This window comes from Lactuca virosa, chromosome 8 (assembly GCF_052849685.1).
Source record: "Lactuca virosa cultivar CGN04683 chromosome 8, Lactuca_virosa_CGN04683_v6, whole genome shotgun sequence".
Taxonomy (NCBI): domain Eukaryota; kingdom Viridiplantae; phylum Streptophyta; class Magnoliopsida; order Asterales; family Asteraceae; genus Lactuca; species Lactuca virosa.
Genome location: NC_136433.1, coordinates 185,045,338 through 185,117,426, shown reverse-complemented (window position 1 = coordinate 185,117,426; position 72,089 = coordinate 185,045,338). Strand labels below are relative to the sequence as shown.

Sequence of the window (72,089 nt, the reverse complement as noted above, 5' to 3'; positions counted from 1 at the left end):
CCTCTACCTTTCCCGATTGTCAGGACAGGTGCGGAGTTTGGAGTAGGAGTAGGAGTGGTAACAACCGACTTACCTTTAAGACCTGATTATGCGGTCTTTAGGAGTCCTTGAAGTTTGCTAAGTTTAACTTCATCCTTGTTCATGTGGTATGTCATGCGGAATTGATCATAACACGAAGGTAAGGAGTGCAAAATGATATCTATTGCTAACTCCTCAGGGAAGTTCACATTCAGCTTCATCAAACGGTCCACATACGTTGCATTTTCTGCATGTGGCCCGTGATGGGTTCACCATCTTTCATTCGGGTTGTTATCATGGAGGACATGATTTCATATCGCTCTTGACAAGCACTCTGATGGTAGTGGTCCATCAAATCCTGGTGCTTCTCAAAAGGATAGTAGTCCTCATAGGACTTTTGGAGCTCGGCTGACATAGTGGCCATCATGATGCATGCCACTTTGGTAGCATCTCTTTCATGTGCCTCATATTCAGCAAACTCCTCAGGAGTAGCAGTCGGCTTGGGTACCTTAAGCTCCTTGTCAAGAACATATTCTTTGTTCTCGTATCGAGTGACCATCCTGATGTTTCTGATCCAATCAGTAAAGTTGGATCCATCAAAGTTGACTCTCCCATAAAGGTTCATGAGAGAGAAGGAGCCAGTAGGGTTTGAGCCAGGAGCAGCATTGTTGGAAGACATCTGAAAAGAAGAAAAACAAGTTTAGTTTAGATATAAGGATAGTCCTTAATAAAACACCCAAATGTAATATTAAGGCTAGGATCCAATCACAATATATTATAACTTAGAAGAGGGATGCCGTAATCAAAGCTAAAACATATTTGAAAGGTAGGTGAATGACGATTCACCAATTTCCACCATGAAAACGAAATATAATTTATTAGGTTTTATTTGGTTTTTAGAAACTCCTAGATTCTTTTGAGATTCATTGAACTTTTTCAATGGCATGTTTCAATCTCGAGTGTGCCCTTCATGTTTTGTGACTGGGATACCGAGGATCACAAAACAAGGTGTGAAGTAACCATGTAAATTACTTGGTACCCTTAATGTTTTTCACTTAATCGATGTGCCGATAAACCACACGCGCTCCACCGACCTATGAAAAACCTTAAGTCACCCTTTGCCTACCTTGTTAAGTCCAAGTTAGTGTGCTAGTTAACCACACACGCTCCACTAACTACTTAATCAAAGTGCAAAGTGTAATTTCATGGGTTAGCACCTTATTCACAGTTTCCTAAAGTAACTAAGATTGGGAATTTATAAAACATTTAATTACTTTATAATAATCATTATACTTTTTAATGAGAATTTTAAGTCATTGTCCTACCCGTTCGGCTAACGACCCTCCACCAGTCAAGGAAGCGGTGGGTGAGAGTGGACACCCATTAAGCTGCCATTTTATAGGCAACAACCTTATACCCCCCTTATAGACCGGCTTCGTGAATGAGGCCTACTAACGGTAAAACGACTTGATCTTATACATACATATATATATATATATATATATATATATATATATATATATATATATATATATATATATATATATATATATATATATATATATATATTATTAAACTTATAATATTATAAAGTATAAGGATTGAATTTTAACATTTAAAATTCTAGAGGTTTGGAACTAAAGTTTATTAAGATGGCTTTACATGTTCCAAAACTTGAGGGCAAGTTTTGTAACTTTACAAAACCTTTCAATTCATAACTTATGAGTTATTAAAATGAAGACTCTTCATTTTTGTAACTTATGTGTTCTTTTAATGGCTTTAATAAAAAGAGGCTTTTGGTTATCCATAACTTGAGGACAAGTTATGGACTCCATTAAAACACATAAAGATCATGAATTCAACAATAATCAAGTAATTCCTATGATCTATCAAGAACTCATAAAAACATGAATAATCATAACAAAATTTCAAGAACATATGAACACATATAATCATGTAATTTTGATATTAGCCATTGTAAATGGATTAGAACAATCATTACACCATCTAAAACAAGTTTAATAACACCAAAACAGTTTAGGGTAATGTTTCTAGTCCATTTCCAGCAGCAAAAGTCGAAAAACTGCATTCTGAGGCTCCTACTCGTCGAGTGCACGAACCTACTCGACGAGTAGGATGAGTTTGGTCATGGACTCGGCGAGTCCCCCCATGGACTCGGCGAGTTCATCATGCAGACAGCAAGAAAATCGACTTTTTTTCACTATTTTGCATCAAGTATCAAACAACCAAGCCTAGGCTCTAATACCACTGATCGGTTTTGAGCATTCTAAGTTTAAGTCTAGAAATCCTAAAACTTCTTAGTTCGCTTAAACTAATGCTCTGATACCAACTGTGACATCCCCTAATTTCTCGGCCAGAAAAGACCGATTTAATTTATGCTTTTAAAATAAAATCAGAGAAATCCTTTTAAAAGATGTTGCGGAATTGGTCCCCAAAAAAAACATGATAAAAGTTTATCAAAACCTTTCTTTAAGAAATATATAATTTCCTTTTATATCAAAACCTCGGGATGTCATGTTCCGATACATATCAAAAGCATAAACAAGACATTATAAGCCTTACAACAGTTATTTACAACTACTGGCCTATAATCCAAAAATCTCTCATCATCCTCCGACTATGCTCGGGGTCCACTACCTGTAATAATAAAAAGCTGAGTGGGTCAGGATTGGGAGCCTGGTGAGCATATAGGGTTTTCAACCCACAATAATAATAAACTTATTAAGTTCACCAATCAACAATAACCCTGATTACCCATTCCCGTTATCCTTACTTTACATCCCTAAACACCTATCACAAGGGACCTAGCCTAAGGAATATCATCGGGATGGACACTACTGCTAAGGGGACTCCTCAGCCATACATGTCCTAAAGGCAACCATGAGGGGGATGGAGTACGCCAATGAACATTTAGTTCACCAACACCTACAAGTTGCGAACCTGCTAGTGTTCCACTGGACTGTCTAGAAAGGTCCGTAGTCGTCAGCTATACTCCGCTAGATGACAACAACAACAGCAACAACAACATCAAGGCCTCTCCCCATTTTAACACACATCGACTATTTCGTCTACCCATGTTTTACCCAACATATTTGTAGATAAAATACATATACAGTTTAAAACTTGTATAAAACATCTATTCAACACTCACCTCAAATAAACACTTAATATAATTACACATAGCACGTATTTTATAGAAAATACTTCATATGTAGGTGTAAGATGAAAGTGACTACACACTCACCTGATTTAATGATAATCGGGCAACACTTCGTTTCCTAAAACGATCGTTTCTAATAAAACCGGGAGTTTTATTGAGAAACCGGGCTCTGCGAGGGTTGGGCTTCAAAACCGAAAAGATAAATTTCTCGGGCTTCTCGGGCACTTCGGGACGTGTTTTGGGTTTTTGATATGATACCGGGGCTTTGGGGGAAGTTGGAATGAAAGAAATATTGAAAGAGGGGTTAAAAATGACAAGTTTCCAAATTATCCCAGGCAGGTCTCGCACCCTTCTATTTATAGGGGCGAGGCTTCTAATCGGACGGCTGAGAAGACTTCACGCGGCAGCAGATCCGAAGCGAGGGCAGGTGGCTCGCACGTGCGAGGGGTGAGCTGTTGGCCTCTGATTGGACCGAGGTCTAGGTCCGAGGGTTCGGTCGTGGCGCTATGTGCGAAGCTCGGACACGTCAAGCAAGGGCACACGTCGGACACCCATTGGACCACACTTCAGATGCGAGGGAAGGCGATACGCCTCGCCAGCTGGCCTCGGTGACTCAGCAATTTCGGACACGTGGCGCGTTATGAGCGAGGGTGACGTAGCCGAAGTACACCATGCCAAATTTCTCGATTTTTGTGCAAAAACTTCTAAAATCCATAACTTTCGCATACGAGCTCCGCTTTTGACGTTCTTTATATGCACGCGTAGGTAAAGTTACGCTCTACAACTTTCGTTTAGACTTTGTTGGCTAATTTTGAATTTAATTTTTATATTATTATTTTTAACAGGCCGGGACAGGAAATCCTTTAAAAATTCATAACTTCTTCATCCGACGTCCGTTTTCATCTGTCTTTTTACCGTTGTGCTGCTATTGACAAGACCTTCGATTCTCGTTTAGGTTGTGTCGGCTAAAAATCACTCGATCTAAAATTCGAGTTTTTCGCTATCTACTACTAAGTTGTAACTTAGGAAAATCATAACTTCCTCATACGAAGTCAGATTTAGGCGTTCTTTTTATACATATTCTCGGTTTAACGAACACTACGACTTTCGTTTAGATCACTAAGGATAAAAAGTAGTTTATCAAAAACTCGCTTTTTACGACATTCGGCATCGTGCCGGTTTTGTCACGACCACTACAACTTTCTTAATAGATATCGGCTTTATCTAATATTTATTTCTAACGCTCATTTTTATTCTTAATTAATTAAATCCTAGTAATTAAGCATAAAACACATAATTCACATAATATTCACATAATTCCTTTTCATTTCTTCAAAATGAGTTACAAAGGTTAACCTAGACTATCACACCAATATTAATGCCTAGCCTAGAAACACGGGCGTTACACCGGGTAGGGCATTCCAGACTCATGATGTGGACTCGGAGGCAATCCAGAACTATGATGAGGACCTTGTAGGAGTATTCCAGTCATAGGCTATGAGCCCAGTGATCATGATTGTTGTTTTCTTCTACTTGTAATACTTTCAGTATTGGCGCATTGATGGAAGTTAGGAGACTTACGAATCAGCTGGTTTGGATAAAGTCAGCAGTTTAGGGTTGTTGGGAGTATTAGTTGTGCATTAGAAAGTTTTTGCGGAGTGGTTGCATTATAATCCCATTTTTTTGCAAGATGTTATTAGGGGTTTGGTTATCAAGGTTGGATAACGGTTATGGAGTCCCGAATCATGAAGTTCTTTATGAAATTCTCGAGTGATTTTCCAGGTGGGGGTGTACCTGAGTTAACAAGGATTGGAGGCAGATGTGGAAATTCTTGGATTTCTCATCCTTTCTCATAGGAGCAGTTGTTGGAAATGGTGTGTCAGGGAGTTAAGGGTTTATTTAAGGCTTTTGGTACATCTTATGGATTTGGAAATTGGTGGAAATTCACAATTGAGGTGTCTGAGTTCTTTTCCGTGTGCTTAGTACAGATGATACTCAAAGGCAAAGGGTGGATTCAACGGATGGATGAATGTCAGTCTTTGAATTTGGGTTCTAAAATTTAGATCTGATGGGTTCTCGGTCCCGAGGAGCATATTGATAGAGTTGATTCAGTGTTTGTAGCCTTGGGAGTCCACTGCTTTGTGGATCTCTCTAGACATGTCTTAGCCAGGAAGTTATGGAATATGATGGCGTTGTTTGTGCCTCTCTGCAGTGGTTATCTAGCTGAGGATCATGTTTAGAGCCACCTTGTTTTTGGGTGAAGGGTTCAACAACAGAGAATGATCAGGGTCCTGTTCTTCAGTGGAATCAGCAAGGTAATTCTGCGTCGGAAGGGTTCCGTATGGTCCGGATTGTAAAGAGTTATCGTAATAACTGTGTCCAAAGATAGTTTTGCTTACTTAAGAGTCTGTTGAGGTATTGGATTTCTGAGGGTTGTGATGGTTTTTCTAGTGATGAAAGTTGGCATGTCAAGGATGGTATGGGTAGTCAGCCGCCTAAATGAGCTGACTTTTAGTTCGGATCGGGTTCTGGGAGAGGACCGTCTAGGTGACCCGAGGCGGAGATTGGAAACAGTACCCTGGGATAGTTACTGCGGCAGAATTCAAGGACGAAGTCTAAGTAAAGTGGGGGAGAATTGTAACATCTGGTTTTGAGGTACTTTCATTGTTGACCCTTATATTGAGATTTATTTCATTTTGGTCCCTAAGTAAAAGAGAAAGTGCAATCGGACCCATTGTGGCATTTTGGTAAATTAAGACTTTGGGAGCACGCTGAGCGTACTAAGGTGCGCCTTAGTACGTTGGGCATACACCTCGTACGCAGGGCATACGTGAGGTTCATGGAAACCCTAATTTTTAGGGTTTGGTTTATATTTAAGCATCATTATAGCCTCATATCTCATTCTTATTCAACCTCTTTTAGGTGAAATCTATCCCCAAGCACACCCTAAGAGAAGAAGAGTATTTTGGATCCTTTAAAGTGTTTAGAATTGTCCTTGGAGAAAGAAGAAGTTGGTGAGAAGAACTTGGAGCGTGAGAGCACCTTGGATCTAGGATTTCACATTTATTGGCAACCTCAACGAGGTATAAAGTTTGCATCTTTTCCACTCCATCTTGTAGATCTAGGTTTTTGCTCTTTTAAGTCACTTTTTGGTCCCAAAATGGTGATCCTTGAGCATGGCATGTTCTTGACCCATTAAGTTGTCCTTTCAGACCTTAGGAAGGGTCTTGAGTCATTAAAATGGTGTCTTAATGGTTGGTTTTTCTCCATGCATTCCTTGGAAGGTCTTAATATATTAAGATGTTGAGTTAATAACTTAATGGACATGCAAAGTCATAAAGTTGGAAACTTTTTTACTCTTCAGAATAATTTGGTCGTGGATCTGAAAGTTGCACATAAGCGCTTAAAGAATTAAGCTCTTAATGAGAGTTTGGGAAGACTGTGCGTACGCCCTGCATAATCTGCTTACGCAGCACATACATGGTCAACCTCCCTGATGATGGTCATAGATTGAGTACGCCCCGCGAACACGTCCTGTGTTGACTCGGCTGACTTGACTCAGCTGGGTTGACTCGGCTAGGTTGACTCAGTTGACTTGTTAATTTTGACCAGTCTGACTTTGAATTTGACCTAGTTTGACCAAATGGGTATTTTGGGTATTTTGGATGGTGTTTGAAAATTGGTCATTTAAATGGATAGATGGTAGTTAGAGTTGAGATCCGGAGACGGGACCTCACCAGCTATTGTTCAGATCGAGAGGTGAGTTTTCCTCACTGTACTTATAGGTCGAAGGCACCAAGGCCGACCCATTGGATTGATATCCTGCTATACATTGATATATTGAGTATGGAATAGATCTGCATGATTATATGCTAGTGGCCAATATTCTTAGACTGGTAGATCCGTAGGACTACCTGTGATTCTGTCTGAATGATTATATATATGTTGCTTATGTTTGTTATCTGTTATATGACGACATATTGTGTTGGGTTGAGGTTGTACTTCTTTGTGTTGTAGCCAACAAACCCTGGAGCATTCCAGATATGAGTTGAGGGCTAGTTGGCATGCCAGACTCATACTGAGGGCTCGGGAGCATTCCAGATGCGAGCTGAGGGTCAGTTGGTATGCCAGACTCATACTGAGGGCTTGAGGGTATTCCAGTTCGATGACTGAGTGGACCCGTTGTATATTAACATTCCAGTCCGATGACTGATTGGGCCAAGGTAAGCTAGACATAAGCTGTGGGCCCCGAGGGCAAGCCAGACTTATGTCGTGGACTTAGGAGCAAGCCAGATATGAGTTGTGGGCCCGTTAAGCAAGCCAGACTCATATTGTAGGCTCAGGGGTAATCCAGTCTTTTAGCTGTGAACCCATTGCATGCTTTTATTTGTTATGTTTTCGTGGTGCTACTTTGGGGGAACTCACTAAGATTTGTGCTTACACATCACATCATTGGTTTTACGAATAAGTGGATCACTAAGATTTGGAAACAATGGTTTTTTAAACACTTGTTTTAGTAAATGGGTTGTTTTGAAAAGTATAAATTTGTTGAAATTTTTGGGATGTTACAGGACTCCTTTTAAACCACATATAGATCCTATGCTTTCAGTACTATGGGCCCATACTTCCTTCCACACCCATCCATAGTTTATTTACATTCCCTCCCGAGTGCGCTAGACACAAACACCTTGCTTCTAAGGAAGAAAGTGCACATACACCTAGGTGCTCGAAGATCCACAAATAAACCTCTACATATACATCTTTGATCCTTGCTCAGCTATTGCTCCGATCCGCAAGAAGTCTCTGCTAGCCTTGCCAATTGCTCTTTGTAATCCAATTGTACATAATACAGGCTCAATAGACATTCAAACAAAATATCCCACCCCAAATCCACAAGTAAACAAGTAACAAGAAATTAGGCAAAACCAAGCTCTCTAAAGATATAAAATCCTAACTATGTACAACCATGCGGTATACACGAAATAATTGGCAATCTTAGCTTCAACCCTAGCAAAACATTCACAAGAATCTCCTAGGCTATAAGGCATCATAAAATCAGATAACCGTATTTTAAATCAGACAAAATCAGACAACCGTATTAGAAATAAATATATGTATAAAGTATGTTGTTTATAAAAGTTCAATACCAAAAAACGGTAATGAAAATGAGCTAAAATGTATCATAACACGTATTTTAAAACATGTCAGAAGTAATAAGAAAATGGCAGTAAAATGCACTTTTAATAAGAGCGGAATCAGTGGGGTGCTAAGGTCCCAAGTAGTTTTTCTCAAGAAAAACTAGACAAATCATCATTTGTTCAATTGCAACAACTATGAACTCGAATTTCAAGTTATACTTTCTAAATTTTGAAATCATGTATCATTCTTATTTCCTCAATTTTGAATTATACATGGAGTATAAATATAACTATATAAGATACATAAAGCTATGGGTCGTTTATACAAAAGGGCCTATACATAAACAAATACAAATAGGCTACACTCCAAATACAATTTGCTAACATCCCTCGCAGTTTGAATACGAGGTTAACAGACATTCAAACTTTTATGAAAATCATAAAATAGAATGAATGGGATACTGTAACATCCCGATGTTCATGTATTTCTATATTTATCCCTTTAAGTTTATTATATTGCGTTTTGGTCCCTAAGTCCAAGGAATTATGCATTGGAGCCCTAGTGGAATTCTCATAATTTTGAGCAGGAGAAGTACGCTAAGCGTACATGTGTGTACGCTGAGCATACTAGGGCGCGTCCTAGTACACTGAGTGTATACTTTTAGTATGCGAGGCGTACTAAAAAAAATATGGAAACCCTAATTTTTATGGTTTGGTTGGTATTTAAGCATTTTTATGGCCTCATTTCACATCACCTTATCAGCCTCCATCCTACCCTTCATGAGTTGAACCCTAGAAGCATCATGTGAGGCCATTTCAAGCATTAAAGAGTGTGTTTGTGTGTTTAGAAGAGGAAGGAAGAATATCAAGCTCGACTTGGAGAAAGAAGCACCTTAGATCTGGGATTCATTTTTCTTTTGCAAGCCTTTCAAGGTATAAAGCTTGCACCTTTGTCTCTTAATCTTGTAGATCTAGTTATAGGGGTTTTATGTCATCTTTTTGGTCCCAAAAGTCTCATCTTGAGCATGGGATGTTACAGACGTTTTGAGATGTCCTTTCAAACCCTAGGAGGGGTCCTTAGCCATAAAAATGAAGTCCCTTTAGTAAGTTTTGCTCCATGCATCTTGTAGGAAGTCTTAATTGATTAAGACCTTGTGTTAAGCTCTTATTAGGTGCGGGGAGTCATAAAGTTGGAAACTTTATGACTCTAGGATGCATTTAGACCATGGATCTAAAGTATGGGCTTAAGTGCTTAAGCCATTAAGCACTTTCTTGAGTTTGGAGTTTGCGAGGGTACGCCCTGCGTACCTAGTTGAACGCACCGCGTACACGGTCAACCACCCAGATGGTGGTCAACTGCGAGGTTTGGAGTACACCTAATATACCACAGAAGTACGCCCCACGTACGTGTCCTGAGTTTGCTCGGTTGAGTTAACTCGGATGAGTTGACTCGACTGGGTTGACTCAGTTGACTTAGTAGGTTTGACCAGTTGACTTTGAGCAAGTTTGACCTTGAGGGTATTTTGGGTATTTTGGGATTTTGATGGAAATTGGTCATTGGTGGGAATAGATATCACTTTGAGAGCTGAGATTCGGAGTCGGGCCTTATCAGTTCGGTTCAGTTTGTGAAGTGAGTTTTCCTCACTGTACTTACGGGTCGAAGGCACCAAGGCTGACCCTTTGGATTGTTATCTTCGTTTATCGTATGATTTTGTGTTGTAGTGATCTATTAGATTTGTCACACCCCCAAACCAAGGATGGCGGAAACGTCCGGGGGTGGAGGACTTCATGTATAGTATCATAACAACAATTGTAATAGTAATTGAAGCAAACACAACCAACATATATATAATTGAAAAAATGACATCATTGTATGAATTACATGTTTACGAATCAATTACAATATGTTGACAAAATATGAAATAGTAGACGCCTTAGCGCCCCATCCTCAAAAGCACTTGGTTACCTGTTTAATGATTTCCTGAGAATACAAGTTGTTTGAAAAAGTGTCAACACAAAGGTTGGTGAGTTCATAAGCTTTTGTTTGGTATTATTAAAAGCCTTTCGTTTGTAAAAGTAGTATTTGTGTTAGAAAATCCAATATTTTCCTTAATGTGTAAATGTAGTCTTAAAACCCCAAGACCGAAATGTACAAGTAATTTGTCATATTTATAGTAAAACAATGCAGACTGGTCATAATCACAGACTGGTCCGGGTTTGCCTCTGAAATGACAGGCAGTTTTTAGAAAATCCAATATTTTCCTTAATATGTGGAATATGAGTCTAGTTTGTTCGTAAATTTTATCATGATTTTTAGTGATCTCTAACAGAGGTGAAAATGTTCATAATCACAGACTGGTCCGGGTTTGCCTCTGAAATGACAGGCAGTTTTGTAAAAATCACCATAAATTGTAGAAACATCATATGGAGATGTGCAAGTAGCCATTTTAAAGCTAAGAGTTTGAACTACTTGCACCTGGAACAGTTTTGAAAACTAAAATATTTAAGTTGACCAAAACAGTCCGTGATCGAAGTTCATCTTTTCTGATGTAATCTGATAGAAAAAGTTTAATTGTGTTCTTGATGATTTTACTTGTATTCCCCCCTTAAAACTTAAGAAAAACATGTAAATGTAGGGGTATGAACTCACCTTATGTGGTTTCAGTAGATGAAAGTGAGAGAGAGGAAGTATTCAACCCAAGAACACTAAGAAGATGTCTTGATGATTCGAGAATTTAACACCGAATAAGATGGAATTTGTGTAAGATATCAATGATTTGAGTAGAATGGAGTGTAATAATTATATGAATGATGAAGATACTTTCTAATTGAAGAAAGAAATCCCTGAAGAAAGCCTTGAAGTTCTTGAAGTTGAGAGAAAAGATGAGAGAATTTTGGAGAGTGTCCTTTGGTTGCTAAGTGTAGAATGAAAGAACTTTATGGAGAATGAGGAGAGAGGATCAATCCTCCAGCTCTTAGAACGTGGGAAGAGCTGGAGATTGGGTGTAAAGGTCCAATAAGGAGACAAGAGGTAGTGGGAAAGAGTGGGTGATCATAGAGTGAGGTGGTGGTGGTTTGCTTTTGCCATAAATTAAGGAAAAGCAAATATTCCCTCAATAATTAGTTCAACCACTAATTCTTTTAATATATTTTTATAAAAGCCCTGAAGATTTATATATTTTGGGGCCTTAGTTTATAAAATAAAGTTTTGGATGAAAATCTCACGTTAAAATAATGAAAAACGGAGTTAAAACGAAGTCGTAGTCGAAAAACCGGTAAAAAGGGGCCGTCTGCGAGACCCCTCGCATGGAGGCCGGATTCGGACCCTCGCATGCGAGGCTGCTGTCTGATGGCTTCGGATTCGGTCTCCTGAGAGGCTTCAGCTTCGGTCCTGATGAGAGGCTTCGGATCCGAGGCCTCGGATGCGAGGCTTCGGTCCTGAAGCTTCAGTTCCAGGTCCTTAAGGCTATTTTACCCGTTTTTACCCCGTTTCAAGTGATTTTTGACCCGGTTAAGGGTCGATATGACCCAAATGATTACAAAAAGTTAAAGTAACTTTTGAGAGAGATTTGGGAGAGATTTCAAATAGAAAGAGATAGAGTGAAAATGATTTAGAGAGGTTTCGTTTGTGATTAATTTGAGTGTCCGGCTTCACAACGCAAGGTTCGTAAACCCCGTTAAACCGTGTTTTAGTGTCGTACACAATCTCGATGATTATGCAATAGTGTTTTATCGCTTTGGTTCGTTGTTTAGCACTCTTAAGGCTAAGAAAAATCAAACACATGAACTTTCCAAATGATGATTTCTCATTAAAATAGCGAATTGTATAGTGATTACATAACGTAAACCCTAACATACAAGGGTTATTGGAGTTGACCGGTTTGACTTGTTGACTTTGTTTGACTTTGACTTGACCGAAATTTGACGGTTGTCACATCATCCCCCCGTTAGAAGGAATTTCGTCCCGAAATTTTCATTTTGACTGGGATTTCAAGAGTTTGGGAAGAGATGTGGATACTTTTGTTTCATCTGATCCTCGCGTTCCCAGGTGAATTCGGGTCCTCGTTTAGCGTTCCAACGGACCTTCACGATGGGAATACGACTTTGTTTCGTTTGTTTGATTTCCCGATCCATGATTTTGACTGGTTCCTCCACGAAGTGGAGATTTTCGTTAACTTCGATTTCGTCGAGTGGTATTACGAGTGTCTCATCAGACAAACACTTCTTTAGGTTCGACACGTGAAATGTGGGATGTACTTTGTCGAGTTCCTGAGGTAATCGAAGTTTGTATGCTACTGGCCCAATCCTAGCAAGGATTTCGAATGGCCCGATGTACCTTGGATTTAATTTCCCGCGTTTGCCGAATCGTATCATTCCTTTCCAAGGGGAAACTTTTAGTAGTACACGATCACCCACCTGGAATTCCAAGGGTTTGCGTCGTTTGTCTGCGTAACTCTTTTGCCGATCGCGAGACGCTTTCTGTCTTTCTCGAATTTGAACGATCTTTTCTGTGGTTTCCCTTATGATTTCAGGGCCAGTGAGGGTGCTATTAGAGACTTTCCCTCTAGCTAGCTGTGTATCCCCCACCTCAGACCAACACAGGGGTGATCTGCATTTGCGACCGTAAAGAGCTTCGAATAGAGCGACTTTTATGCTAGTATGATAGTTGTTATTGTAGGAGAATTCGATAAGCGGTAGATGGGTATCCCATGCTTTACCGAAGTCTATCACACAAGCTCTTAACATGTCTTCCAACGTTTGAATGGTTCGTTCGCTCTGTCCGTCGGTTTGTGGGTGGTAGGTCGTACTCATGTCAAGCCTAGTTCCCAATGATTTTTGTAGAGACTGCCAAAACCGTGAGGTAAATCTACTATCTCTATCGGAGATAATGGATATCGGCACCCCATGGAGTCGTACAATCTCTCTGATGTACGTTCTAGTCAGCTTCTCCATCTTGTCGGTTTCTTTTATCGGTAGGAAGTGTGCTGATTTGGTCAATCTGTCTACGATTACCCATATGGTGTCAAGCCCGCCCGATGTCTTAGGCAGCTTGGTTATGAAGTCCATGGTTATTCGTTCCCACTTCCACTCAGGTATATCCGGCTGTTGTAATAGCCCGGATGGTTTCTGGTATTCGATTTTGACCTTGGCGCAAGTCAGACACTTGCTCACATAGGTAGCAATCTCAGCTTTCATGTTCGGCCACCAGTATAATTTCTTGAGGTCCAGATACATCTTATCTGACCCGGGATGGATGGAATATCGAGTCTTGTGTGCTTCATTCATGATGACGTCTCGGAGTCCACCGAACTTCGGTGTCCAGACTCGATTCATGAGATAACGTACTCCATTATCCTTGACTTCTAAGTTTTTATCCATTCCCCTTAATGTCTCTCCTGCCACCTTTTCTGGTTTCAAAGCTTCTAGTTGAGCTTCCTTGATTTGTATGGTCGTGTGGGAATGGATCGTCATTGTTAAGGATTTTACTCGGCGGCCCGAGTACTCCTTCCTGCTTAGAGCATCAGCCACTACATTGGCCTTGCCCGGATGATAACGAATTTCGCACTCGTAGTCATTCAGCAACTCTACCCATCTCCTCTGTCGCATGTTGAGCTCTTTCTGATTGAGGATATGCTCAAGACTTTTGTGATCAGTGAAGATAGTGCATTTCGTGCCGTAGAGGTAGTGTCTCCAGATCTTCAAAGCGAATACCACTGCTCCTAATTCCAGGTCGTGCGTAGTATAATTAACCTCGTGCGTCTTAAGCTGTCTTGATGCATACGCGATAACCTTCCCTCTCTGCATGAGCACACATCCGAGGCCTTGATTCGAAGCATCACAGTACACTACGAAGTCCTCGGTTCCCTCTGGGAGAGACAAGATCGGTGCGCTGCATAGGGCTTGTTTTAACGTTTGGAAAGCAGTTTCTTGTTTATTTTCCCACTTGAATATCACACCTTTCTGCGTCAAGGTGGTGAGTGGTTTCGCAATCTTTGAGAAGTTTTGTATAAATCTTCGGTAGTAGCCAGCAAGCCCAAGGAATTGTCGAATTTCGGTTGGCGTCTTGGGTGCTGACCAATTCTCGATTGCCTTGATCTTGGAGGGATCCACATGTATGCCTTTCTCACTTACCACATGGCCAAGGAAATCCACTTCTCTAATCCAGAATTCACACTTAGAGAACTTAGCATAAAGCTTCTCCGCTCTTAGTGTCTCTAGCACTTGGCGTAGATGTAGGCGATGCTTTTCTTCGCTTCGTGAGTAGATCAAGATATCGTCGATGAATACGATTACAAACTTGTCTAGGTAGGGTCGACACACTCTATTCATTAGGTCCATGAATACCGCAGGTGCGTTTGTTAAACCGAAGGACATCACCACAAACTCGTAGTGCCCATAGCGAGTTCTGAATGCAGTTTTGGGAATATCTTCTTCTTGAACTCATAGCTGATGGTAACCTGACCTTAGGTCGATCTTTGAGAAGAAATTTGCTCCTTGGAGTTGGTCGAAAAGGTCGTCGATTCGGGGTAGAGGATATCGGTTCTTGATGGTGAGTTTGTTTAGTTCCCGATAGTCGATGCACATGCGAAAGGATCCGTCCTTCTTCTTTACAAAAAGGACTGGTGCTCCCCAAGGTGAGAAGCTTGGTCTGATGAACCCTTTGCTCAAAAGCTCGTTCAACTGACTGGACAACTCTTGCATTTTTGTTGGTGCGAGGCGGTATGGAGCTCTGGCTACGGGGGTAGCACCGGGTATTAAGTCAATTCTGAAATCGACTTGTCGTGCGAGTGGTACACCAGGAAGATCTTCTGGGAACACATCCGGGAAGTTACACACTTCGGGGATGTCTTTGATGTCTTTCACGTCTTGTTTCTTGTCTACTACGTGGGCCAAGAAGGCGTGGTACTCCTTCCGGAGATACTTTTGGGCTTTGATGCATGAGATGATTTGTAAATTCGCACTAGGTTTGTCACCATAGATGAGAAGGGTTTCGTCATTTGGTAGATTGAGGCTAACGGCCCTTTCGTAACATAGAATGTCGGCACGGTGAGGAACTAACCAATCCATCCCGATGATTACGTCGAAGCTTTTTATGGTGACCGGCATCAGGTCAATTTTAAATGTATGGTTGTTTAGAGTGAGAGTACACTCTGAGTATATATCGCTAGTGCGTTCTACTTTCCCATTTGCCATTTCTACTACATAAGTATCCTTTAGTGATTGGGGATTTTTTTCAAGTAATTGTTTATATTGGTGGCTCACGAAACTCCTCTCCGCTCCACTATCGAATAGTACGCATGCATAAGAGTTATTGAGGAGAAACGTACCGGTAACCACCGTGGGATCCTCGACTGCTTCCCCATGTCCTATTGCCAGGACTCTTCCTACTCCACCAGCATTAGGGGCTTGTGCTTTGGGGCAGTTTCTTTTGAAGTGACCTGCGTCTCCATAGTTGTAGCAGGTTCGGGTTGCCCCCGTACTGGCGACTTGGTTGATTGGTCGAGCCGGCGCTTTACAGAAACGAGCAGTGTGCCCCTTCCTGTCGCAGTTGTTACAGTGCATCTCCCTACAAGCACCATTGTGGTGAAAGTTGCACTTGTTGCACTTGGGTAGGGTTCCAGCATATGGCTTCGGTGGTGCAGTAGTGGCAGCACTAGTGGCAGCATGGACAGCAACAGTTTGTTGCTTCTTAGCGGGGTCCTGTGCTGGTTGGCTCTTCTTTTGGTTCCAGAACTTCCTTTTGTTGTTTCCCCCTTTTGATTGATCATTGGTGGTGGTTGTAGTATTATGACCGGCTCGGTGGTCAACAAGTTGTTGTGCCAGCTCCCTGGCGCTGTCAAAAGTAGTTGGCCTTGAAGCCAGGACACTACTTTGCACTTGGGGAGACAGTCCCCAAAGGTATCGCTCCACCTTTTTCTCCTCCGGAGTAACCATTGTTGGGCAGAGGAGAGCCAATTCATTGAATCGGGTGGTGTAGGTTTCAAGGTCGGAGCCCGTCATCCTGAGGTTCCAAAGTTCTTGTTCCAGCTTTTGAATCTCACCTCTCGGGCAGTACTCCTTCATCATCAACGTTTTTAGTTCTGCCCAGGTTATGGAGCTAGCCACTTCGAGAGTAAGTGAATTAATCCGGCAGTTCCACCAAGTAAGGGCCCGGCCGGTGAAAGTGAAGGCTGCGAACTTAACTTTGCTCGCTTCGGGGCAAGAGCACACCTGAAAGACTACTTCGGTCTTTTCAAACCATTGCATTAAAGTGATAACTCCCCCGCTCCCATTGAAGTTGTCGGGTTTGCCATTGGTGAAGTCTTTGTAGGAACACTCTCTTGCACGCCACGTACTGTCTCCGTGGTTAGAGTTTGTAGCACCCGATCCAGAACCACCAGCTCCGTTTGTCCCTATCTGCGATATTGCGGCCACTACGGCTGCTGTTACTGCAGCCTGGAACATCGCAGGATCAAACTGTGGAGGCAGCGGCAGAGGAGGTGTTGCTGTGTTCCCGGAAGGTCTTGGTCTTCTCCTTGGCGGCATGGTTCTGTCATAAGTCGTAAACCAATGTACTTTTAGTAAAAGTATATTTATAGGAAGAGAAATCTTTTATACATAAAATATATTATTACGTTGTTTTCCGGTATGTTTACGATACATACGATTTTATACTTTTAATTGACCCAATACATTGGGTTATGAGGTAAAATGAAAGTATAAAATATTTTATTTGAGTTTCCTTGTTTCCAAGTATATGACTGTTTGTAAAAGTTTCACATATACTAATTTAGTCGGGACATAATTAATATATTATATTTTAAAATGATCGTTATCGGTTACTTAATTAGTTGCAAAGTGCATACCAGTCATATGTGATTAAGATATAATAGTCCTTCGAATAGATGACCCTAACTCCAAGACCACAACCAAACAGACAGGAAGTGAAACAAAGATACATAAATTCTAAGTTTATAGCATCTTAGTTACATATGACCTTAGCGCATCCACTTAGCAGCTATTGATCTATAAATAAAGACCTATTTAATTCTCAGATAATTTATTATAGTAACACAAAATACTCCTATAGTATTTGTAAATATTTAGTTTTGAGTTCTTAAAGTATCCTTTGTAGTCTGTTATTAAGTTTGTTAGATTTGTTGCCCATCCTGACCATCCCCCGGTATATGCAAGTCAATTCCCGGACAGATATAGTTGATCATGCTATATCCTTCCCAGATTTAATCCACATATACTAAGGCATACTCAAAATGTTCAACTCTTCTTCTTTTGCTTTATGTTTTCGCTAGTAATGATACCATGCGAGCATGTAATGTATGTATGTATACTTTAATCAAGAAAATTGTTTATTTTCTAAGAGTATATTTATTTGAAAAATGCACCAATCAGAGACTATTAGTCCCAATTGTGTTTATATTTTGTATATCTTATGTGGTTTGATATACTTAATTCACTATAAACTGTGCTCTGATACCAATCTGTCACACCCCCAAACCAAGGATGGCGGAAACGTCCGGGGGTGGAGGACTTCATGTATAGTATCATAACAACAATTGTAATAGTAATTGAAGCAAACACAACCAACATATATATAATTGAAAAAATGACATCATTGTATGAATTACATGTTTACGAATCAATTACAATATGTTGACAAAATATGAAATAGTAGACGCCTTAGCGCCCCATCCTCAAAAGCACTTGGTTACCTGTTTAATGATTTCCTGAGAATACAAGTTGTTTGAAAAAGTGTCAACACAAAGGTTGGTGAGTTCATAAGCTTTTGTTTGGTATTATTAAAAGCCTTTCGTTTGTAAAAGTAGTATTTGTGTTAGAAAATCCAATATTTTCCTTAATGTGTAAATGTAGTCTTAAAACCCCAAGACCGAAATGTACAAGTAATTTGTCATATTTATAGTAAAACAATGCAAGTTTAAATCGACATAAACTCGTTAAATTTTAATGAAGTTCCCGTAAATTCCAATGTTTATTAATACTTTATGTGAGTTTATTATAACCATACTATGACCAAGGTTGCCTAAAACGACGTTCTTCAGGCGTCGGAAATGTTATGACATTTGTCACCGCATACCTATCGGTCTAACTGTTGCATGCAGTTTAGGTGTGGGTTTGTCAAACCCAATATAGATCTATACACAACTATCACGCTCTCCCTCAAGGAGACTCTGGTTACAATACATGACTTAATGGTAGTTTGAAGTAAATGTCTCACAAAGTCATTAACGGAATTACGTGTTATGAAAACTTGGTACTGTATGGCCGTAGCTTGCTTAATGAAAATATCCTTTGTATAAATGTACCCTTTTTAAATGTATGTGTTATGTAATGTATCATAAACTATACCTGTTATAGTTTATCAACCAAGGATAGTACGTAGTAATGTATGCAAACTATATTCAAAATAGTTTATTAAATGTTTGAATGTATCGGTTGTACTTTGATTATAATCACTTGTTATTCTTTATATTTTATATGTCCAAATCCATTTGTAAACTGATGTGTGTCTAAATATTAAGATGAAATGTGATATATTACAATAACATATAATCACATAAAGATATACACCTTGCTCAACATGTTACAAGGTGAAATGAAATTGACAGCAACTTTTCGTTGAATACAGTTTCTGTTACTGTTCTTATAAAATTTATAGAAAAATCATCAAAGCTCTAAATCCAAATCCGCAAATTCTGAGAGTTTGGAATATGAGTCTAGTTTGTTCGTAAATTTTATCATGATTTTTAGTGATCTCTAACAGAGGTGAAAATGTTCATAATCACAGACTGGTCCGGGTTTGCCTCTGAAATGACAGGCAGTTTTGTAAAAATCACCATAAATTGTAGAAACATCATATGGAGATGTGCAAGTAGCCATTTTAAAGCTAAGAGTTTGAACTACTTGCACCTGGAACAGTTTTGAAAACTAAAATATTTAAGTTGACCAAAACAGTCCGTGATCGAAGTTCATCTTTTCTGATGTAATCTGATAGAAAAAGTTTAATTGTGTTCTTGATGATTTTACTTGTATTCCCCCCTTAAAACTTAAGAAAAACATGTAAATGTAGGGGTATGAACTCACCTTATGTGGTTTCAGTAGATGAAAGTGAGAGAGAGGAAGTATTCAACCCAAGAACACTAAGAAGATGTCTTGATGATTCGAGAATCTAACACCGAATAAGATGGAATTTGTGTAAGATATCAATGATTTGAGTAGAATGGAGTGTAATAATTATATGAATGATGAAGATACTTACTAATTGAAGAAACAAATCCTTGAAGAAAGCCTTGAAGTTCTTGAAGTTGAGAGAAAAGATGAGAGAATTTTGGAGAGTGTCCTTTGGTTGCTAAGTGTAGAATGAAAGAACTTTATGGAGAATGAGGAGAGAGGATCAATCCTCTAGCTCTTAGAACGTGGGAAGAGCTGGAGATTGGGTGTAAAGGTCCACTAAGGAGACAAGGGGTAGTGGGAAAGAGTGGGTGATCATAGAGTGAGGTGGTGGTGGTTTGCTTTTGCCATAAATTAAGGAAAAGCAAATATTCCCTCAATAATTAGTTCAACCACTAATTCTTTTAATATATTTTTATAAAAACCCTGGAGATTTATATATTTTGGGGCCTTAGTTTATAAAATAAAGTTTTGGGTGAAAATCCCACGTTAAAATAATGAAAAACGGAGTTAAAACGAAGTCGTAGTCGAAAAACCGGTAAAAAGGGGCCGTCATGGAGGCCGGATTCGGACCCTCGCATGCGAGGCTGCTGTCTGATGGCTTCGGATTCGGTCTCCTGAGAGGCTTCAGCTTCGGTCCTAATGAGAGGCTTCGGATCCGAGGCCTCGGATGCGAGGCTTCGGTCCTGAAGCTTCAGTTCCAGGTCCTTAAGGCTATTTTACCCGTTTTTACCCCGTTTCAAGTGATTTTTGACCCGGTTAAGGGTCGATATGACCCAAATGATTACAAAAAGTTAAAGTAACTTTTGAGAGAGATTTGGGAGAGATTTCAAATAGAAAGAGATAGAGTGAAAACGATTTAGAGAGGTTTCGTTTGTGATTAATTTGAGTGTCCGGCTTCACAACGCAAGGTTCGTAAACCCCGTTAAACCGTGTTTTAGTGTCGTACACAATCTCGATGATTATGCAATAGTGTTTTATCGCTTTGGTTCGTTGTTTAGCACTGTTAAGGCTAAGGAAAATCAAACACATGAACTTTCCAAATGATGATTTCTCATTAAAATAGCGAATTGTATAGTGATTACATAACGTAAACCCTAACATACAAGGGTTATTGGAGTTGACCGGTTTGACTTGTTGACTTTGTTTGACTTTGACTTGACCGAAATTTGACGGTTGTCACAATTTGTATCCTGGTAGATAGGATGATGTTATGCTTAGTGATATGTAAGATCTGTTTGTTTGTTTGTGGTTGGTTATTTGTATGCTTGTTTGTTATATATGTGTGTCGACACAGTATATGTGTGGTTGGGATGAGGCGAGCCTGCCTTGTGCTAAAGGCCAACAGACCCAGGGCGTCCCAGATAGACTGAAGGCCAGTGGGTCGTACTAGTCAAGCCGAAGGCCCGGAGAACGGCCCAGATAGGCTAAAGCCCCGATGTGGCGTAGCAGTCATGTTGAAGGTTCTGTGAGTGTACCACGCATATTATAGGCCGATGCGTTCCAGTCAGACCGAAGGTTGTGTATGCTTGCTTTTTGATGTTATTATTATGATTATGTGATGTGTTGGTATTTTGGGGGAAACTCACTAAGATTTGGGCTTAAAGTTTTGGGTTATGTTTCAGGTACCTCAGTCGCGGGAAGAAAAAGGCGTGGTCGTGCACCTCCTCGTGTTTTGTCTGAGTCCAACCATTGTTGGATTAAATGTTTTAGATTAAGATTATTTAAACTATGCGACATATGATTGTATTCAAGCGATAGTCATCTGGCACTAATGGAGGGTCGTGTAGCAGTTAGTGGTAGGATGGATTGTGTGGGGTCAACCGGCCAGTCTCGAGATGTGTAGCCTTCCTCTAAAGGTGTGAGGATTTTGTGTGTGCGCGTGAGAGTATGTATTGTTAGGGTTGTTGTGATGATCTTTGAGACAAATACAAGTAGGTGTGGAAGGTAGTATGAGCCTCTACTACTGAAAGCACAGGACTCGTACGCGTAGCAAGGAAGTCACAACCTCTAGGACTTTGTTGCCAGTTGGTTCCCCTTTTTTGACATGTGTGTTATCTGATATCTCCCTGGTATATTTTCAGTATGGTGACGACGAGGTGATTTGAAGCTGGATCTAGATTGAGATCAGGAGCTGGCAGTCATGGTGGGCAAACTGTGTCGGAGGACAAGATCATCGAGATCCACCATGAGGAGGTTGTGGATATTGTACGGGGTCAGATACCGAAGATTTTTGGGTCTATCATGACCGCAATGATGGAGTTCTTTGATAACAGGTATGCTGCTTTGTCTGAGGTTGTTGTTGCTGCTGCAGCCACCGCAGCCGTCACGGCCGCTGGGGTTGGTGTTGGGCAAGTTTTTCAGTATCCCGACTTTGACAATACGAAGCCCCTGAGTTTCGATGGAGTTAAGGACCCGATCGTAGCCATGAGGTGGCTATATGATGTTGAGGGATGCTTTTTCACCTACTCTTGCCCAGCTGACCAGAAGTTCAGGTGTGCTCTGAATATCCTAAGGTCCGGAGCGAAGGATTGGTGGAGACTTGTTACAGGATCGTATTCTACTGAGCAGAGAGTTGTTGTATCTTGGGAGCAGTTCTCGGAGATGTTCCGTACTAGATATGTGTCGCAGGTGGAGCGCGAGAGGTTGGCCCAGAAGTTTTTGGACCTGAGGCAGGGGACGGAGTCGGTGACGGAGATCACTAGGATGTTTACTGAGAATGCCATGTTCTACCTTGAGTTTTCTTCGGAGGAGACTCAGATGACCCAACTTGATCCTGCTCAAGACGGATATCAGGCAGTTTGTTTCCACCCAACAATATGATTCTTTTATGGAGATGCAGGAGGCCGCCAGGAGGCGTGAGATTGAGATAGAGTTGCAGACGAGAGAGCAAAGATCGGGCCCAACGCAGTCACAGCTAGCTCCGAAGCAGTTTAAGGCCATTGATTCTAGATCTGGGGGTCAAAGAGGCCGCACTTATGGGAAGTGTGGTAAGGTTCATGATGGGGCTTGTCGATCAGGAGCTCGGTGCCACAAACGTGGCAAGGAGGGGCACTATGCGAGGGATTGCTTCCAGTTGTCCCCGGTTCTAAGTACTAGGATTTGCTATAATTGTGATCAGGTTGGCCATGTGAAGGTCAACTGTCCACTGCTTGTCACAAGACGGCATAGGCCCTGGCGCCAGCTACTTTGAGGATCACAAATGGGTGTCAGGGGAAGGCGTAGCCCCCGAGGGCTCGAGGTCGTGCTTTCAGCTCACCGCCGAGGAGCCCAGAGCAGCTCCATATGTTGTGATTAATATGTTTCTATCCATTATCTTGTTTCTTATGTTTTATGTTATGTTTATATATATGCCTCTGTTAGGTATGTTCGTAGTGAACTCTTTGCCTGCTCCTGTGTTGTTTGACTCGGGTGCGAGTCGGTCCTTTGTATCCCGTTCGTTCAGTAGAGAGTTTGATATGTCTATTAGGGAGTTGGATTGTTCGTTGTGGGTTTCTATCGCCAACGAACACGGGTTTTCTGTGTCATCAGTATATCATGGTTGTGTATTGGAGATCTTAAGGGTGCCTTACCTAATCGATTTGATCCCTATTCCCATCGGGGATGTTTGCGTGATTGTAGGCATGGATTGGCTGAGCCAATTTGGTGTTATGGTTAATTGTGAGGGTCAGCAAGTGGTAGTTCGAATCCCAAGTGGGGGAGAACTGGTTATCTATGGAGAGGGCACCAGAATTGGTTCAGGGTTTTGTTCAGTGGCTAGGGCTCGTTAGTATATTCAACATGGGTGTGCGAGCTACTTGGCTTATGTGGTGGATACACGTGTTGGGGATCAAATTTCAGTTTCAGAGGTCTCGGTTGTCAGGGAGTTTGTTGATGTGTTTTCGGAGGTCCTTGTGCCAGGTGCGGCCCCGATTGCCAAGGCGTCGTATCATTTAGCACCGCTTGAGATGTAGGATTTGTCGTCTCAGCTGTAGGAACTGCTAGGCAAGCAGTTCATCAGACCGAGCAGTTCTCCGTGGGGAGCGCCGATTCTATTTGTCAAGAAGAAGGATGGTTCACACCGGATGTGCATTGTTTACCGGGAGTTGAATAAGTTAACAATGAAGAATCATTATCCCCTCCCGCATATTGATGACCTCTTCGATCAGTTGCAGGGTGCATCCTGGTTCTCCAAGATAGATCTGAGGTCTAGTTATCATCAAGTTAGAGTGAGGGAGGAGGACGTGGAGAAGACCGCATTCCAAACTCGTTATGGACATTACGAGTTGTGGTGATGTCATTTCGGCTCACCAATGCGCCTGCGGTGTTTATGGATTTCATGAATCGGGTATGCATGACGATGCTCGATCATTCCGTTATTGTGTTTATCGATGATATCTTGGTGTATTCCAATACCAAAGATCAACATGAGGAACATCTTTGCAAGCTTCTGGGAGTTTTGAGACGAGAACGGCTCTATACCAAGTTCTCAAAGTGCGAGTTTTGGTTACGAGAGATCCAGTTCCTTGGGCACGTTGTTAACCAGGAAGGGATTTTGGTTGATCTGGCCAAGATCGAGGCCGTGATGCAATAGGAGGTTCTGAAATCTCCTTCGGATATCAATAGTTTCTTGGTTTTGGCAGGATACTATCAGAGATTCATTCATGATTTCTCCAAGAATGAGGTACCCCTCACTCGTCTGAAGAGGAAGGGGGTGGATTTCTGATGGGGCCCTGAGCAGCAGTCAACATTTGAGACCCTTCGGCAGAGGCTATATGAGGGCCCGGTTTTGACCCTCCCGGAGGGAATTGAGGATTTCATGGTTTTCTATGATGCTTCCATCACTTGTCTGGAGGCAGTCCTCATGTAGAGAGGACAACTGATAACTTATGCTTCACGACAGTTGAAGCCTCACGAGACGCGATACCCTACCCACGATCTGGACTTAGGGGTAGTGGTTTTTGCCCTAAATATTTGGAGACACTATCTTTATGGGGTCCGTTGTACTATCTACACGGATCACAAGAGTCTGAGACACATTATGGATCAGCCGAACCTAAACATGAGACAGCACAGGTGGCTGGACGTAGTCAATGATTATGACTGCGAAATCCTTTACCATCCGAGTAAAGTGAATGTAGTGGCGGGTGCTTTCAACTACAAGTTGGTTGGGTCTTTGGATAGGGTGTCGTGTATGAGGATATAAGTGGATTCCTTACTTTTGGGATTGATCAGGGAGGCTCAGGCCGAGGGTGGTCAGGAAGATAATTGGAAGAAAAAGAGGATCAGGGGTGAGACTGTCAGATTTGTCTCGGATAGTCGTGGGTTGTTGACCCAATGTGGTTGGGTCTTGGTTCCGATGTCTGGTGGGGTTAGACAGATTGTGTTAGAGGAGGCTCATAAGTCTCGATTTTCTATTCATCTGGGGGCCACCAAGATGTACCGGGATTTGAGATTGAGATACTGGTGGCTGGTATGAAGAGATAGATAGCCTGGTATGTGGAGAGATGCATGAATTGCAGGATGGTCAAGGCTGAGCATCAGAGGCCGCATGGAAAGCTGCAATCTCTGTAGGTTCCATGTGGAAATGGGAGCAACTTTCGATGGATTTTATCACCAAGTTACCGAAGACAACAAAGGGGTTTGATGTTATCTGGGTCATCGTGGATCGATTGACCAAGAGTGCCCACTTTCTGGCGATTCGGGAGAGTTCTTCGGCCGAGAAGTTAGCCGATGTGTATGTTTGCGAGATCGTTGCTCACCATGGGGTTTCGGTCTCCATTGTTTCAGAACGTGATGTTCGGTTCACCTCCCGTTTATAGCAGAAGTTCCATGAGGAACTAGGCACGAGGTTGCACTTCAGCACTACTTATCATCTGCAGAACGACAACCAGAGTGAGCGGACGATACAGACCCTTGAGGATATGCTGCGGGCCTATGTCATCGATTTTGATGGGATCTGGGACTCCTACCTACCTCTTATGGAGTTTTCCTACAACAACAATTATCACTCTTGTATTGGTCTTGTATGTGTGGAGATTTCCTACTCCGGTTTGTTAGGATGAGGCTGGTCACAGGGTGATGGGGCGGGACGAAGTGGTCCTTCAGATCACAGAGCTGATTCAGCAGATCAGGCAGAGACTACAAACCGCTCAGAGTCGGCAGAAGAGCTATGTCGACCGACACCGATCCGAGTTGGAGTTTCAGGTCGGCGACATGGTATTACTGAAGGTCTCACCTTGGAAAGGTGTGATACGCATTAGGAAGAGGGGGAAGTTGGGCCCCCGGTATACACATTAGGAGCTCAGTTAGATACACAACACTTTCCATGTTTCTCAGCTGCGAAAGTGCATATTGGATGAGGAGGCAGTGGTTTCCTTAGATCATATTCAGGTCGATGAGCACATGAACTATGTTGAGAGGCCAGTGGATATCCTGGAAAGGAAGGTGAAGGTTTTGTGTAACAAGGAAGTACATTTGGTAAAGGTACGATGGCAGCACCGGAGGGGATCCAAGTGAACCTGGGAGCCAGAGGATGAGATTTTGGAGCATTATCCAGATTTATTTACCACATCAGACTTCGAGGACAAAGTCTAGTTCACGTGGGAGAGAATTATAACATCCCGATGTATAGGTATTTCTAAATTTATGCCTTTAAGTTTATTATATTGCTTTTTGGTCCCTAAATCCAAGGAATTGTGCATTGGAGCCCTAGTGGCATTCTCATAATTTTGGGCAGAAGAAGTACGCTAAGCGTACATGTGTTCACGCTGGGCGTACACTCATGTATGCGGGACATACTAAAGAAAGATGTAAACCCTAATTTTTAAGGTTTGGTTGGTATTTAAGCATTCTTATGTCCATATTTCACATCACCTTATCCGCCTCCATCCTCCCCTTCGTGAGTGAAACCCTAGTACCATCTTGTGAGGCCATTTCAAGCATTAAAGAGTGTATTTGTGTGTTTAGGAGAGGAAGGAAGAAGATAAAGCTCAACTTAGAGAAAGAAGCACCTTAGATCTGGGATTCATTCTTCTTTTGCAAACCTTTTAAGGTATAAAGCTTGCACCTTTGTCTCTTAATCTTGTAGGTCTAGTTATGGGGGTTTTATGTCATCTTTTTGGTCCCAAAAGTCTCATCTTTAGCATGGCATGTTTTGGACGTTTTGAGTTGTCCCTTCAGACCCTAGGAGGGGTCTTTAGCCATAAAAATGAAGTCCCTTTAGTTAGTTTTGCTCCATGCATCTTATAGGAAGTATTAATGGATTAATACCTTGTGTTAAGCTCTTAATAGGCATGGGGAGTCATAAAGTTGGAAACTTTTTTACTCTAGGGTGCATTTGGACCGTGGATCTAAAGTATGGGCTTAAGTGCTTAAGCCATTAAGCACTTTCTTGAGTTTGGAGGTTGCGAGGGTACGCCCCGCGTAACTAGTTGAACGCCCCGCATACGAGGTCAACCACCCCGATGGTAGTCAACTACAAGGGTTGGAGTACGCCCAACGTACCTTAGGAGTACGCCCCGCATACGCATCCTGACTTGCCTCGATTGAGTTAGCTCGGCTAGGTTGACTCAGTTGACTTAGTAGGTTTGACCAGTTGACTTTGACCAAGTTTGACCTTGAGGGTATTTTGGGTATTTTGGGATTTTGATGGAAATTGGTCATTGGTGGGAATAGGTATCGGTTTGAGAGCTGAGATTTTGAGTCGGGCCTTATCAGTTCGGTTCAGTTTAAGAGGTGAGTTTTTCACACTGTACTTACGGGTCGAAGGCACCAAGGCCGGTCCTTTGGATTGTTATCTTGGTTTATCGTATGATTGTTTACTGAAGTGATATGTTAGATTTGTATCCTAGTAGATAGGATGATGTTATGCTTAGTGATCTGTAAGATCTGTCTGTTTGTTGGTGGTTGGTTATTTGTATGCTTGTTTGTTATATATATGTGTCGAAACGGTGTATGTGTGGTTGGGTTCAAGTGGTCCTGCTTTGTGTTGAAGGCCAATAGACCCATGGCGTCCTGGATAGACTGAAGGCCAGTGGGGTGTACCAGTCAGGTCGAAGGCCCGGAGAACGGTCCGGATAGGATGAAGGCCCGGTGTGGCGTACCCGTCATGCTGAAGCATCTGTGAGTGTACCAGGTAGATTGTAGGCTGCTGCGGCGTTCCAGTCAGACTGAAGGCTCTGTATGCATGTTGTTTGCTGTTATTATTATGATTATGTGATGTGTTGGTATTTTGGGGGAACCTCACTAAGCTTTGGGCTTACAGTTTTCGGTTATGTTTCAAGTACCTCAGATGATCGTGGGAAGGCAAAGGTTTGATCATGCACCTACTCGTGTTTTGTTTTATGATTTTGGGAAAACTTTGATATTGAAAATGTTTTGAAAACTATTTTGTAAACAATGTTGATTTGTGTAATGGTTTTAAAAGTTTAAAATTTTCATGGATTTTATGGTTGTTACAGAGACTCTTGGTGAAAATGTTTGTGTACTGAGATGCAGAGGGAACTTGAAGGACTCGAATCACGTCGATGGAAATCTGATCATGAATGGAGTGTATGTCGATCTCTATATGGTTGGTGTGTTGGTGTTGAACCAAGTTGGAAGACATATAGATAGCACTGATGTTATTGTAGTAGGCAATCATTGCTTTTTCTAGAGGATAATGAAGCTCTCAGAGGACGTTTCAAATCTATCATGCATGTATCAGTAACAACATTTACAAATCCTTTGTATTAAACTTCATCACTAGAGCGAGAGATAACACGTTTTCCTTTGGATGACCACAAGACAAGGTTTCGCAAATGAACTTACAATTATCCTGAAGTAGATTTGTGAGTGGAAAGACATCTTCCCCAGTATGCGTCCTAGTAGGATGTGAGGGACGTGTGGGAAGAGGCGGGAATATGAAGATCGTGATTAAGGGAGCCATGAATGTATCTCAGTATGCTCTTTAGAGCATTAAGATGAGGCTCCTGGGGATCGTGCATATAGAGATATATGTGTTGAATAACAAACGATATATTCGGTCTAGTAAATGTAAGATATTAAAGAGAACCTACTGGTCTGTGATACAATGATGGGTCATAAATTGGTTTTCCTGTAGAATACGACTAATGAATGGATTAAGTAAAATTCAACATGTTTCCCATTTTAAAATATTAGTGACATACTTTTTTTAAGAAAGAAAGAGACCAGTTGAGCTGCGGGATGTGGAGTTCCCGAGGAAGTAATTAAAAGGAACCAAATATGTCATAGTAAACTGAAGGCTTAGAAGGGAAGTAATTTGTTGAATGAGATTGGTATATGAACATCTTAGAATAATGTTATCAACATATAAGAGCATATACACATTATGTTGTCTAGATAAGCATGAAACACTACTATAAAAATGAGCTTCCGCCACACGAAAAATGAGTGACTGTAAGCATACAGCCACACATTCGTTTTCATTACATGTGTGATCGAAGGTGGAGTGAGATAAAGTACATACGGTCACATTAGCAAGTTAGTGGTCGTATCCATTTAAAAAGAGTGGCAAAAGGCATATAATGATTGACCAAATGGTTTCAAAAGGCATGAAAAAAGTGTATTTTGAGTGACGTTAGTCTATCTAATTGTCACACGAATACGATATTTGTGTAGCCTTATATATTTGGTGACACAACCATTGTTTTTTTAGGGGATTTCGTTACTTGCAATTAAGGAATGATTGGCCTAAGGTGGTAAAAAGAGTGACCAAATGGTTTAAAAATTCATGAAAAAGTGTATTTTGAGTGACGTTAGTCCATCTAATTTCCACATGAATATGATATTTGTGTAGCCTTATGTATATTTGGTGACACAACCATTGGGTTTTTGGAGGGATTTCGTCACTTATGATTAAGTAATAAGTGATCTAAGGTGGTAAAAAGAGTGGTCAAATGTATTAATAATCTTGAAAAAGTGTATTTTGAGTGACGCTAGTCCATCTAACTGTCACATGAATATGATAATGTTTAGCCTTTTGTATATTTGGTGACACAGCGATATGTAGTCACATTATTTGTATGACAAATATGATTATATATATATATATATATATATATATATATATATATATATACACGTAATTGGAATAATTTACGTAATTAAATAAAATCCTAAAGTAACATATAAAAATGATTTATATAACATTTAATAATCACAACTGTAAATTCTTTTGAAAAATCTTGGGCATGGCTTCTTTTCTCATCATCATTTGGTATGGGAAATAATAGTGTTACCTATAAGAAATGAAAGACCAACGAATCAAACATTAAATAAATCATGAAAGATTATAACTCAAAATAAGAAAAAGATTTGGATGTATATTGCTAAAATGAAAAAAAAAATCAAAGTAGATTGCTAAAATACATAGACTATCAATCTACAATGTTGAAGAGAGAATGCAAATTAAATCACCAAGGGTAATAACGTCCACACCAACTAACATGAAAAATAACCACCAAAAAATACCAGCAAGAGGGAGCCAACAGAGGCAAAGTAGTGTATGTATAGAAAAAAAGTACATTACTATTTCTGTCACATCTTTGATTTTCCATGTTCATTTTCTCTAGCTTAACTTATAATATGGTAAACAAACAGTTAACACAAAAGCATATCAATTTGCAATATAACTAACAAAAATCATCTCATCAATATTAATCATGTATAGAAAAACAAATAAATTTGCATTCAGTTATGCAACAAATTGGTTTTTTAAACAAGAACACAAGTTTATAAATTATACATGTATTGTACCTTTAACCATAATTTCAAGCTATGAGGATTTGGCACCCTTAATAAAGGAAGCTGCAAATTATTTAAATATATCTATTAACTAATAATATAAGAGAAAAATTCATAATCAAATTATAAACTAAGCAAACAAAAACAATATACCAGAAAAAGGTATGGTTTATATTTATAATAATTCTTATAATGGAGTTTGATGGGTGTGGAAGTATCCTGTCCTTTAGCAACTGTCTAGGAAAGACCTGCAGGCTGCAACAGATTCAACTTTACATAACTTTGAATATCAAATGAAACTTGCAACTACAGTTAATCATATCATATATTGAATATATGGATCTAGGTAAAAGCAAACTAATAGTACCAACGTACCATTTTTCCAAAAGATTCAGGATACCCAACTCTACAGGCTGCAACAAATAGTAAAATAAGACAGGAAAACTTACCATTTGTAGGTAACTTAAGCATCAAACAAGACAGGAAAACTTACAACAGTTGGTCGCTTGGATAAATCATCACATTCTTCCTGCAAAAGATAAAATAATTACATAATTAAATAATAAAGATGACACTAACCCAAGTAGTAAATGTTAAATACCTTAGGAAAGTCTTGATTTTTGTTTTCCAATAGATATAATGAAGAAAACAAATCCTAAACAACATAATTCAAAAAAAATCTCTTTCCCATTGAAGATTCGATCATTTCTTAGTAATACCACCAAGGACAATGGTAATGGTTCATTTGGTATAACAAGACTGAAAGTTTACTTGTACACTATGCAGTTATCGCGGTCAAAATTTCAATAGCGATCACATGCCGCTATTTGAGATCGTGGTTATCACGGTGGTATAGCGGTTTTTTAATATTAAGTATAATTTATAAATTTATATTGTATTTATATAGAATTTATATATTTGAGTATTAATACCATAAGTTTATATAGAATTAATACCGTCAAACCTAAAAATTCATATAAAAACATAACATAATATTCTATTATAGTAATACGGAAACTAGGTAGTGTCAAAGTGTCAAATAGAGTTTAATCGCATTGCACGGGTTCAATATCGTATTACTAGGTCATGGTTGATTTAAGGAGTTAAGTCCCATATTGTAGCCTCATAGGTGTGGGTCGATTTACAAAAAGCAATAATGGAGACCGACCATAGCAACTCAAGTCATCGTGAGTACAGAAAGAGATGAGACAGAGAGTTGTCAATAGACATAGTTGCTTTGAATGCTTTTAATTATGTTAGTTGTTCGGGCTTTTTAAAATGAAAGTGTGGTGAGATCATTAAAACCATTTTTGTGAACGAAAATGGAATAGCGCCCGTATCTCCGCTATAGGGGTTGTTGAAATAGCGGTAAATAGTGGTGAATAGCGCGGCAAATAACGGTACCGCGAAACGAAAACGCTAAACTAAAAATAACGGTTCTTGACCACCGCAAAACGCTATAGTGTCGTTATAACACCGCTATAGAGTGCAATTGATAGCTTAGCTTGTAAAAGCATAATGAAGACATAAAAGCAAAAACAAACAAGTAAAGACAAGGAAAGAGATGCTTCACCAAGTGAGTTTGACAGAAAACAGGTAGATACGTAAGGTCCTCAGACTCGCCCCATGCTCCGATTAACCGTACCACCTTAGTCCTATTTTGTTCATCCGTTAGAACATCCTCAACCATCATAACCATATCATCAAGAACCTTCTCCGACTCCACCTCCAAGAAAACCTTATCACAATTCGACCATACGACTCATATGAACTCCGCATGTCATCAATCGCTCACCGAAAGAAGATGAGGACGATGACTGCTGACTTCCGGTGGAGGTGAAGTCTTCCCCTGTAATATCAGAAGAGAGAGAGGGGGGAGAGGGACGAGACAGAGCGGTGAGGGTTTGTTCAGCATCGTCTTCCTCAATCGGAGAGGTGAGGCTTTTTAGCGATGCAGAGTTTGGTCAAGCGGTGGCGACGAGGTTAATGGGCGGTGGATTTTGAACCGTTGATGGAAATGGCAGAGCAAAGATCAGGAGAAGGAGAAGAAGGGGAGCGACGTGAGAGATGACGAAGAGGAGTCGCGGAGACTTGAGAAAAAAAGAGGGATTCTAAACCTAATTAATTATGTGGGATGTTTTTGAGGAAGCGGGATAGTTTTGATTTTTTTCATCCGGATTTACAAAGGATTTCCCACCTCCCAACTCTTTTTCATTTTCAAGTTTTAATTACCATTTTCAAGTTTTAACAAAGGATTTCCCACCCCTAATTAATTAAGCGGTATGTTTTTGAAAGAAAAAAAAGAGGGATTCTAAACTCTTTTTCATTTTCAAGTTTTATAATATGGTGTGCTATTCAAAATCCATAAAGACACTATGAAATAACAAGTGACTATTCATATAAACGCTAGACAAGCTATAACACACGTTCAACTTCAGTCACACGTATAGTTATGTGACCATATGTACCGAATTTTTGTTGCACTAAAATCATGTGTGACAAATATCAAACTTAATGATTAACACTTTTTCATTATTTTTGCTCTAAATAATAGCTACATCAATTTTTCGCCATGTGAGTAATAAAAATCATTCCATACACATTTGTGATATGGTGTCTCCATTCGAAATTCATACAACCACTTTGAAATAACAAGTGAATATACACATAAATGGTCACACGTTCAACTTCAGTCACACTTATAATTATAAGACCATATGTTCCAAATTTTTGCTACACTGAAACCATGTGTGACAAACTCTAATTTATGAGTTAGCGACATAAACATTTACATAATGTGACGATTTATGACATTTGGACACCTTTTTTTGTCACTTTTTTACTCTAGTATATTTGTCACTTTTTTTATGTATAGAGTAACTAATGCGTTGAACTCAATTTTCTATAGTCACACCTCCCAATTGATAAGTGACTGAATGTTCTACAAAATATTTCAGTTCACTTTAGCTACTTAATTATTAGAAGGTGTGAAAATACGGTTTCGGATAGTCACAAGATGGAGATTTCCAGCTACTTAAAAAATCGTATGAGTGACTGTTCGTTTCCGGCGTCGAGTGACTAAAGCCTGTTTTTGTAGTAGTGCAAAGAGAGACGGGTTTGTGTGACTATGAGTGATGTCGAGACGAGATGCTTGCTCAGCAAATATATGATACCAAGCCTATGGAGCATGTTTTAGGCCATACAATGATCTCTTAAGAAGGCATACATGATCCGGGAGACGAGTATTACAAAAATTAGACGGTTGATACATTTAGACGGTCTCCTATAAGGTGTCATGAATAAAGGCGTTCATCATCTATAGCTGACGAATACGCTAGTGTCTAGAAAAACTAGACTGATAACAATACGAATAATGGTCAGTTAGACCACCAGGCTAAAAGTCTCATTGTAGTCGATCCCTTGCTGTTGACTGCGGTTGTTGGCTACAAGTCTAGCCTTGTGGAGAGAAGAATCCCATCAACATTAAAAATTTTTTCAAATAGCCACATAGACGTCACAATAATCACCCCAATTGGACGTGGAACCAATGTCAAAGTACCATTCAAAATAAGAGCATGATATTCCTTATCCATTGATTTATGATAGTAAGGTTCATATAATGACTGTAAGAATGACCTGGGACGGGAGAGACGATGGTTGAGTTGAGATCAGGCACTAACTAGGTTTAAAATCTCACTTTTAGCACAAGTCATCATATGGTGAGTGGTGATAGAAGATTGAATCGAATGTTGTGAAGTTGTGGGATGGGTGGCAGAATTCTGAAAGGTAGAGTAAGGTAGAAGGGGCGACTAGGTGGAAGGGGATGTTTTGAGAGGTTTGTGACGAGGATGAAGGAGGTTCGGGTGGTACTTGAATGGTAAATCGTTAAAGGCATACATAAGTTTTTTTTATCAGGCATTGTGGTGCCAATATTTTTGAGTTGGCCAGACAACATTTTGAGCTTGGATAAATATGTTGTGACAACCCGAAATTTCTATTCTGTGCAACAATTCACTTCAATAGAAGTCAGAACTGTTTCTGCTAACTTTTAGGCTGTGTAGAGTCAGTTTGAGTGCTTTAAAGCTTAGCACTTCAGGAGATAACTGGAGAGAGGATGCTCTAGGGTTTATTGTGCATCAGTGAGGTCTCAAAACTCCAAGAGTTTGGAGTTTACGGCCTAAACATGGACTTTACGGCCGTAAACTCCAAAGAGTATAAATATGACACTTAGTCATTTTACTCATTTTGTTTCACACTTTCAAAAGCTAGAACATCAAATCCTCTCAAGTATCATCCGATTTTCCTTCTTGATCTTCAACTTTGTAAGTGTTTCTTGCCCTAATTAGTTGATATCTTACTTAATCTAGTGATCTTACATGATTTCATCCGTGAAATCATTCCATTTGTGTAGATTTTCAAGTGTTCTTAGTTTCACCAAGAACACACACTAGTGTTCTTGGACTTTTAACACCCTTTCAAGCTTATTTATTGTAAGTACTCTTACCCTATTGTGTTATAAGGCTTGTTACACTTCTTAATCAACTAGAAAACATAAAGAAACACAAGATCAAAGGTGTTTACGGTCCAACATGTTCTTGGACCGTAAACCCTAATGAAAGGGCCATTGTGTGCCCTAGTCCCTTACCAAGCCTTGGTTACTAGTCTAGATCATATCCTTGAAGTGTATAGGACCTTAAACTTCGAAAACATCAAGGACCATTAGAGTTTACGGCCATAAACTCATGGAGAAATGGTCCAGGGGCTGTAAACTCTACAAAGAGGTGAAATGTTGCCCCAATCACTTCCTAAGGCTTAGACTTGAAGTTAAGATACTTGCTTATGACCTTTAAGACTTCAAAACACAAAATTGTAGAAGTACCATGAGTTTACGGCCGTAAACTCATGGGTTTACGACCATAAACTCCAAGGGAGTTGGTCCCAAAACCGTAAACTCATAAAGAGTTTACCCTTGGACCCTAAACTCAAAGGCAAGGCCCTACAACCCTTAGATGCAATCCTTAGTACTTATAACCCTTGAATCAAGGTGTTTTTCATGTCCTAGGGTGTCTATACTTGAGTAATTAGTTGTTAAATGACTAATTGGATACATATATGTGTTATTATATGTTAACTAGGATCATTGTGTGTGTTCAAGTCTTCACTTGACACTTAGCGTCCTATACCATCCGTTCATCCAAACCACTCACTACAGGTGATTTCATACCCCTAAATCAATCTTTTAAATGATTTTAAATGCTTTTATGGGGGGGAATACAAGTTGAACTATTATAGTTATTATATCAATCACATGTGATTAATAACTACCAAACAAGTGGATTTCTTACTTTTCAAAGTGTGTTATCAAACAAACTACTTCAAACTGTTTTACAAACTCTTTTACATGTCAAATACTTTTACTAAACTCTTTTAAACTTATATTATGTTAAATGTGTATCTATATAGATATAGTTATATAAGTAGGTTTGAAAGGACTTAGGACTGATAGCTCACCTTACCTCTTGTTCCTTGTTTGGTCGTGGACTTAGGGTATCGGTTATTTGTCCGAAGGTCGTTTGAATCCTAGTCATATATTATGTATATGTATATAGATATAAAAGTTCCTTCATTCTATTCAATACCCTTGGGTAGCAAAGGTATACAAACATGTTCATGCATTCAAACACCATTACTAGTAAACTATGATAGGCGTAGTTTAGGAAGTCACTAATACTATTACTAGAACAGTAAAACATACAATGAGTCAGTTCATATATGAGTCAATACCATACAAAGAGAATATAACATACAGATAGAGAATACTATGATGAGAAACAAACAATACCATACAGAGAGAACATAACATACAGATAGAGAATACTATGATGAGAAACAAACAATACCATATAGAGAGAACATACATACATACTAGACAGAGAAAGAACATACAATACACCTAGTACATACAATACATACACAAGTGCACTAATACAGTTATGTGAGCCACGTAACGGGGCATGGCATCACCTGTCATGGCTCGTTTTGTATCCAGAATCTCCTTAAATGGAGAGCGTTGAGTTTGTGTATAGATATATACTGGATTGACTATCCTACACCTTGTTGCTCGCTATAGTGGGACTTGCAAGTCTACGGGGGCCAAACGTCATTTCTTCCGACGTCTTACATCGTCGTGTTTATAGTCGGTAGTATGGTACAGGCCGATCACATGGTACTTTAAATAACAATTGGTTTAAGGTAGTTAGTACAACAGTAGTTACTTAATACAACACTACAGTACTATTTCATTTTCCCATTGCATTCACTTTGTGATCTTCACACAATAAACAATAATGTAAAAACTATATTTTTGGTTAATGATAGTCAAATTTGGGAAAATACATACTCTTACAAGAGACACACACACCAACACTTGATGTCTTGGTAGAAGGCTACTTTTAGTAGGAAACATAGGGTTTTCTAGGAGAGTTCAAACAATTACAACTTATACATTACATGCTTACAAACAGTTTCATACAAACTCAGACACTAATATACTTATGAACTCACCAGCTTTAAAGCTGATATACTCTTTCAAAATAACTTGTATTCTCAGGTCGCCAGTAGACAGGTACCGATGCCAGGTTTTGAGAAGACGGAGCTCGTTCAAGACTCATCTTTTATTTTGATTTATATTTTTGGTGTCTATTAAACATGACAGAACACACTTGTATTAAATTATATTATTAATGCAATGGATGATGTTGTTTCTTGTTTACTACTTTGCATTGTTATGATACTGTACATGACGTCCTCCACCCCCGAACGATTCCGTCGTTCCGGTTTTGGGGTGTGACAGATTGGTATCAGAGCATTGTTTATAGTGAATCGAGTATATCAACCCATAAAAGATATACGAACTATAAACATAGCGGGATTAAAATACTCTGATAAAGAGTTTATACTTTTAAATAATAAAATATTTAACTAAGTATACATGCCTGCAATCATACTAAAATTAGTGTCACTAGGACAGAACAAAAGTATTACGATTGTTGGGCAGCACAATCAGACTTAGAGACATATGGTCAACCCTGGGAAGATATAGTCTGATCAACTATATTATCCGAGGAGTGACTAGCATGTGCCTAAGTGTGGTTGTGAGGTTGCAACAAGTCTAAAAAAACTTACCAACAATACTACAATGAAAACATTAGAACAGAACATAAACTTAAAATACTATAGGAGTATTTTGTGTTACTATAATTACTTATCTGAGAATTAAAGGTTTTTATTAGTAGGTCAATAATTGCTAATTGGATACGCTAAGGTTATATGTGACTAGGATGTCATAGACTTAGAATCTGTGATCTTTGCTTTTCTTCCTGTTCCTTGTTTTGTTGTGGATTTGGAGTTAGGATCACTTATTCGAAGGTCTATTCTGTTTTGCTTTCATATAACTGGTATGCATTAAGCAAGTATTGAAGTAACCAATAAATATCATCTTATAATTATCTAGATAGTTCGTCTATTAATTATTTCTTTATCCCTTTTCTCGCATAGATATAATGGTTGGATTCCATCTTCCCGGAGACCCGTACTATCCCAACCACGGCAATGCTGGATGGCTTGAAGAAGAGCCAGAAGATGATCACCCAATCCCTTTGGATGATCACTATGTTGAGGACTTTTCTGATGGTTCTGACTCAGAGCCATAAGTCAACAACCTACCCCCAGCTGCTCAAGACCCAAACCCAAACCCTCGCCCAGCATTTCAAGGACCCACACCTCTGTGGGCCACAAACTTGAATAGATGGAGTCAAGAACAGGGTCAACCCATTCCCTACAACAGGGGACAAAAGCTTTTACAACCTCACCGAGGGAGGTTCAGCTGATCGTGTCCTGCCCATCATGGTCCGTAGGATTTCTCGGAACACTGAGCAAGGTCGAGCAACTATCGACCGAGTGTTGGAGATTGACGCCAACTCTGGCGTTAACACGGTCCGCATTCGCCAACTTGAGGTAGCTATGGAAAGGGCTAGGATAACCAATGGGACTTTGTAGCAACAGCTAACTGCATCCCCAGCTGAAGTTAGGGAACTTAGGGCTAGGCAGTCAATGTATGAAAGGCGCATGCGAGACATAGAGCGTCGTCTGCCTGAATCAAGAACTCACTCTAGTAGTTCTCGTCGCCGCTAGAGTCTCCTCGACTTCTCTTTTGGATATAACATAGTTATGTAAAAACTCTAGTCTAATTTCCTATCTTTGTTAAAACTTGGACCTGTTAGGTCTTGATTAGGTCGTATATCTGTCAAAATTTTCCCATCTTGGTTTGATGTAAGACCTACTTCTAGGTCATTTTTTTCCAAACTTATTACATCTGTAATTCCAGTATTATTGACAGATATCTAATCTCATGGAAATTATTGTCCAAATGCTATCATCTGTTAGTACTATATCTACATTCAATCGTACTATTCAATTGTGCTGTTGGACTATGGAAAGTTAGTCCATGAGGCATTCTCTTCAAATTATCCCTATTAAATTCTTATCTATATCGTCATCTTGTTACTCTTGTAGCTCAAAAATGCATCCACGTCGATCAACGAGACGCGAACCTCCATCAACTGCAACACCACCTGCTCCTCAAATTGATACGGCAGCTCTAAATGCTGCAGTAGCTGCGGCTGTGGCAACAGCCATGGCTCAATATCATTCTTCTAGTTCCACTGGGGGAGGAACCCCTGTTCAATATACTCATGGTGAAGCTCCTGTGTGCTTGAGAGAGTGCTCCTATAAGCACTTCACTAATTGCAAGCCCAAGTCCTTTAGAGGGACTGGCGAAGTCATTGCCCTCTCGCAATGCTTCGAGAAGACCGAATCGGTTTTCGAAATCTGCTCTTGTCCAGAAGGGAGCAAGGTCAAGTTCGCTGCTTGCACCTTTGAGGAAAAAGCCCTGACATGGTGGAATAGCCATGTCAAGTCACTATCTCTAGTGGTGGCTAATGCTATGGGCTGGGAAGCTCTGAAAGAGCTAATGATTGAGGAATACTACCCGAGGGGCGAAATCCAAAAACTGGAGGAGGAACTGTGGAGCCTAACCATGAAGGGCTCCGACATAGTCTCCTACACCGCCAGGTTCTGTGAGCTGGTGGCCCTCTGTCCCAGCATGGTTCATACAGAGGGAAAGAAGATAGAAAGATACATACGGGGGCTGGTGCCTCCATTCCAGGGAAATGTTTTGGCTTCAAACCCCACTACATTCGATAATGCCAAGCGATTGGCACAGGGGCTTATAGACCATGGGGTTCGTACCCCGGCCGCAACAACAACCCTGTCCATCTCAGAACCTTCCAAAACCACTGATTCCAAGCGGAAGTTCTGGGACGACAAGAAGAAGAAGATGGCTGCCAAAAAGCAGCAGGTCGTGGCAGTTCATGTTGCGATAGCACCTGCCACTGCTGCTCCGGTAAAGCAGTACGCTGGAAGTTTGCCTAAATGCAACAAATGCAATTTCCACCACACGGGAGCCTGCCGGGAAATGCAGTGTTCAAACTGCAACAGGAAGGGGCACACTGCCCGTTTCTGCAAAGCTCCGGCTAGGCCAATCAACCAAGTCCCTGGCGCTGCAGTGGGCCAAGCTTGCTACAACTGTGGTGAAGTGGGCCACTACAAGAGGGACTGCCCAAAGGCAGGGAATGCCGGTAGAGTGGGAAGAGTTTTGGCCATAGGCCACGAGGAAGCGGTTGCCGACCCCACAGTGGTCACTGGTACGTTTCTCCTCGATAACTCTTATGCATACATACTGCTTGATAGTGGAGCGGAGAGGAGTTTCGTGAACCAAAAATTTGCTCATTTACTTAAGCAAAAATCATGAGCACTTAAAGAACCGTTCACTGTAGAAATGTCTAATGGAAAGACGGAGAGCACTAGCAGTATATTCATAGGGTGTACCCTAACACTAGATAGCCATTCATTTTCGATCGACCTCATGCCGGTCTCAATTAAAAGTTTCGACGTCATTATCGGCATGGATTGGTTGAGTCTTCATCGTGCCGACATAATGTGTTACGAAAAGGCTGTTCGCCTTAATCTGCCATCTGGCGAAACTCTAGTAGTTTATGGCGACAAACCCAGCACGAACCTTCGTATCATCTCGAGCATTCAAGCCCAGAAATTCTTGCGAAAGGAATGTCGCTCATTCCTTGCTCATGTGGTCGATGTGAGCCAAGAAACGAAAGACATTAAGAACATTCCAGTAGTACGTGACTTTCCCGACATCTTTCCGGAAGAACTCCCAAGATTACCTCCGCAACGTCAAGTCGAGTTCATAATCGACTTAGTTCCAGGGGCTACTCCCGTAGCCAAATCGCCCTATCGTCTAGCACCTGCAGAGATGCAAGAACTGTCCTGTCAACTTAACGAACTGCTCAGCAAGGGCTTTATATGACCAAGCTTCTTACCCTAGGGAGCTCCAGTCTTGTTCGTCAAGAAGAGAGACGGATCGTTTCGTATGTGCATCGACTACAGGGAGCTCAACAAACTGACCGTCAAAAATCGTTATCCTCTGCCTCGTATTGACGATTTATTTGACCAACTTCAAGGGGCGAACTTATTTTCAAAAATCGACTTAAGATCCGGATATCACCAGCTACGAGTGCTAGGGGAGGATGTTCCGAAGACAGCCTTCCGAACTCGTTATGGGCACTACGAATTCGTAGTGATGCCGTTCGGATTAACAAACGCGTCCGCAGTATTCATGGATTTAATGAATAGGGTGTGTCGTCCTTACTTGGATCAGTTCGTCATCGTCTTCATCAATGACATACTTATCTATTCTCGTAGTAAGGAGGAGCATAGTCAACATCTGCGATAGGTCTTAGAAACACTACGTTCGGAGAAGCTCTATGCGAAGTTCTCGAAATGCGAATTTTGGATCCGAAGAGTCGAATTCTTAGGGCACGTGGTTAGCGAAGAGGGAATACACGTGGACCCTTCCAAAATCAAAGCCATTGAGAGTTGGTCAGCACCGAAGACGCCTACAGAAATTCGTCAATTTCTAGGCCTACCTGGCTACTATCGCAGGTTCATTCAGAACTTCTCACGAATTGCAAAACCTCTCACGACTTTGACCCAGAAGGGTGTGGCCTTTGACTGGGAAGAGAAGCAGGAGAGAGCGTTCCAAACGCTCAAGCGAGCCTTGTGCACCGCACCAATACTATCCCTCCCCGAAGGGATAGAAGACTTCGTTGTCTATTGCGATGCGTCAAATTAAGGGCTCGACTGTGTTCTGATGCATCGAGGTAAGGTCATCGCCTATGCCTCGAGACAGCTGAAGACACACGAGGTCAACTACACCACTCACGATCTTGAGCTAGGAGCAGTTGTGTTTGCTCTGAAGATCTGGAGACACTACCTGTATGGTACAAAAAGCACTATCTTTACAGACCACAAAAGTCTACAACACATATTCGACCAGAAGGAGCTCAACATGAGACAACGACGGTGGGTCGAGCTACTCAGTGACTACGAATGCGAAATTCGTTATCATCCGGGTAAAGCCAACGTAGTAGCTGATCCCTAAGTCGGAAAGAATACTCTGGTCGTAGAGTCAAATCATTGACTATGACTATCCATTCACACTTGTCCACACAAATTAAGGAGGCTCAGCTCGACGCTTTGAAACCTGAAAATGTGGCAAGTGAATCCCTTCGAGGGATGGATAAGAACTTGGAAGTCAAGGGTGGCGGAGCCCTATAATTCATGGATCGGATCTGGACACTGAAACACGGTGGTTTCAGAGACTTGGTCATGACCGAGGCGCACAACACTCGTTATTCCGTCCACCCAAGTTCATATAAGATGTATCTGGATCTTAAAAAGCTATAATGGTGGCCTAACATGAAAGCAGAGATTGCTACCTTCGTGAGTAAATGACTTACTTGCGCAAAGGTCAAGGTCGAATACCAGAAACCCTCAGGTCTATTACAACAACCGGAGATACCCGAATGGAAGTGGGAGCGGATCACTATAGACTTCATAACCAAGTTGCCCAAGACAACGGGTGGACTTGATACCATATGGGTCATCGTCGACAGATTGACCAAGTTCGCACACTTCCTGCCTATCAAAGAAACAGACAAGATGGAGAATCTTACAAGAACCTACATTCGGGAAATTGTACGACTGCACGGTGTTCCCATATCCATTATCTCGGATAGAGATAGTAGATTCACTTCGAGGTTCTGGAAGTCACTACAAAGTTCCCTAGGAACTAGGCTGGACATGAGTACAGCCTACCATCCACAGACCGACGGACAAAGTGAGAGGACTATCCAAACCTTGGAAGATATGTTCCGAGCCTGTGTGATCGACTTTGGGAAAGCATGGGATATTCATTTACCCCTTGTCGAATTTTCCTACAACAACAGTTATCACACGAGCATAAAGGCTGCTCCATTTGGGGCCCTCTATGGCCGAAAGTGCAGATCCCCTCTGTGCTGGGCTGAGGTGGGTGATACCCAGTTAGCTAAAAGACGAGTTCCTGAAAGCACTCTCACGGGTCCGGAGATCATTCGGGAAACGACAGAGAAGATCGTTCAGATTCGTGAACGATTGAAAGCCTATACAGACCGACAGAAAAGCTATGCTGATAAATGAAGGAAACCATTGGAATTCCAGGTGCGAGACCGTGTTCTATTGAAGGTCTCACCCTGGAAGGGCTTAATACGCTTTGGAAAGCGTGGAAAGCTAAATCCAAGATACATAGGGCCTTTCGATATTCTCGCGAGAATCGGCCCTGTAGCTTACAAACTTAACTTACCCCGTGAACTCAGTAACGTACATTCTACTTTCCACGTCTTGAATTTGAACAAGTGTCTGTCCGACGAGACTCTTATAATCCCACTCGACGAGATCGAGATCAACGAGAGCCTCAACTTCGTGGAAGAACCTGTAGAGATCATGGAACGAGAGGTCAAGCAAACGAAACAAAGCCGTATCCCGATAGTGAAGGTTCGCTGGAACGCCAAGCGAGGGCCTGAATTCACTTGGGAGCGAGAGGATCAGATGAAACTGAAATATCCTCGTCTTTTTACTTAGTTATTTGTAACTAGTTATTTGCTTAAACTCTAATTTCAGGACGAAATTCCTTCTAACGGGGGGATGATGTGACAACCCGAAATTTCTATTCTGTGCAACAATTCACTTCAATAGAAGTCAGAACTGTTTCTGCTAACTTTTGAGCTGTATAGAGTCAGTTTGAGTGTTTTAAAGCTTAGCACTTCATGAGATAACTGGAGAGAGGATGCTATACGGTTTATTGTGCATCAGTGAGGTCTCAAAACTCCAAGAGTTTGGAGTTTACGGCCTAAACATGGAGTTTACGGCCGTAAACTCCAAAGAGTATAAATATGACACTTAGAGTCATTTTACTCATTTTTTTCACACTTTCAAAAGCTATAACATCAAATCCTCTCAAGTATCATCCGATTTTCCTTCTTGATCTTCAACTTTGTAAGTGTTTCTTGCCCTAATTATTTGATATCTTACTTAATCTAGTGATCTTACATAACTTCATCCGTGAAATCATTCCATTTGTGTAGATCTTCAAGTGTTCTTAGTTTCACCAAGAACACACACTAGTGTTCTTGGACTTTTAACATCCTTTCAAGCTTATTTATTGTAAGTACTCTTACCCTAGTGTGTTATAAGGCTTGTTACACTTCTTAATCAACTAGAAAACACAAAGAAACACAAGATCAAAGGTGTTTACGGTCCAACATGTTCTTGGACCGTAAACCCTAATGAAAGGGCCATTGTGTGCCCTAGTCCCTTACCAAGCCTTGGTTACTAGTCTAGATTATATCCTTGAAGTGTATAGGACCTTAAACTTCGAAAACATCAAGGACCATTAGAGTTTACGGCCGTAAACTCATGGAGAAATGGTCCATGGGCCATAAACTCTACAAAGGGGTGGAATGTTGCCCCAATCACTTCCTAAGGCTTAGACTTGAAGTTAGGATATTTGCTGATGACCTTTAAGACTTCAAAACACAAAATGGTAGAAGTACCATGAGTTTACGGCCGTAAACTCATGGGTTTACGACCGTAAACTCCAAGGGAGTTGGTCCCAAAACCGTAAACTCATAAAGAGTTTACCCTTGGACCCTAAACTCAAAGGCAAGGCCCTACAACCCTTAGATGCAATCCTTAGTACTTATAACCCTTGAATCAAGGTGTTTTTCATGTCCTAGGGTGTCTATACTTGAGTAATTAGTTGTTAAATGACTAATTGGATACATATATGTGTTATTATATGTTAACTAGGATCATTATGTGTGTTCAAGTCTTCACTTGACACTTAGCATCCTATACCATCCATTCATCCAAACCACTCACTACAGGTGAGTTCATACCCCTAAATCAACCATTTAAATGATTTTAAATGCTTTTATGGGGGGGGGGGGAATACAAGTTGAACTATTATAGTTATTATATCAATCACATGTGATTAATAACTACCAAACAAGTAGATTTCTTACTTTTCAAAGTGTGTTATCAAACAAACTACTTCAAACTGTTTTACAAACTCTTTTACATGTCAAATACTTTTACTAAACTCTTTTAAACTTATATTCTGTTAAATGTGTATCTATATAGATCTAGTTATATAAGTAGGTTTGAAAGGACTTAGGACTGATAGCTCACCTTACCTCCTGTTCCTTGTTTGGTCGTGGACTTAGGGTATCAGTTATTTGTCCGAAGGTCGTTTGAATCCTAGTCATATATTATGTATATGTATATAGATATAAAAGTTCCTTCATTCTATTCAATACCCTTGGGTAGCAAAGGTATACAAACATGTTCATGCATTCAAACACCATTACTAGTAAACTATGATAGGCGTAGTTTAGGAAGTCACTAATACTATTACTAGAACAGTAAAACATACAATGAGTCAGTTCATATATGAGTCAATACCATACAGAGAGAATATAACATACAGATAGAGAATATTATGATGAGAAACAAACAATACCATACAGAGAGAACATAACATACAGATAGAGAATACTATGATGAGAAACAAACAATACCATACAGAGAGAACATACATACATACTAGACAGAGAAAGAACATACAATACAGCTAGTACATACAATACATACACAAGTGCACAAATACAGTTATGTGAGCCACGTAACGGGGAATGGCATCACCTGTCATGGCTCGTTTTGTATCCAGAATCTCCTTAAATGGAGAGAGTTGAGTTTGTGTATAGATCTATACTGGATTGACTATCCTACACCTTGCTGCTCGCTATAGTGGGACTTGCAAGTCTACGGGTGCCAAACGTCATTTCTTCCGACATTTGGAGCTTTACGTATGAAATGGACATTAGGGGGCCATATCTATGGTTTTGAGGTGTTAAGACCCATTAAAATCGACTGGATAGCAATGGTCATGGATGGACTCGACGAGTCGTTCTTGGGACTCGGCGAGTCGGTGTGTTTTAACCACCAAATCCTTTCTGTGGATGGACCAGTTGTTAGGGAAGGAAGTCCCTTAGTTGTTTAGACGCAAAAGCGGGCCTGGGAATCATGGGACTCGGCGAGTGGATGAACAGACTCAGTGAGCCCAAGGCAATCTCCCAACCTTTGAATATGGACTCGACGAGTTGTCCATACAACTCGGCGAGTCATAGACTGGATGTGTTCTTAAGAGGGAGATGAACTCGACGAGTTCATGGATGAACTCGGCGAGTCGGATGAAGATAGTCCTGATGGTTTGAATGAAGGAGAACTCGACGAGTTCTCGTAAGACTCGACGAGTGGTGTCGGGGTTGGATCGGGTTAGTGGACCATGGACTCGACAAGTTGGTAGACCAACTCGGCGAGTCAGGTCAACTAGGTGTTGACTTTGACCAATGTTGACTTTGCCTGGTTTTGATATTGACCCTGGTTAGGGTTGTATGTTCTGTTTGATGACTTGAGGGTTGTCGTGTAGGGATCGAGGGTCGTCGTGTTTATAGTCGGTAGTATGGTACAGGCCGATCACATGGTACTTTAAATAACAATTGGTTTAAGGTAGTTAGTACAGCAGTAGTTACTTAATACAACACTACAGTACTATTTCATTTTCCCATTGCATTTACTTTGTGATCTTCACACAATAAACAGTAATGTAAAAACTATATTTTTGGTTAATGATAGTCAGATTTGGGAAAATACATACTCTTACAAGAGACACACACACCAACACTTGATGCCTTGGTATAAGGCTACTTTTAGTAGGAAACATAGGGTTTTCTAGGAGAGTTCAAACAATTACAACTTATACATTACATGCTTACAAACACTTTCATACAAACTCAGACACTAATATACTTATGAACTCACCAGCTTTAAAGCTGATAAACTCTTTCAAAATAACTTGTATTCTCAGGTCGCCAGTAGACAGGTACCGATGCCAGGTTTTGAGAAGATGGAGCTCGTTCAAGACTCATCTTTTATTTTGATTTATATTTTTGGTGTCTATTAAACTTGACAGAACACACTTGTATTAAATTATATTATTAATGCAATGGATGATGTTGTTGCTTGTTTACTACTTTGCATTGTTGTGATACTGTACATGACGTCCTCCACACCTGAACGATTCCGCCATTCCTGTTTTGGGGTGTGACATATGTCGAGGCGAATAGGTATAATATCGCGATGTTGCACAATTCATTGTCTAATCACATTGCCCTTGAATCCTTTGACCATCTTTCAATTTCGTGCTGAAAATAGTTTTAGAATTGGAACTGTATAACCATAGATTGATCACAAAGTTGAGTTTGACCGATTTGGCATTCGTCGACTTGAATGATGTCTCATCGATGTATCAAAAGCTTTTCAATAAGTGTTGAACAAAGCCCTCCATGCATCACAGTTGCAGAGAACGAGAAGGAAAGGGACGTAGGTTCTGATATTAGTGATATTGTAAAGCATGTTCTTGAGTTATTAATATTCAATAATTTGGTTCTAAAAGCCAGAATACCCTTACTCGTTGGACCTATCCAAGAATACCCGGAACCCGGATAGAGCTAAATTTTAAACCCAATACCCGAATCTGGTTCTAATTTTCAATTTCCATTTTCATACCCACTTTACCGGTCCGATACCCGGAACCGAACCGGAACCGGTTCCTATATAACGGTCCGGTTATTGGATCTTATAATTCATCAATTCCGGTTTCCAGGTTTTAAGAGTATGGATCCAATGGTTCGGGTTTGGACCCACTTTTATCCCTAATTCCCATCACTTTAATCATGCCAACTCATCGCCACATCATCCCCACGCTCTCCCTTACTTCAACCCTACCAACTTAGTGCCACATCATTCCTCCCTACTCTCCCTAACTTAGGAAATGGTCAACCCTTCAATTTTCGACATACTTGTTTTAATAAATATGAAGCATTAGGATATTGTAACATACAAGCAAATGCGATACTACTTGGAACAAAAGGGTGTCCATGGTCATCAATTGGAATGTATTCTTTTAGAGATTTCTATTATGTTTTTTTGACGGGCAACCTTAAAGATTACACCATTATCATTACTAATAGACATCATTGTAATATTTGAATCAAACCAAATCGACACACAATTATTAGATAGTCTTTGTTGTAACTTTTAATTAATTAAAATCCATATATAGTTGTGTGGCCTAGGGGTGCAAACGAGTCACGCTACTCGTGAGGTATTCGAGATCGACTCAATAAAAGACCGACTCGAGACTGATTTTAAACGAGCCCGAGCCGAGCTTGAGGTTAATATTAGGCTCGTTTATTAAACAAGCTCGAGTTTGAGCCTAAACAACTAAGCTCGATTAGGCTCGCGAGCCTAAACGAGCCTATATATAATATAACTTATTATTATTTTTATATGTTAAAATAAAAAAAATATTCAAGGAATTAGAAATTTAGGGTATTAGTAAACAAACTTCTTAACAAGCTCGAACCAAGCTTAAGATTATTTCGGCTTATAAAAAAATAAGAGCCAAATTCGATCCCGAGTTAAGCTTGTATAATTTTTCACGAGATCTAGCCGAGCTCCGTACTATAAAGATTAAATTGTGCCTCTTATAACTTAAACGAGCTCGAGCCGAGCTTAGCCAGACTTGGCTCGACTTATTTTTATTTTTAGAAAGGGAACTTTCCAAACGAGGGTTCCGAGCTATCTTTCGTGCACCAACAAATCCCCCGCTGCAAACATGAGGATATGTTTCATGCTCTGGGGTCACTGCAGACGAACCTTAAGACCATAACGGCTGAGTGGTGCCAAGATTTGAACATGAATTAACAGGTTGATAGGTTATTCACTATATGTTCCACATGTCTTATCAAGTTACCATAGGCTCGTCTCACCCTATGGTACGATAAATGTATGCCATCCGGCCTCACAGTGGCAGGTGGTGTAGAGTGGTGTTCCTCGAAATCCTCATAGTGTCACCTCACCGTATGCATGGTACGATAAATGTATTCATCCGGCCTCCGGTTTAATTAGGATACTACTACTTAGCAGGACACGTTTTGCCTATAACTTAAACAATTATTTCCTTTTACTTTGAAAAAGAAACAACAAATAAAGTAATAAAGTGAGGAGACACACTTGCTTTTTGTTCAATTATTGACTTATTGTAGGATAGGAAATAATATATTATTTCCTACAACATTATGTCCATTCTCATTCTTTCCTTTTTCATCTTCATTCATCAATTCAGATCACCACCAACCACCCTCAAAAGCTCCAAATCTGATCAGGTTAGTTTTGGTTTGTGTTCTACTACTGCTATTGATTTTTAATTTTTAGAGCACCTCAACTTTTGAAATCTCAAGCCTTTAATTGCTTACAGCGCTGTAATTTCGGTTTTAGCTAATTTTATGGATTTTATCAAGGCTACTTTACTTCCCTTTTATTAAATGAAATCATATTTGGAAATTCCATTATGATATTCTTATTCTTATAGATATATAAAACCATACTTTTAGAGTTTAGGTTCCAAAACGTTTTCAAAGTTCAATACGACAATGGCTTGTAATCTACAACCTAAAATTCTGAGTAAAATTTGAAGTAATGGAAGCTTTTTTACACTCAAAAATCTAAAGTGAGCTCACTTTGAAGGATAGAACATTGTATGCAGAGAGAATCGAATTATGTTTCTTCATATTCTCAGTCTGAATCCTTAGAATATTCCATTCCATTTTATTCGCTTAATCGGATGCTCTTAATTAATACATCTGCTGTTCCCCTTGAACAAGCATATATACGCAATACTGAAATGGAAGTTCTACTATCTATGTCCCTATATTTTACAATGATTGAATTTGTTTTCATCATTCCTATAACAGAAAAGTCAGGACTATTAAAATATAAACCGCTTATTTGAGACCATGAAATTAACGAAGAGGTGGTGCTTTGCGTGTCTCTATCTCGAACTTAAATAGTGATTGAAACTAATTCTGCTTAACATGTGTTTAATTAAGCTCCCATTTGTTATTTAATTGACAGAGGTTGAAGAGAGTTTGGCTGCATTAATGTCTCTGATGGAAGGTGTACAACACTTAAAAATTCCACTTAAAGACATAAAGTTGGCGACCAATAACTTTGGCGATGATAATTTTATTGCACAAGGTGGATTTGGGAAGGTCTACTTAGGCCAAATCACCCTATCTGGACAGTCTATCACCGTTGCTATAAAGAGGTTGGACCGCAGATTGGGACAAGGGGATCGAGAGTTCTTGATGGAAATTCAGATGCTTTCACGCTATAAACACAAAAACCTCATCTCTCTTATTGGGTTTTGTGATGAAGGTGGAGAAAGTATCCTCGTGTATGAGCATGCAAAACATGGAAGCCTTGACAGATATCTAAGTTACTCTAACCTCTCCTGGATCCAACGTCTCCAAATAAGCCTTGGTGCAGCCCATGGCTTTAATTACCTTCATAATGACGTGGGACTTCAACACAGGGTCCTGCATCGGGACATAAAGAGTTCAAACATTCTCTTAAACGAGAATTGGGAAGCGAAAATCTCAGATTTTGGATTATCGAAAATAGGCCCTTCAAATGTTGAGTTCACTTTTCTTGTCACTAATGCTTGTGGCACCTTCGGCTATGTTGATCCACAATATGTAAGAACCGGTATTCTAACAAAGGAGTCTGACGTGTATTCGTTTGGTGTAGTGCTATTTGAAATCTTATGTGGAAGGTTGGCACTTATTGATAGATATCAAGATGAACGTCGGTTTCTTTCTTCTCTGGCCCAAGTGTGTTGTGAAGACAACAGATTAGATGAGATCATTGATCCCAATCTCATGAATCAAATGAAAGTATGTTCGTTAAAGCTTTTCTCAATGGCTGCATATCAATGCTTGAGAGATAATCGAAGCGAACGCCCAACCATGGGTTGGATTGTTGAAAAACTTGAGAAGGCATTAGAACTTCAAGTAAGTTTCATAAGACTCTTATATAAGCATTTTTAACTCTATTTTCATCCTTGAATTTGAATAATTATATATTTTCTTTGTTGCAAGGCTTCTAGCAAAGGATTTATTCGGGTTGGCACATGGGGACGAAGTGGAAATCCTCCAAATCAATGGTCATTTGAACTTGAGAAAGATCATAAGCTGGTGAAGATAACCATTGATCATGGTAACGTAATATACTCCCTTATGTTCACTAGTGAATTTAGAGGTGTTTTTTACAATTCCGAAAAGTATGGGGGTTGGGCCGGTGGAGAAACAGTTTCCGAGGTAAGTAACTGATCGTTATTCCACCAATCAATACGTATCCTTTTTACTATAATAATCTTTGTGGTGGGTTAATCAGGTCATTTTCGAAGGTGATGAGGAAATAATTGGCATTAATGGAACCATTGGTTCTCGAGATGGTTTTACAATAATTTCGTCCCTATCATTTCAGACGAACAAAAGAACCCACGGACCTTTTGGTCGAGTAACAAAAGTTGTTTTCTCTATACCATGGGACAAAGGCGGTTTAGTTGGGTTTTATGGCGTTGCTGGTTATTACATAGATAGTTTTGGCATATATGTTAAACCTAATGAGGAAATCATAAGGGTTGGAACATGGGGAAAAACTGGAACTGGAAGCCCGCAAAACATCTGGTATCTACAACTAGAGACACATCAACATTTGAAGATGATAACCATTGATCATGGCGATCTTATATACTCTCTCATTTTCACCACGCAATATAGAGGTGTAACACACACTTACGAAAAGGCTGGTGGGTGGAATGGTGGAGAAACGGTTTCTGAGGTAAACATCTCATAACTAAAAAAGGTTGAAATACGTAATCTTAAAAGAATTATTCAAATTGTCCGAGGTGCATCTTTCTCTGGACATGTGTGATATATAGAAAACAACACTTACCGTTATTTTATAATCTACTATAATGAAGATAATTTTTTCACATGTCAATCTCTAATGAGTTTTGACTCTTGTAATTTTGTGATAATTTTTAAATAAATAATATCCACATGTCAATTTATGGTTTTCTAATTTTTAAAATTAAAAAGTTACATAATACTTATAGTTATATATGTAAAGTATGAAATGTAATAAATACTATACTAAATTGCAATTAATATGTTTCTTCATTTCATATTTCAAAATTTTATTTTAAAAAATACTTATTATTTATATTTTAATATTTTATCTTTTTTAATTAACCTGTATAATACACGTGTTTTACACCTAATTGTTATAATATTTTGCAAAACTAGGTTGATCCCCATTCTCTTTGCAAAAATAGGGAAATACTTTTGTAAAAATCGTGTTGTGATCCAACCAGCAGATAACAAAAACTATTGGACATATTTTCTATACGTAATTCTTTTTGGCTAGTTTCAATATAACAAGTTACATATAACATAGAACAACTTATACCATTATTGAATGAATATCATATTTTGTTAGTTTCGAAGTTAACTGTTAATTTAATTTTTTTTTTGTAAGGTTGCTTTAATTTGTTAAGCATTAAACATTACATATAATTAACAAGAAATATTTATTTATTTTTCTATGATATTTATCATACTTTTACTATAAGTAATAACTATTATTTTTTTTTTACAAAATGTAGGTATAATTTCTGATGAAATTTAGGTCTTATCACATAAGATAATTTAATTTTCAAATTTATTTATTTATTTTTATTTATTTATTTATTTATTTTTGTGTGTGTGTGCACAGCAAAGAATTCATTAGAAAATAAACACAAACAAGGTGCTAGAGTTTACAAAGGACTTACTTATTATTGACGAAGCAACTGTCTCGATTTAAAATTTTAGCCTCTTGAAAATTTAAAGATATTTTCTTTTTGATGAAAGGTTTAGTAAGTTAGTTTAGTATAACTGATTGTCCTAATTATTTGTAAGCAGTGGTAAAATTATGAGAAATCAAATATCTTCTTATTTTTTTTTCTTTTTACAATCTTTATACACATTTAAAGATTGTGATGTTTTTCATATTTAGTAAGATTAATAAATTTATTACATTTGTCATCATTTAAAACTAATAGGAGGATGAATAGAAAGAAAAAGTAAGAGAATATTTAATTTCTCTAAAATTATAATTGAACTTTCAATGTCTATAATTTACTATATGAGTTTTGAGGACCATAATTTGTCTCTTTTGGTTACTTAATAAGCAATATGTTCGGAATAGTTTCATATTGTCATGTTTCTAACAAAAACATTATTAATAATAGTATATAAGATAGGTAAAACACTCCAATATATTTTCAGGCATACTAGAAATAAGGAGTTTGTTATTTTTATTTCTTTATTTGATAAAAGGTAAACCAACTCACAAATTCATGTTTAAAAATAAACTCCACATTGATTCAAACCAAACAAATTTTTTTTTTGACACAAATGGTGGTCATTCCCTAATATTGGGTCCACCTAAACATTTTCCCATCAATGTTAAAAGGTTCTCGTGTATTTTTTTGCAAGCTTTGTAGTGCAGTTATATTTAAGAGAAATCTTTGAAAAAGCCCTTACATTTTCATATTGGAGCAGGTACTTATAGTTTTTTTTCTTGTGGTTAAGCCCAAAAAACTAGCAATTGTTTACACATAAGTCCAAAAAACCGACAATTCTTTACAATTTTGGATTTTTATCCCGATAATACGGTCATTTTTTGGGTTTTACCACTTTAACCGGCTACCAACCAAACATGAGTGTTTTTTCATAGATGTAATCAAATTTTAAGTTAGCCTAATATAAAATATAGTTTTAGTTATTTCAATACAAAATATTAGATAATAGTTAGTCCAACCCTTTAAACTTTAATCATATTTGTGAAAAAAGCACTCGTATTTGGTTGGTGACCCAAAGATGACCGGTTACCGACGTAAAAACCAAAAAATGACAGGTTTATCAGGGTAAAAAATAAAAAATGTAAATAGTTGTTAAAATTTGGGACATTATTCTCAGTTTTTTGGATTTAATTGCAAGAAAAAAAACATTAAAGACTTAATCCAATATAAGATCAAAATATAAGATCTTTTATGAAGTATCCTTATATTTAACTCATTTAATTTGCATTTCAATAATTTTGAAGATTTAATTGGAATCGTTTCCTATTTGTTCAATTATCGAAAATGTTTACCATCATGCTAATCAGTTTTGATTATTTAAAATATATGTATTATTTAGATACAAAAGGTATTAAATTATTAGCACATAGATTTTTGAATCTTATTTTTAAAATTTTAATAAAGATATATTGAATTTGAATTTATTTTGATGAGAATTTTATATGACTAAACTTTAAACGATATATAGATTATCGTTATGTTTATACACTAATATAAAAAAATAATAAAGGTATAAATAAAAAGACCTAATTATGATACATTAAACATGTTAATGGGTTAACAAATTTTAAAGGGACCATATTGTAATTACTCCATTGTGTGGTGACCTGCATTTATTTCTGCAAAGGAAATAAAATCAACCCCATATTTACAAATGAAATTACAAAGTCTCGGGTCTAGGTTCATCAAAGAAAATTGGTTATGTATATATTGTCGCTCAGGTAATATTTGATTGGAACGAGGAAATAAGTGCAATCAACGGAACAATTTCCTTATCAAGGGGAAATGATCCTGGGCATATAGTAATATCGTCAATATCATTTGTGACGAACAAAAAAACACATGGACCATATGGTAATGTAAGAGGGAAGTCATTCATGGTATCTTTTGATGATGGTTCTTTTGCTGGATTATATGGCCTTGCTGGCTATTATATTGATAGTATCGGTGTCTACTTGAAGACTATACTATGAGATGATGGACAAATATGATTTTGTTATTAGAATTATGTTATGTAGTGTGGTGATTGACTCTTACTGTTTTTTTTGGTTTTTATATTTAAATATGATAATCATGCATCTATCATGTAAATAAATGAAATTAAATTATCATCCAATTATGATTTCAGTGGTCCCAATCAGAAATAACCATTCCGTAGTTCTGTCGCGAAATCCTTAACTCAATTTGTTTGTAAATATGATGGTGACTATGTTGGTGTTGCATAACAGTTTTGTTGAAAAACCAAACTAATAGACACGCAAGCAAACCGACAACTAATATTGAGAATTATGTGTCGATTAGTTGCGAATAATAGATCCAATTATTATTATTATTATATTTACCAAGTTTCGTCCAAAACCAGATCAATTCTTCACGATTAGATCTGATTATAAGAAAGGAAAAGAAGATTGTCATGTTGTTGGACGAAATTAAATGCAAGACAGAAAGTAAAACCGACCTGTTAATGGTTGATCTTGAACTTCAAATAACTGCACGAATCGGACTCTTGTCCTTAAAGTTTTTTACTTCGCTTCTACTGGCTGTAAGCAACAGAGCAAAACCCCAGGATTTAATGCAGATCTATCGATCTTCCAACAACACTGGAAATCGACAAACACAAAGTGAATACTCGAAAACCAGAAGAAAAAACGCAAAGAGTGGGAGGGGGCTTTGATTTTCATGAGTGTTCAATACGGCTCCTAGGGAGTTGTATTTATAGGTATTGAAACCCTAGAAGGCATGAAATAGGCCCCCATAGGCCGGCCCCAGAAACCCTAGGGCGACGGCTTGCTCTCCAAGCAAGCCGTTTCCTGATCCTTCTAGAATATCCCGACTTGTCCTCCACGAAGTCAACGGCGGTCAACCATTTGACCGGATCGGCTGGATCGGTCAAACCGGCTTGACCCGAACTCGTCAAAAATAAAAGCTCCTCAGCTCCCAGCGACCGATGCGTCGTGCAAAGTGCGCCTAAATCGCGCCATTTCGCGCACTCGCGGCGTCGGCTAGTGCTATGCTAGGCTAGGCGCACGCGTGGGCTTGGCCCATTCCTTGATCCACTAAAGCCTTTGAAGGCGTATCAAGGGATTAGGCATATAAGCCCACTAAAAGTTTCTTCCCCCACCAATGTGGGATAGAGGAAACTTGCTAACTTGCAATTTCCACTATAATTTCCAACAATCCCCCACCAAGTTGGAAAGTTTCATTTCACTCAGACAGATGATGTCACTTGGGTGTCACGAAGATTAAACCCTAGTTTAATGGGAATAAACAAGAAGAGACCGATTCAATGGTATCCTTATAGGTTTAAACCATGAACCTTAATGACCTCTCCGGTTTACCCCCACACATCACAAGTCATCTTTGTGTTCTCCCTGAGTGCTAATATGGCCATGCGCTATAAACCCTTTTCATGACCCTTTAGAAGATAAACAACTAATCTTCACTTGAGGCGGCACCACCTCTAGATCATATAGGCAAAGTTTTACAACATCTTCGTTGCTTAGATGTCTCCAAAACTTTGTAAAGAGTTGTAACTCAACCTCTTTCTCGGCAACGACGTACTATCGTACCTCACATGGATCTATCATTAATGATAGTACCTTTTATCGTTAGTGACTTTGTTGTTACCCTTTAAACTTGAGAATTAGGAGCACTAATGTCAAGTTGGTTTTCCATCACTAAGCGATTCTATTGTGGTTTTAGACCCATGACTCTCGTGGTAGATGTAACCAAATCTCTCGTCAGAGGTTTGGTAAAAGGATCTGCCAAGTTTCTACTTGTCTTGACATAGACAACCTTGATGGTACCAGTTTCAATTAGTTGTCTCACAAAATTGTGTCGCAGACCTACATGTCTCGACTTCCCATTATATACCGCATTATATACTTTAGACAGTGTGGCCTCACTGTCACAGTACATGGGTATTGAAGGCATAGGAATATCCCACAAACGGATATCCATAAGTAGATCTCGAATCCACTCTGCCTCTTTGCCCGCTGCTGCTAAGGCAATTAGCTCTGCTTCCATCGTTGAATGAGCTATGCATGTCTGTTTCTTGCTCGCCCAAGAAATAGCACCACCAGCTAGAGTATAAATCCAACCACTTGTTGATTTTGAATCACTAGTGTGATCAATCCAGCTGACATCAGAATAACCTTCAAGTATTCCATTAGATGACGAATACGTCAACTCAAAAGTACTTGTCCTTTTCAGGTATCCTAGTACTCTACCCACTGCCTTCCAGTGCTCCGTCCCTGGATTCACAGTATATTGACTCAGTTTTCTTACAGCGAATGCGATGTCAGGTCGAGTGCAATGAGTAGCATACATCATGCTTCCAACTGCACTAGCATATTCCAGTTGAGCCACTGCTCGACCAGAATTCACCTTTAGTTTCACACTTGAATCAAAAGGAGTGTTGAATTCTTTAATGTTCAAATGTTGAAACTTTGTCGGAACTCTCTCTATATAATGAGATTGACTAAGAGAAATCTGACCACCTGTTCTTTTCACCTTGATACCAAGAATTGTATCAACTTCTCCAAGATCTTTCATCTTAAAGCTAGAGGATAGGTATTTCTTCGTCTCCAGAATACATTCTAGGTGAGTGCCAATGATCAGCATATCATCAACATAAAGACATATAACTACTACGTAATCGGATGTATATTTGGAATAAATACATCTGTCAACACTATTGTGCTGAAAACCAAAGGCAGTCACAGTGGTGTCAAATCTCTCATGCCACTGTTTAGGAGCTTTCTTCAACCCGTACAAGGATTTAACAAGTCTACACACTTTGTTTTCCTGTCCAGGTATCACGAAACCTTCAGGTTGCTCTAAGTAAATCTCCTCCTTGAGATAACCATTTAGAAAGGCTGTCTTCACATCCATTTGATGAATGTACAATCCTTTCAAAGCTGATATTGCTATGAGAGTTCTAATAGAACTAATCCTAGCAACGGGAGCATAGGTATCAAAATAATCGGTACCTTCTTGCTGCCTATATCCCTTAGCAACTAATCTTGCTTTATAGGCATATATGGATCCATCTGGATGATACTTTCTCTTGAATATCCACTTGGATCCTATGGGTTTTCTCCCCTTGGGTAGATTAGCTAACTCCCAAGTTCCATTACCCATGATTGAATCCATTTCGTCATTGATGGCTTCCTTCCACAAAGGCGCATCTCGAGACGTCATGGCTTCAGTAAAGGTCTTAGGATCATCATCCAAATTAATGGCAAATATGACCTCTCTCGTCACTTTCTTTTGTGTTCCTTCGACCAAATAAGAATAGAAATCGTCTCCAAAACTTTTCTCTATTCTAGCCCTGGTACTTCTCCTTGGTTCCTCTACAATAGGAGGAGGTGGGAGTATTTCTCGAGAAGTACTTGTAGGTGTTGTATGACTGGAGTTTTCTTCATCCCTAGAAAACTTGTCCTCAAAGAATTCCATATCTCTGGATTCCACAACAACGCCTGATTCAATATCTAATAACCGGTAAGCCTTGCTATTGTGAGCATATCCAATGAATATACTCTTATTTGCTCGTGCTAGCAATTTGGTTCGCTTAGGATCGGGAGTCCGATAATAAGCAATACACCCCCACACTTTCAAATAGTCTAGGTTAGGCTTTCTACCTTTCCATAACTCATAAGGGCTTGTAGGAATCATACGACTAGTGATCCTATTATGAACATAGCAAGCAGTCAATAGTGCTTCCCCCCACAGATTGTTTGGTTGACCAGATTGGTTCAACATACAGTTGACCATCTCACAAAGGGTTCGGTTCTTTCTTTCAGCCAAACCATTCTGTTGGGGAGTGTATGGTGAAGTTCTCTCATGTTTGATTCCATTCTCTTCACAGAATGTGTCAAACTCTTGGTTGAAATATTCCCCGCCTCTATCCGAGCGAAGAATTTTGATATGTCTTTCAAGTTGATTTCGACCTCAGCCTTATATCGTTTAAATGCATCAAAAGCTTCATCTTTTGATCTCAGCAAATAAACATGTAGATATCGACTGAAGTCATCACAGAATGTGATGAAATACCTTTTTCCTCCTCGATTAAGGATTCCATTTAATTCACATATATCAGAAAGAATCAACTCAAGCAATGATGTATTTCTCTTAACTGATGGAAATGGTTTCTTAGTGAACTTTGATTTCACACATTTTTCAAAATCTTTTGTGTCATACTTTAACATTCCTTTAGTTTGCATTTTTTCAATATTTTTAACATTAGTGTGAGCTAAACGTTTATGCCATAAAGAAATTGAACAAACAAAATAACCAGAAAAGTTCACTTCATTCACATTAGCAACCAATCCACCAACTACATCATTACCAACACTTGACACACTAGTAACACTAGAACTACCACTCTCAACACTAGAACCACTCATACTACCCTCATCACTAAGGCACAAACGATACATCCCTGAACAATTGTTCGCCCTCCCAACATATCTTCTGCCTTTAGTGATCACAATTTTGCCTCTCTCAAGCACCATCTTGAACCCTCCCTTTTCAAACTTGTCCGCAGAAACCAACACTTTCGAGATAGTGGGAACATGTAGAACATCTCGAAGGGTTACCCATTCACCACGTGTAAACTTCAACCGAACATCACCTCTTCCTTGAACTTCAGCTCTGTATCCATCAGCACAGACGACGACCGTCCCATGTGGCATTGGGCGGTAAGTGCGGAAGCTCTCTTGTTACCCACAAACATGCACAGTAGCTCCAGTGTCCATGAACCATCATCGAGCACTGATTTCTCGGGTAAGGAAGGAGATCATAAAAATCTCTCCAAGGTTCACACTTGCCACCATGCCAGTCACCTGCTCGACTGCATGTGCTACCAGTCCTGATTTGCGATCCTTGCATTCTCTCGCATAGTTCCCAATCTCTCTGCAGACGTGGCAAGGTCCGGCCCTCTTCGGCTTTGAGTTAGGATTCTGATGTCCCGATTTCTTGAAGCTTTGTTTCTTGGGTCCGAAGTTCTTCTTGTTCTGTCCCCCAGACTTGCCTTTGTGACTAGAACCCCCAGCTGACACGTGATGCACACTCGATCCGACTTTACCATGCTTGTCCCTGATGCGAGTTTCCTCCTCAATGCGGAGGTGCTTCATCAGATCATCCAAGGAGTAGTCCTCAGATTTATGCATCATTCTCTTAGAGAAATCTTCCCATGAGGCTGGCAGTTTTGCGATGATCGCACCAACCTGATAGAGTTCTGGAATAGAGACGGAAAGTGCGTTCAACTTGTTGACCATGACTTGGAGCTCATGTACTTGCTCCATGATTGATTTGTCATCAGCCATTTGAAACTCTAGGTACTTAGACACAAGGTACTTGTTAGTACCTTCCTCATGTGCCTTGTACTTAAGTTCCAAAGCATTCCATAGCTCTCTTGGATCTTTGACCGACTGTAACACCCGAGTCCTGGTATGCTTTTAATTCGAGTGTTTTTGTATTTTTCTCTGGTACTCGACGAGTTGGAGGCCCAACTCGTCGAGTAGGGATGAGATCCACGGGCAGTTTAAGTGACCTACTCGATGAGTCGGGAGACTGACTCAGCGAGTAGGTGCTGTTTGAGTGAAACCCTAAATTTGAGGGTTTGCACCCTATTTAAACGTCTTATTGCAGCCTCCATCGTCCCTTATGCTCCCAGAACACCTCATATCGAAACCCTAGCCGTTTTTGTGTGATCTAAGGTCATTTTGGTTTATTTGGTGGTTTGTGAAGCTTGAGAAGAAGAAAGAATCTTGAGAGTTCAAGTTGGGGCTTGGAGACCCAAAGGTTTTGTTCCATTTTCATCTCAATCAAGGTAAAATGCCCCTGTCTTGGTCTTCTTTATGGCTATTCATCCTTAGGGCTTAAATTTTGGGTGCATTTAGGCCTTTCCAAGCCATTTTCGGATTTGTGGAGTGTTTCATGGAGCCTTGACTTCAAATCTAAGTCATTGGAGGGGTCTCATGGCATAAAGGTGCCAACTTTATGCCCATGAGAGCCCCATGCATCTTCTAGAACACTTTTTATGGCTTTTTGAGCCAAAGCCCCCATGCATGAGCACCAAGTTTGGAGCTTTACGTATGAAATGGACATTAGGGGGCCACATCTATGGTTTTGAGGTGTTAAGACCCATTTAAATCGACTGGATAGCAATGGTCATGGATGGACTCGACGAGTCGTTCTTGGGACTCGGCGAGTCGGTGTGTTTTAACCACCAAATCCTTTCTGTGGATGGACCAGTTGTTAGGGAAGGAAGTCCCTTAGTTGTTTAGACGCAAAAGGGGGCCTGGGAATCATGGGACTCGACGAGTGGATGAACAGACTCAATGAGCCCAAGGCAATCTCCCAACCTTTGAATATGGACTCGACGAGTTGTCCATACAACTCGGCGAGTCATAGACTGGATGTGTTCTTAAGAGGGAGATGAACTCGGCGAGTCGGATGAAGATAGTCCCGATCGTTTGAATGAAGGAGAACTTGACGAGTTCTCGTAAGACTCGACGAGTGGTGTCGGGGTTGGATCGGGTTAGTGGACCATGGACTCGACGAGTTGGTAGACCAACTCGGCGAGTCAGGTCAACTAGGTGTTGATTTTGACCAATGTTGACTTTGCCTGGTTTTGATATTGACCCTGGTTAGGGTTGTATGTTCTGCTTGATGACTTGAGGGTTGTCGTGTAGGGATTGAGGAGTCGAGGAGAGGTGACCTTCACGCCGAGGACAGTTCAGACACTACACGGCATCGAGGTGAGTTACCTTCCAGTAGCGGTGGTTCTACGGCCACAATGTCGGCCCACCCGTAGGAATTGTATGTTAGATGATTGTCTTTGTCATATTCATCTAGGTTTGCTACTACCTGTTATGTTTTATGTGCTAGCATGATATGATGTTACGCGATGATGATAGTAGTAGGGGGAGATAGTCCCCAAGTTACTGGCCGATAGGGCCGAAGGGGTAGTTTAGTACCCAACTATGTTAGATTATGATTACGTGACTGTATGTGATAGACCGGTCGAGAGGACCGAACGGGTAGGCCAGCACCCAGAAATGCTAGGCGAGGTCACCGGTCGAGAGGACCGAAGGGGTAGGCTAGCACCCAGAAATGCTAGGCAAGGACACCGGTCGAGAGGACCGAAGGGGTAGGTCGGGCACACAGATATGCCTGGCATCATGTATGTCGTGTGTTTGTATGGTATGTGGTATGATGGGGGAACTCACTAAGCTTCGTGCTTATAGTTTTCAGTTTTGTTTCAGGTACCTCTTCAGCGAAGGGGAAGGAGCCGGCGCGGTAGTTGCGCATCACACACACATTGGATTCCGCATTATGAGATTTCTTGGGATTGTACTCTGACTTTGTCACTACTTTGATGATATGATTTTCAGACATGAGATTATGGTTTTTACGAAATGATATGACTTCATGATAATTTCTTATGAATATTTTCTATGTTGTATACCAAAAATCGAAATTTTTGGACTTGAAAAATGGGATGTTACAAGTTGGTATCAGAGCCCTGGTTTGAGGGATTCGGACACACCCTCGGGAGTGTCTGGACTCAAACCGAGGGATTAAGACATTTTTACAAAGAAAATGGTTTTCTAAAATCTAAGTTAAAGAGTTTTGAAAAAGAACAAGATGTGCGCGACCGGCCGAGCTCAAGTAAGTACCCCAAAATACCCATACAAGTTATGTTATGATGTGCTTATTAGAACTGCATGATAGAGTAGGACTAAGGATCTAGGAGGATGCCTTATGTGCCTATTATGTGTATGAGCCTTATGAATTGCATGCTAGTATAGATGCCTGAGTAGAGGATAGAGCAGTATGATGGGATTATGTGGTAGGTCTCCCTTCGTCTGAATGCTACTTGCTTTGTGCTTTGTGCGACTCTGAGTGATGGGAGTTAGCCATTAGGTGAATACGTTAAGTCGCATGTGATCAGGGTTGAATAATGTCAGAGTGTTGTATTTGGCCCTATTACGCAACTCTTGTTTGAGTCTAACCGTTGTAGGGACGGGTCCTTTACTCGGAGGATTATCTGAGCCTCGTCACATATGATGGTATTCAGGTAATGGCTAATTGGCATCATGAGGATACCTTCAGTAGCTGAGGAATGAGTTTGGGTTGGTGATTACCCTAGGGCAAGCCTGGGATGGGAGTAGTGTTGGGAGCAATGTTAGTAGCAGTGAAAGGGACTTGGTGAAGTCGAAGCAATCCTCGAGGAAAGTACGGATAGATGTGGAAGGTAGTATGGGTCCGTACTACTGAAAGCAGAGGATCCGTACTCGAATCGAGGAGGGCCGAGATGGAGCCAGGAAACTTGTTGGGTGCATGGAACCTCTCGAGGTTTATATATGATTCTGGCAGTTATGAGTTATGTTTCAGAATGGTGATGATCACACGTCATGGAGGAAGAGGTTCAGGATCAGGATCCGGTTCAGGATCAGGTACGGCAGCAGGTACCGAGCCAGTTGATGAGGGACTACATGAGTTCATTGCTTCTGAGATCACGAGAGGTATCCTTGAGTCGACCCCGGTGATTTTCGGGTCGATCAAGGAAGGGATCATTGAGTTGATGGAGGATCGACTCAGGGCGTTCAGGAGTGACATGGCGGCCAACCAGTCAGGATCACGCACGCTATCCTTTAAGGACTTCAGGGGAAGTGGTGCGCCGGATTTCCATGGAGTGAAGGACCCCATTATTGCCAGACGATGGATTGCGGACATTGAGTTTGCATAGTTAACTAGCTTCTGCCCTGAGGGGTCGAAGGTTCGATATGCGGCAGGATGCTTGAGGGACAGGGCCAGGGATTGGTGGGAGTCGGTTGGAGACTCTCTGGGAGCCTCGGCTATTGAGGCTATGACATGGCCGTATTTCGTGACCCGGTTCAGGGCTGAGTTCGCACCCGCTGTAGAGCTCCAGCAATTGGACCAGGAGTTCCTGGATATGAGACAGACGACTGAGACAGTGGCAGAGATCACCGCCAAGTTCCGAGAGAGGGCTTTACTGGTACCCCAGTATACAGGAGACGAGGATATGAGGAGGACCCGCTATCACGACATCCTACGAGCCGATATTCGGGAGCATGTCAGCTTTTCAGCTTTTCCTACCCTAGATTCCATGATCGCCAGGGAAAGAGAGAGAAAGATTGATTTGGAGCACATCCGTAAGAGGAAGGCAGAGGAGGTACAGGTTACTGGGGCTTCGGGGAAGAAGGCCAAGGGATCTGACTCTAGGTTGAAGGGCCAACAGGGTCGGGGCCGCTGCGGAAAGTGCGGCAAGACTCATGAGGGGATTTATAGGATGGGATCATCAGGCTGCTACAAGTGCGACAAGATGGGGCACTTAAGCACGGATTGTACAGCCCCTGCGCCCACTTTCCAGACGTCAGAGTTGTTGTGTTTCCACTACAACCATCGAGGCCATAAAAAGGCCAATTGCCCTCAGTTGACAGCAGCAGCGCCAGTGAAGGCGCCAGCTCCAGCAACCCTGCGGATTACAGATGGTCGGCAGGGCAAGACAGAGGCTCTAGTGGTGAGGAGCCGAGCCTTCCATTTGACTACCGAGGAGGCATGCACCGCACCCGATGTGGTGACGGGATCGTTCCATGTGAACGGTATCCCAGTTCACGTGTTGTTCGATTCGGGTGCTACCCGGTCATTTATCTCTCTTGCGCTTAGCAAGAGGTTCTCTGAGTCGTCAGGCATGTTGGATTGCCCTCTAGAGGTCGAGATTGCAGATGATCGATCGGTGCGAGCTTCAGAGGTTTTCAGGGATTGTGTTCTGAGGTTGTTCAAGGAGCGTTACTTGGTAGACTTGGTTCCATTCCGTTGCGTGGGAACAAGGTGATTATTGGTATGGATTGGCTAAGCCCCAATGGGGCGGTGATCGACTGTATGCAAGCAGTCGGTGCGGATTAGGACTCCAAGTGGGGGAGAGCTGGTGATTCAGGGCGAGAGGCCACAGCGAGGACCAACGTTATGTTCAGCAGCAAGAGCTAGCCGCCTCCTTCAGCAGGGTTTGCGTAGGATTTCTCACCTACGTTATGGATACCCGGGAGGAGGGTAAGACGACGGTGGGTGACGTTCCAGTGGTACGAGAGTTCGCGGATGTATTCCCCAAGGAATTGTCTGGGATACCTCCGGAGCGGCAGGTAGAGTTCAGGGTCGACCTAGTCCCTGGTGCGGCTCCGATAGCCTAGGCACCGTATCGGGTGACTCCTCCTGAGATGCAGGAGTTGTCTACACAACTGCAGGAGCTGTTAGACAATGGATTCATTAGACCGAGTAGTTCACCCTGGGGAGCCCCGATTCTGTTTGTGAAAAAAAAGGACGGGTCGTATCGGATGTGTATAGGCTACAGGGAGCTGAATAAGGTAACGATGAAGAACCGTTACCCACTCCCGAGGATTGATGACCTCTTTGACCAGCTACAGGGAGCATCTTGGTTCTCCAAGATTGATTTGCGTTCAAGGTATCATCAGATGAGGGTCAGAGAGGAGGATGTGCAGAAGACTATGTTTCGGACACGTTATGGCCACTATGAGTTCGTGGTGATGCCTTTCGGGCTCACCAATGTTCCTGCCGCGTTCATGGACCTCATGAACCGCGTGTATAGACCAATGTTGGATCGGTCTGTGATAGTTTTCATTGATGACATCTTGGTTTATTCCAAGACGCGAGAGCAGCACGAGGAGCACTTGCGGGAGGTTCTGGATACTTTAAGGAGGGATAGCTTGTATGCTAAGTTCTCCAAGTGTGAGTTTTGGTTGCGCGAGGTGCAGTTTCTTGGGCACCTTGTCAACCAGGATGGGATTTCGGTTGATCCGGCCTAGGTGGAGGCCGTGATGAGGTGGGAGGTTCCGAGGTCTCCATCTGAGATTCGGAGCTTCCTGAGATTGACAGGCTACTATCGGAGATTCATTCAGGAATTCTCCAAGATAGTCGTGCCCCTGACCAGGCTGACGAGGAAAGTCGTGGTCTTTCGTTGGGGGCCTGAGCAGCAGGCTGTGTTTGAGACATTGAGACAGAGATTGTGCGAGGCGCCAATCTTATCCCTGCCAGAGGGCATGGAGGATTTTGTTGTATACTGTGATGCATCCATCTCAGGTTTGGGCGTCGTATTGATGTAGAGGGGGCATGTTATCGCTTACGCTTCGAGGCAATTGAAGCCTCACGAGGCGAATTATCCGACGCACGATCTGGAGCTGGGGGCTGTTGTTTTCGCCCTTAAGATTTGGCGCCATTACCTCTATGGGGTTCGTTGTACCATTTACACAGACCACAAGAGCCTGAGGTATCTTATGGACCAGCCAAATCTGAATATGAGGCGGCGTCAGTGGCTTGATGTGGTGAAGGATTATGATTGCGAGATCCTCTACCACCCGGGGAAGGCCAATGTCGTGGCCGATGCGCTTAGCCGCAAGGCAGCGCCGATCAGGAACAACTGTCTGAGGATGACGGTTTTGACTCAGCTGTTGTAGCATATTCGGGAGGCCCTGCGGGAGGCCATGAAGGAAGAACATTGGAAGAGTGAGCGAATCGTGGGTCAGGTTTCCTCTTTCGACTATGACAGCCGGGGATTGTTGACTCTTCACCGTAGGGTGTGGGTCCCTTATCATGGGGGTGTGCGCCAGGTATTGATGGCAGAGGTGCACAAATCCAGGTTCTCTATCCATCCCGGGGCGACGAAGATGTACAGGGATCTTCGTCTCGATTATTGGTGGCCCTGTATGAAGAGGGACATAGTCTTGGTTGTGGAGAGGTGTCTGACCTGTAGGAAGGTCAAGGCTGAGCACCAGAGACCTCACGACAAGGTCCAGCCGTTGGATATCCCGGTGTGGAAGTGGGAGGATATTACGATGGACTTTATTACGAAGCTTCCCAGGACCGCGCGTGGAGTGGATTCGATTTGGGTCATCATTGATCGGTTGACCAAGAGCGCCCATTTTATTCCGATTCAGGAGAGTATTTCGGCTGAAAAGTTGACTGACATCTACATCAGAGAGGTAGTGGCGTGGCACGGGGTGCCAGTTTCAGTGATTTCCGAAAAGGAAGTGCGGTTCACTTCCAGGTTTTGGAAGAAGTTTCATGACGAGCTGGGTACTCGTCTGCATTTTAGCACCGCCTTTCACCCACAGACGGATGGTCAGAGCGAGCGGACCATCCAGACGCTATAGAATATATTGCGGGCGTGTGTTTTTGATTTCGGAGGTAGCTGGGATACCTACCTTCCGTTGGCAGAGTTCTCGTATAATAATAGCTATCATGCGAGCATCGATCGTCCTCCTTTCGATATGTTGTATGGGAGGAAGTGCAGGACCCCGATATGCTGGGGTGAGGTTGGTCAGAGGATCATGGGGAGTACCGAGGTGGTACTCAAGACTACGGAGAGGATCCAACAGGTTCAGAGCAGGCTTCAGACTGCTCATAGTCAGCAGAAAAGTTATGCCGACAAGCGTCGATCGGACCTGGAGTTCCAGGCCGGGGATATGGTGCTCCTGAAAGTGTCTCCTTGGAAGGGCGTCATTCGATTCAGGAAGCGGGCAAGCTGGGCCCCAGGTATATTGGACCCTTCAGGGTTGTAGCTCGGGTGGGCAAGGTGGCATATAGGCTGGACCTGCCAGCCGAACTCAGTCAGATTCACAGTACGTTTCACGTCTCTCAGTTACGGAAGTGTCTGGTGGATGACACGGAAGTTGTACCCTTGGAGGATATTCAGGTGGATGACAGCCTGAATTACATCGAACGACCAGTAGCAATCCTCGACAGGAAGTCGAAGGACCTAAGGAACAAGAGGGTAGAGCTGGTGAAGGTGCAATGGCAGCACCGTAAGGGATCAGAATGGACCTGGGAGCCAGAGGACGAGATGAGGGAGCGTTACCCCGAGCTGTTTCAGGACCAAGCAGCAAACTTCGAGGACTAAGTCTAAAATAAGTGGGGGAGATTTGTAACACCCGAGTCTTTGTATGCTTTTAATTCGAGTGTTTTTGTATTTTTCTCTAGGACTTGATGAGTTGGAGGCCCAACTCGTCGAGTAGGGACGAGATCCGCGGGTACCTACTCGACGAGTTGGGAGACTGACTCGGCGAGTAGGTGCGATTTGAGTGAAATCCTAAATTTGAGGGTTTGCACCCTATTTAAACGTCTTATTGTATCCTCCATCGTCCCTTATGCTCCCAGAACACCACATATCGAAACCCTATCCGTTTTTGTGTGATCTAAGGCCATTTTGGTGCATTTGGTGATTTGTGAAGCTTGAGAAGAAGAAAGAAGCTTGAGAGTTCAAGTTAGGGCTTGGAGACCCAGAGGTTTTGTTCCATTTTCATCTCAATCAAGGTAAAATGCCCCTGTCTTGGTCTTCTTTATGGCTATTCATCCTTAGGGCTTAGAGTTTGGGTGCATTTAGGGCTTTCCAAGCCATTTTCGGATTTGTGGAGTGTTTCATGGGGCCTTGACTTCAAATCTAAGTCATTGGAGGGGTCTCATGGCATAAAGGTGCCAACTTTATGCCCATGAGAGCCCCATGCATCTTGTAGAACACTTTTTATGGCTTTTTGAGCCAAAGCCCCCATGCATGAGCACCAAGTTTGGAGCTTTATGTATGAAATGGACATTAGCGGTCCAGATCTATGGTTTTGAGGTGTTAAGTGATGGGTTTTGAGCATTCTAACACTCCTATGGTGTACATGCAACCCTAGAAACCTTAGATCTATGTTTGACTATGATACATGCAAATAATTATTTTTCCAAGGTTCTTATCCTATCTAGCATGGCATGGGGAACTTGAATCAAATAAAGCTAGTAGAATTACTTACCTTGTAGTTGTAGTTGATTGCTTGGAGTTTTAGAGCCTAGCACCAATAGTGTGGATGCCTCAAATGGAAATCACAAATCACCACAAACTTGGAACTTTGAGAGAATAGTAATCACCTTCTTGAAATCGGCCCTCTTACTTTACTCACAACAACTCATGTGATTTCAAGAACCAAAGCCTCCTTTATATAGTGTGATGGATTAGGGTTACATTCATGTAAACCCTAATACCCATGTCTTTTCGTTTCCATGAGATCCATGAGTTAAAGCTCCATGGAGTATCCATGGACTTTCCATGCAAGCCTAGCCCACACTATATAAATACAAGAGCCCATATTTAATTAGTCATACTTTTGGTCTCTAAATTAATTCTAGATTAATTCTAGATCAATACTAATTAAATAATATGATTTTATATTAATATATTAGGACTTATAATATATTAATAAATCATAACTTATACTATTCTCAAACGATTATCCATAAATTCTTCGGGTGAAGTGCAACCCAAATGGACCATGCCGGGTCGGGTCAAGTACATACCAAATATAGTTATCGACTTAGACACTATATCCAACATTAAGACCCATTTAAATTGACTGGATAGTAATGGTCATGGATCGACTCGACGAGTCGTTCTTGGGACTCGGCGAGTCGGTGTGTTTTAACCACCAAATCCTTTCTGTGGATGGACCAGTTGTTAGGGAAGGAAGTCCCTTAGTTGTTTAGACGCAAAAGGGGGCCTGGGAATCATGGGACTCAGCGAGTGGATGAACAGACTCGGCGAGCCCAAGGCAATCTCCCAACCTTTGAAGATGAACTCGACGAGTCATAGACTGGATGTGTTCTTAAGAGGGAGATGAACTCGACGAGTTCGTGGATGAACTCGGCGAGTCGGATGAAGATGGTCCTGATGGTTTGAATGAAGGAGAACTCGACGAGTTCTCGTAAGACTCGACGAGTGGTGTCGGGGTTGGATCGGGTTAGTGGACCATGGACTCGACGAGTTGGTAGACCAACTCGGCCAGTCAGGTCAACTAGGTGTTGACTTTGACCAATGTTGACTTTTCCTGGTTTTGATATTGACCCTGGTTAGGGTTTTATGTTCTGTTTGATGACTTGAGGGTTGTCATGTAGGGATTAAGGAGTCGAGGAGATGCGACCTTCACGCCGAGGACAGTTCAGACACTACACGACATCGAGGTGAGTTACCTTCCAGTAGCGGTGGGTCTACGGCCAAAATGTCGGCCCACCAGTAGGAATTGTATGTTAGATGATTGTCTTTGTGATATTCATCTAGGTTTGCTACTACCTGTTATGTTTTATGTGCTAGCATGATATGATGTTACGTGATGATGGTAGTAGTAGGGGGAGATAGTCCCCAAGTTACTGGCTGATAGGGCCGAAGGGGTAGTTTAGTAGCCAGCTATGTTAGATTTGTTGGATTAATGTCTAAGTCCATAACTATATTTGGTATGTACTTGACCCGACCCGGCATGGTCCATTTGGGTTGCACTTCACCGGCACAATTTATATGGATAGTCTTTTGAGAATAGTATATTTATGATTTATATTAATATATTATAAGTTCTAATATATTAATATGGAATCATATTATTTAATTAGTATTGATCAAGAATTAAGTTAGAATTAATTAAGTGATCAAAAAGAACTAATTAAATATGGACTCTTATATATATGGAATGGGCCAAGTTCATTTAGGTTGGGCTAAGCTTTCATGGATGGTCCATGGAGCTTTTAACCCATGGATCCTATGTAAATGAAAGGTCATGGGTATTAGGGTTTACATGGATGTAACCCTAATCCTCCATAATATATAAAGGGGTCCCTGACTCACAAAATTGGCACAAATGTGTGAAAATAAGAGTGGGCCGATTTTAGCGTGCATACATATTCTCTCAAGTTCTTCCAAGGTGTTTTGGTGATTTGTGATTCCATTTGAGGCTTCCACACTATTGGGGCTAAGCTCTTAAAGCTTGAAGACATCAAGCTACATCAAAAGGTATGTCATCTAACTAGAACTTTGTAGTATAGGTGCTTCATAATATGCTAGTTAGGATGAAACCTTGGAATAGTTAATATTTGCATATATAATAGAGAAAACATAGATACAAGGTTTATAGGGTTGCATGTACACCATAGGAGTGTTAGAATGCTCAAAACCCAACAGTGGTATCAGAGCCATGGGTTGTTTTCTGTTATATTGATGCAAATGTTTTATTTTCAAGTTGAAGAAAAAGGAAAAAAAAACATGACGTTTGTCAAATTTTAAGATAATTCTTGTTTTGTGAAAAACGAATTATTTGTAAAATTTGAATCATTCGTTATATGACTTGAATTAGGTCAAATTTAGTAAAAGATAAAATGATATGATTATTTTATTAGTTTTAAAAGTTTGATCTAAATGTTTTAAGGAGTTACATATTTTGTCATAAAATTTTGGAGCTCAAAAGTTTTTTTTAAAGCTGTGATCTTAAAGGTTTTTGAAACTTCCATAAGTTATGGATATGAAAGTTTTTTTTTAATAAAAAAAATTTTGATTCAAAGTTTTTTATGGAGTTACAAAATTTAGTGTTAATGTTTTAAAGAATTCCATAGTTTGTTCTTAAGTTATGGAACATGGAAAGTTTCATCATAAAACACCATTAATTCTATAAGTTATGGAATCCAAAGGTTTTCAAGAATTACAAAACTTGCCCTCAAGTTTTGGAATTTGAGAAAAGTTTTTTATGAAAAAAAGAATTGAATTCTAAAACTCTTGGGTTCATAACTTAAACAATTAATTAAATGGTTTTAATTTTGAGTTTAATAATTGGAATTATGATGTTTTGTTGAATAGTTCAAATTAATTCTTATGGACTTTATTAATAGTTAATTAAAGCGTTTAATTAAAAGAGTATTATTAATCCATAAATATATGGTTTGAGTTTAATTAAATTAAAAGTCTAGTTTAATTAATAGATTAAACCACCAAGTATTTTAAATGTCTAAAATACACCCTTATACTATTATAATATTAAAAGTTTAATATATTATATGTATAAGAGCAAGTCGTCTTACCATTAGTAGGCCTCATTCACGAAGTCGGTCTATAAGGGGGGTATAAGGTTACTGCTTATAAAATGGCAGTTTAATGGGTGTCCACTCTCACTCACCGCTTCCTTGACCGGTGGAGGGTCGTTAGCCGAACAGGTAGGACAAGGACTATAATTATCCCTTCATTATAAGTATAATGATAAATACTAAGTAAGTAAACACTTATAAATTCCCAATCTTAGTTACTTAGGAAAATGTGAATAAGGTGCTAATCCATGAAATTACACTTTGCACTTTGTTTAAGTTGTTAGTGGAGCGTGTGTGGTTAACCGGCACACTAACCTGAACTTAACAAGGTAGGTAAAGGGTGACTTAATGTTTATAATAGTGTCGATGGAGCGTGTGTGGTTAACCGGCACATCGATTGAGGGGTAAATATTAAGGGTACCAAGTATATTTGCATGGTTACTTCACACCTTGTTTTGTGATCCTCGGCATCCCAGTCACAAAACCTGAAGGCCACACTCGAGATTGAAACATG

General features: G+C 40.5%; 2 protein-coding genes across 3 annotated transcripts; one reads left to right on the top strand and one right to left on the bottom strand.

The window, feature by feature from the left end:
* Nucleotides 1-29,612: 29,612 nt before the first annotated feature.
* Nucleotides 29,613-32,444, bottom strand: LOC145128718 (TOM1-like protein 2). The gene is made up of 6 exons (XM_079063521.1): nt 31,844-32,444; nt 30,764-30,799; nt 30,646-30,683; nt 30,424-30,525; nt 30,283-30,333; nt 29,613-29,765 (listed from the first exon to the last, which is right to left on the bottom strand). The coding sequence occupies exons 1-5, from the start codon at nt 31,967-31,969 to the stop codon at nt 30,321-30,323; spliced, it is 315 nt and encodes a 104-aa protein (XP_078919647.1). The 5' UTR covers nt 31,970-32,444; the 3' UTR covers nt 29,613-29,765; nt 30,283-30,320.
* Nucleotides 32,445-48,957: 16,513 nt separating this feature from the next.
* LOC145129906 (putative serine/threonine-protein kinase PBL28) lies at nt 48,958-54,735 on the top strand. 2 transcript variants are annotated; one of them, XM_079064740.1, is made up of 5 exons: nt 48,958-49,073; nt 49,822-50,759; nt 50,847-51,065; nt 51,142-51,591; nt 54,379-54,735. In XM_079064740.1, exons 2-5 carry the CDS (start codon nt 49,848-49,850, stop codon nt 54,628-54,630), a joined length of 1,833 nt encoding a protein of 610 aa, XP_078920866.1. In that variant the 5' UTR covers nt 48,958-49,073; nt 49,822-49,847; the 3' UTR covers nt 54,631-54,735. The 2 variants fall into 2 exon arrangements, with proteins under 2 accessions (XP_078920866.1, XP_078920867.1); XM_079064741.1 differs by lacking the exon at nt 54,379-54,735 and adding an exon at nt 52,528-52,756.
* Nucleotides 54,736-72,089: the final 17,354 nt, after the last annotated feature.

What these genes read in the sequence shown, in the direction of transcription:
- LOC145128718 (XM_079063521.1), bottom strand. Translation starts at nt 31,969, where the DNA reads ATGGTTATGATGGTTGAGGATGTTCTAACGGATGAACAAAATAGGACT. An exon ending in TTTTCTGTCAAACTCACTTG is followed by an intron (nt 30,800 to 31,843) that starts GTGAAGCATCTC and finishes TATCTTTTGCAG; the next exon opens with GAAGAATGTGATGATTTATC. An exon ending in TATCCAAGCGACCAACTGTT is followed by an intron (nt 30,684 to 30,763) that starts GTAAGTTTTCCT and finishes TATTTGTTGCAG; the next exon opens with CCTGTAGAGTTGGGTATCCT.
- LOC145129906 (XM_079064740.1), top strand. Translation starts at nt 49,848, where the DNA reads ATGTCTCTGATGGAAGGTGTACAACACTTAAAAATTCCACTTAAAGAC. An exon ending in AGAAGGCATTAGAACTTCAA is followed by an intron (nt 50,760 to 50,846) that starts GTAAGTTTCATA and finishes CTTTGTTGCAAG; the next exon opens with GCTTCTAGCAAAGGATTTAT. An exon ending in GTGGAGAAACGGTTTCTGAG is followed by an intron (nt 51,592 to 54,378) that starts GTAAACATCTCA and finishes ATTGTCGCTCAG; the next exon opens with GTAATATTTGATTGGAACGA.